Source organism: Macrobrachium rosenbergii, chromosome 9, assembly GCF_040412425.1.
Source record: "Macrobrachium rosenbergii isolate ZJJX-2024 chromosome 9, ASM4041242v1, whole genome shotgun sequence".
NCBI lineage: Eukaryota > Metazoa > Arthropoda > Malacostraca > Decapoda > Palaemonidae > Macrobrachium > Macrobrachium rosenbergii.
Genome location: NC_089749.1, coordinates 22,691,569 through 22,763,657, shown reverse-complemented (window position 1 = coordinate 22,763,657; position 72,089 = coordinate 22,691,569). Strand labels below are relative to the sequence as shown.

The following is a 72,089-nucleotide window of genomic DNA, read 5'->3' as shown; positions in this document are numbered from 1 at the left end:
CATGGACTCACGCGTGCGTGGGTTTCTCTGTGGAACATATCTAGCCATCATTCATGGAAATTCTTCCCATTCGGTATTTTCACTGAGAAATATTCACTGATTACTGTATTTTTATATAATTTTCTTGAATAAATACTTTGTGATAAAACTATTAAAACTCCATTTATATGCATTTTACACAGGGGTTTTCTGTGTTTAAACTATCAAAATGGGCAGTTCTAAGTGTTTTTAGAAAGGGTTTACAAGCATTTTAGAGATTTTGGCTATTTGCGGGGGTGTGAGACGATCCCAATACTGGCAGTTCACTGTGAGTGCTAAATTAAGCTGCAGGTTGTAGCTGAAGCTGAAAAACAATGTTCTAGCTACTAATGACTATATTGTAAATTATTGTGCATTGGCAACATGGATGAAACTCACCATAATTAAAATTGGAGGAAAGTATTTTAATCAAAACTACTGGGCATGAACAAAACACGTTACTGCTATTTTTACACCGATAAACGGTAAGTACGTAAAGCTCGTATTATGATGAAATCAAGTCAAAAAAGCGAATGGAATCTTGATTTTTCTTTTTACACAAAAACGCCTCAAATGGCCACTGTCATCTATTAACAAAAATAATAGATAAATTAGTTTCACAACGAGACGTATTTTAGTTATGTTTTGACTTAAAAACTCTTCGTATAACGAAAAATAACCTTGCCTCATATAAATAAAAGTATCTAGAGATTCATTACCCTGACTAGAAGCAAGGAAAGTGCTCTGAACTGAATTAAATACGGCGAAATAAACACCGCATAAACAATTTCCAAACCAAAGCATTGATCGCTATGACTGCAATTTGTAATACAACAGCAATATAAGAATATTATATACAATATTATTGGATACAGTGAATTAAGGCATAACATTTCAAAAGATCCATGGAAAAGATGCTATGTTGACGTTTGCATGATAAGATATGTGAATATAGAGTACAGTATAATGTAGGCTATGGTACCATATATGTATACTGTACAGTATACCATAGTGTAGGCTAAGCTAATTCTTGTTTGTTATTCCATTTCTCTTTGTATTGAATTATCGTAAGTCACTTTGCATGAACCTCCAGAATTAGGCGATATTAATAATTACTATACTGTGTATGTATAGAGTAGACTTTATAGTGTAGGCTAGGCTACGATATATGTATACATGGTACCAAATGCCCTAGTGTAGGCTAGGCTATGTTCGAGATACGTTTTAGTATTTCATATGTTTTTTCCAACAAGCGATGGTTTTTTGGAACCTAACCCCATCGTAAGTAGGATAATACCTGTAAAAGCATTTTTAGTCTGTTTTTTGTGTGTTTGAACTACGAAATAGGCAGTTCTAAGTGGTTTTTAGAAGGGGTCTAAGTATTCGCGGGTTTTAGCTATTTGCGGGGGTGGGTGTGGCACACATCCCCCCGCAAATATGGGGGGTTTACTGTACAGTATTCTTTAATGTACTGTACTGCAATTGAGTTGTTTTGAAAAGGTTTGAGATATGCTTTGATGGCATTATAATATGATTTATCATGGATTTATATTTTAATATTTTTTTTTAATGTATTGTATCACATTCTGAAAGTGTAATCTGTGTGTTTTTGTGCTTTTCATTATTTTTTTAAAGGACTCCCATTATGGTTAGAGTATTGTTTCTCGGTATTAGTTGGGTTTCCATTACAGTATTACAGGGTTATTAAAAGAAGTCAATACAATTTCAGTAATATGAACGACTTTTACTGGCTCGTACTTTTTCCAAAATTAAATAATCAACAAAGTTATAACCTCTCCTTGTACAAAATTTTTTTAACGATAATTAAGAGGAAAGATGGTGATCCACTTTTTTTTTTTTTCCTCAGACCATCTGCCGTCGAGGTGGAAGTTGGTTTGTTGGATTAGGTCGCACACGTAATAGTGGAACAAAGCTCTTCAATATTTCTGGCCACGTGAACACCCCATGCACAGTGGAAGAGGAAATGTCGATTCCTCTGAAAGAATTAATTGAACGTCATGCTGGTGGTGTGATTGGAGGTTGGGACAACCTTCTTGGTGTAATTCCTGGCGGTTCTTCAACACCAGTAATCCCTAAGCAGTAAGTCTCAGTGAACATTAAAGAACAAAAAATTTGATGGCAGGTTTGCAGATACTGTAGAAGATATGTCCAGTGATATTTATCATTATTTTTTTCTTTGGTTGAACATAATGAATTTTTATTTCAGTGTATGTGAAGAGGCACTCATGGATTTTGATGGCTTGGTAGCATGTCAGACATCACTTGGAACTGCTGCTGTAATTGTGATGAACAAGCAGACAGACATTGTGAAAGCAATTGCCAGATTGATTGAATTTTATAAACATGAGTCCTGTGGGCAGTGCACACCCTGCCGAGAAGGTGTAAGCTGGATGTTTAAGATCATGACCAGATTTGGTAAGTGCACTACTGTACATGTTTCATGTAAATCATAAAATTTCAGTTTTGAGAGAGAATTGCCCTTTGCTGCAGGGTTTAAATAATACTGTAATTCTGTACATGATAAACTACATGGGTAATGGTGTTATCGGGGGCTGAAGGAGGGTAAATGCTAAAATGATTTAGTTTTCAGATTGAATTACATATAAAATTTAGGCCGAAGGCCAAGCACTGGGACGTATGAGGTCATTCAGTGCTTAACGGAAATTGACAGTAAAAGGTTTGAAAGGTGTAACGGGAGGAAAACCTCGCTGTTGCACTATGAATCAATTATTAGGAGAGGGTGGAAAGTAAGATGGAAGAAAGAGAATATGAGAAGAGGTACAGTAAAAGAAATAAAGGGATTGTAGCTAGGGGCTGATTACACACTGCAAAGTACCTTAAGTAATGCCTAGAGCGCACCGCAAGAGGTACACTGATAGCACTACCCCTCTGCAGGTTTAGATGTTAGTTATCAAATGATCTATAAAACAGTATAGGTTTCCACTGTGATCTTCATATATTGCATTTTGTTTCTGTGGGAAAACACGCCATTGCCATTTATGTAGAACATTCCTTAGCATCGGGTGGAACTGGTCACTTAGACTTGGTGACAAAGTAGTCACTGGTACAAGTTTTTCCATTATGCAGCTGTAACTTACGATTTTAAATGCAGACCTTACACCTCATGGTAATGGATGTGTAAAAACTGATGTATGGATGGGGTAACCTGTTTGTGAGCCAAATTTTTTACACTGCAGGTCTCTTGACAACACATGTAAGGATCATTCATTTTTTGATGTTCTGATGTAAAGTTATTTCCCTTAGTAGTGGTGTTTAAAATTCAGTAAAATTTACTTTGTAAATGTAAGTGTATTTTCTTCCAAACAAAAACCTTTCTTTTCCAAATTGTTTATTTCATAAGCTGGTTTCATTAAATACAATACAGTTTTGATAAGACAGACATCCTCTTGTGGAGTTTAATAGAATGCTAACATTTTTCACCTTTGGCAACTTATACTATTTTCAATTCAGTTTCCCACATTGCAATCATTTAATAGATTTTTGTTATTCTGATTACTCCTTTGAAAATTGTTTAATAAGCTATAATTTGAAGCAGGATTGGGTTTCTGTTGCAAAAACTAACTTGTCTGAACTTGAATGTTTTTGTATTTCCAGTGAAAGGCGATGCCAGCCCAGAGGAAATTGATGCACTTTGGGAAGTTTCAAAACAGATTGAAGGTCACACCATCTGTGCGTTGGGTGATGGCGCTGCATGGCCTGTTCAGGGACTCATTAGACACTTTAGACCTGTCCTTGAGGAAAGGATGGCAACTTTTGCAGCTATGAAAGAGGCTGTATGCAAACTAGAATTTTTTTTTAATATTAACTGTACTCCCAAAAATTTTTAGTGAAAGCCTGGAGTTCACATAGGAATTGAATTCCTGTTCCAAGTTAATACTGTACTGTTATTTACAGTACTGTGAAAGAAAATTTGTCTCTTGGTGAGGATTTGGTGCTTTCTTTAGAATCATTGGTTGTCTTCATGGTGTTTTATAATTGGTTTTGTATAACAAAAATTAATCTTTTCACATTAAATCATTAGAATTTTCTTAGTGTATATTGAGCATTCTTTGGAGTTGCATTTGAATCCTCACTATAGTTTTTATGGAGATGTATGTACATAAATGTTTTATTTAATGTATAAAATAAGGTCATTAAATATCCCAGTAAAAAGCTTATTTTATTTGTTAAATTCCTAATGCTGTTTGCTAGAGTCTTGACCACTTGAAACATGTAATCAAAACAGTTTCTTAATAGAGACCAATAAGAAAGGTCCCTACTCTTACAAATCTTACTGTTGCAGTCACAAAGTGAAACATTTTTTAAACATGAATTGTCTCTGAAAAGTTGCCTTGGTAGAGCAATGGTAACTTTTCTAAAACAAAAAATTAGAGAGCTGGAGCAATATGGACCCATACAACACTACATTAAAAAACAAGTACTTGGGAACCTCTTAAATTTGCAAAATTCCAGAGGCTGCTGGCTGTTCACCATCACCTTGGCCACAAGAAACTTTGTGTGATCTCCAGTGCAGTTTGAAGTGCTTATTACAAAAGGCATGATTTGTTTTTAAATGAATCATTGCTCCACTTATTGTTGTGAAGCACTGCTACTAAATAATAGGCAACTGGTCTGAATTAATTAACACGGAATGGCTTCCACTGCTCCAGTGCTGATCCATATGGCTCACATATACATTTGACCATTCCCATTAACGTGCGGTACATAAACATAGAATGAAGTATACGGTACATTAAACTAGAATGAAGTAAAGTTCTAGGCAACATACAATTCCACACACTTACAAAGATGAAATTTAGCCAAAACAAAACTAAGGACATACATTATAAATCATCAGCCATACTTAATATTGCATTTAACAGAGCAACAATCAGGCATTCTTATCATGGAGTGGGGATATGTTATAGTTGGAGTCTTTAAATTTTGGACATGAAGACTTAGGACATCCTTATCAACCCCCCTAAACACACCTGAAACACTTATGTTTTCGTGCATTTGAACGTCAATCTCCTTGCCAACTAAGGCAGTCACAGCCCAGAGAAATCGCTCTCGCAACTCCGCCCTGCATTCCTGGTGGCTTACTGGATTTTCTGTATTTTCAGTTTCAATGACTTCATTCTCATCCACCTACAAAAAATAAAAATAAAATCTAAATACTTTGAAATACCTGCCAAGTAAATTGTATGCTACCAACTTTTGACAAATGATGTGAGAATGCTAGGTTAACTTTTAAGTCGATAAAGGTATGTACAGTATTGTAATACTCAAAACTTGAAAGGATGAATAGTATAAATATATTCCACTTCAGTCAAAGGTAAACTATAATCATTTCAAAACATTAAATCACAGAATATGGTATTAATTTTTTTCAATCTCCTATGGAGAAGGAACGAAAAATTTAACTGCAGCAGAGCATCTGATGAAGAAATAATTAGTTACAATATGATAAAAATTATTAACCTGCATGATGAACTGAAGTATTCTTATATTCCAAAGATTCAGTCTTATAATGTTTCACAATGTTTCATATCCTTGCTGAGATGGACAAAACTTTTAAGGTACAGTGTTGTAGTTTCTGCGATACAGGAACTTCAAAGTTGGCTCCTGTAAAAAAAAATACTATTTATGACCACAGTTGTATTGTATTGCATAAAAAGCTGTTCACAATATTTATACTTTATGTTCTTCTAAATGACAGATTAATTATAGAGCAATAACACACTAACATACAAAACAGTCCATACGAAAAATTGCACACTGCATTGTTATCTTAAAATTCAGCTTGAATGAATAGGTCTATGTCAAGCAGCTACAGGAAAACATGTTATCCTTTGTAAGATACAACTTAGCTTATAAAAGAAACTAGTAAAAGACATACATTATGGCAGAGATAAATAAAGGCAAATGCCACGAAGGCATTTGCCTTTATTTATATATTCATCACGTTCCATATTTTCATGATTCAGTTATATATGGGAGATGTGTAATAAACTGGCGTATTAATGCATTCAAGACCTTCATAGGTATTACTGTTATGCTCATAAAGACTTTAAAATGATGAGTTTACTGACTGATGAGAGGGGGAAACTATTTGTCTAGCTTCTTAAACTAACTCAAACTTTTTGTTTACACTATTTACTGAAAGCCAAGAATCCAAATCTGTAAATAAATACAGCTCTACCTTCCAGTGAAGGATCTGAACCTATGTACATACAGTATATACCCTGAAGACATGTTACACCATAAAATAATGAACAGTACAAAACTACTGGTCTGATAAAGTTTGCCTCTTTATGACTATTTATGTACAGTAAACAAACATTTACCTAATGTGCTGGGCAGGAATCATTTACCCCTAAGGCCTAGGAATTGATATACAGTAATGTAGAAGCCTTCTGGATGCTTCTGTAAGGCAGCTGTACCCAGGAACTTTTATGGAAAACAACACTTAAATAACCATAAGGCCTAATAAGTCAAAGGAAGTCAACCCACAAACAGAACTTTGCGACTTCAGTTTATTTTAGCCATTCAGAACACAGTACGTACAGTTTCTGCATCACTCAGAGTCTGGTTCAGGTACATGTGCCTTACTGTGTTGTCATGAAGCCCTGGTATATTTCATTAATATTAAACCTATTATCTGAAATAACCATTTTTATAAACTAAAGTGAGGGAGACTTTGCAATACAGGAATTATGAATAAGTAGAAAGAAGAGCAATAACAATGAAAGAAATAAATAATAAGCATCTAGTCTTGAAATTTATGAAGAGTAATTCCAAAAATCTACATAAGATTTGTTATCTGATATTGTTAATTTACCTTGGTATTAAAATGGGTTTGGCACTTTTTTGTGAATAACTTTAATTTCCATCAGAATTAAATATAATTGAAATATAATCGTACTTCTCAAAAATGTGAGGTAAATCCAAAATGAAATATATGTTACAAAGCATAGTGTACCAAAAATATATACCAAGTACAAAGCTTACAGCTTTCGTCCTATAAGCTTTGTACATATATATTTTTACTATATTAGCCTATGTTTTGTAACATGTATTTCATTGTGGATATTACCTCATATAAAATAATTCATAGGCCTTTTTATGAAATATTTGTATAAAATTACTTACATAAGCCTAATATCATGACCTGTAGTGATGTGATATTAGGACACACATAACACACACACAGTAACTTTTAACTTCAGCAACAAATGTTTTAACAATGCAAGCATAACATGCCCCCCACCCAAAAAAAAAAATTTGGACTGGAACACCAATACAGTGTGCAGTGTGGATACACTATCTTCAAGTAGATTCAAATCCATAAAATATTATTAGATCTTATTTTAGCATATCTCACTCCTGCTCACTCAGGTCTCTGTGGTCACAATGGGCAACTGCAGGTGTAGAATAGAAAAAAAAAATCAGACTTCAGGTAAAATTTTCAGCTTAACATGTTTGACATTTCATGCCCTAGTACAGTGGCAAATTAGCATTGAACTCCCACATCAACCTTTATGTAAACACAAATATTCCATTTTCCTTATTATTTCCTGGGCAAGGGCTGAGAAGCAAGGAGTTCAAATTTTGTTTGGTTAATCTTGTTTTTTATTCTCGAACATATATCTTGAACTATCCACATCTAACACTTTTTCCTCAACCAAACCTATGGTCTTTCTGGCCTTCTGTCAACCTCAATGAAAAAAAGTGTAAAAAAAGTGTATTTTTCACCATGCACAAGAATAGGCCTAATGTATTTCTCCAAGTACTTATTTTCTTTCTTTTTTGGTTTAAGCATTATTATTTGAGCAAAACACTTGATTTTGCACTTCCTCCCTTTTCCACATACCTTCAAAAATTTAGGGGAAACCATGATGCAAAACTAAAATTATAAAGGGTCAAAACAATAATGAAAGCGAACTACTTTACACTTAAAAACGAGAGACGCAAAAGAAAAGGAAATATGTGCATGTCATCTGTCTTCAACAATAAAAAATTCCACAAGAATGAAAAAGATGAAACACCATTATAAAGAATACATAAAAAACTGACCTAACTTCCCCTTAGGTTGCAGTGTAAAATCTCCCCAAGCCTATATAAAGTTTCATCTAATCTGCCATATCATACCTGACTACCTCTTTTCCTCAGGCTTTGGAAGTAGAAAGTACATGCTCCCTAATCAACACCTATGCCATGGCTGGCTTAATAAAGGGCCCTTAACATAAGCAAACTTTATTTACATTGGTTTAGGCCCTGATCTTACTGTTAAGAACTACAGAATGGTTCCATCTCACTTGGTTATCATACTAAAAAATTTGGCAGAGCTTTTCATGTCCCTAGTGGTATACTGTCCACAGTCATAAAAAGAATTTGCTGCTTTTTGCAACAATGGGCAATAGAAGCAATAAGTTGTTTGTATATGACGGTATGAGCATGACAAGTAAAGCCCCGTCCCATGAAAATGCCTCGATTTTGATGAAAACAAGTAAAATATGAAATTTTCATCTGCCGTCCTTTAACTAGCTAAAGTTACTTATCATTGAGCATGAATGACATGCAGATGCTGAAACCTACATACAACTAGGCTAACAAGGCAGATGAGTATATTTTCTATCGTCTTCATTACCAACCTACACCATAAGTTAAGCTATATATTTCAATATACACAAAGCATGCAATTACTCAACCACTGGCATTACCTGAGTATGCCTTGGCATTATCACTTGGAAGAAAGGGATCCATCCAGTATTCACAGTGCTTAATACTGGGGATTCAAGTTAGGTTAGGTTAGGTTGTGCATTCAGCCTAGGCTTACAAACGTTTCCTAGAATGCTGTGTCCTAACCTAACCAGAACTTACCTTCCCGCTCTGACTCAGGGCACCGTGTCCTGACATGGCGGGGGGGGGGCGCTCGCCCCCCTGGCCACCCCAAGTAACACTTAACATTGGAAACTTGGATTAAGCTGCAACTTGAAGGCAATATCGAAGCCTGCTCCCGTCATTCTGAAAACTAGCCTTTAGCTTTTCTTACCAGCATTGGAACTTTGCGTTGAAGGCTAGTTAATTCAATAGTTAACTTATTATCAAGGACACATTTTAATGTAACTTACAGGTCATCTAGTGTAAGCTTCTGAATATAGTCTAAGATTAGGCTTACTGCCGACTACGCTGATTGACTGGGTTATTTGAGCTGCACAGGTTAGACTAGCCTAAATTAAGCTTTGGAATGTCCAAGGCATATCTTGAAAATACGGGAACATTTAGGTTATGTACCTTGGCCTGTTAATAACCTACGCCTACCAGAGATTTTACAATTAGTTTCAAATCAATTTCTCTTTATCCTTAAACTGTTCGAGCCTAGTAGTACTGTAGTAGTAGTAGTAGTAGTGGGCGGGCTTTGCCTTTGAAATGGCTCCCTTACCCGTTTTAATCCTCCTTTGTTTGTGTTTAAGTTTTTTTGTCTCTGTAAAGCCATAATTCTTTTATGAATTCTTTCCTATTTTCACTTTACCCTTTCAGCAGATCTGTAAACAAAAGTATATTAGCTATCAATTCCTCTTTATTTTCTTGATATGGCTGTTGCACAAAACTGTTTCTAATCTCATTATATGCTGGGAGGTAGAGTAAGAAATGCTCTAAGTTTTAATTTTTTTCCTCACAGCACAAACATTTTGTATCTTCCCCTTTTAGCCTATTCCTATCGTTTAATTCTAGTGTGCCTAGTCTAGCAGTATTGTTTTTTCGCTGTTATCATACCAGGTTTCTTCTCTTATGTTTTCTTTATATTTTCTGTAGATTCTTACTATTGTCTTGCCATTCATTTTCCTCTCCCATGGTTTTTTGTCCCTGTTATTTATTATTTTTTTTTAGCTGCTTACCTTTAAGCGATTCAATTTTACTCAAGTTTATGTTTAATTCTTTCATATACTCGTTCAATTGCAGAATCCAAGGGGTCTTCTGGTTTTCATATTGATCCATGGTAATATACCATTTGAAATTACAATAAAATGAAGGAATCTGAGTCAGTATGCGTTATATTAAGACTTCCCACTAATAGAAAAGTAAAAGTTCTTTGGTAATCTTACTTCAGGTTTGTATTAATCTATTGACTTGTTGTTGGTGTTGCCCACATCGTAGTTCTGGTGACATTGCTCTTCTTTGTCGGTTTATTTTAACTGACAAAGAAGAGAAATATTAATACACATAACGCTGCTGTCATTATGTGCAAGAAACTTTTTTGTTCGCAGATATAAAGATTAAGAAAATCACACATAAGAAAAATTAAGAAAAAGAAAAGAAAGACAATGACTGAGAGAAATAGTCATAAGAAAATATGGGAAGACATAGATATGCTTAGAGGGAAGAATACTTCAGAAAAAGAATGTATTAAAATATATTAACATCAGATTCGAAAAATTTGGAAGGCAATATAACAGACTTCCAGAAAACACCAAAGAAATGTGGGAATTAGAACACAACAAATCCAACGGATAGAGACTATATATATATATATATATATATATATATATATATATATATATATATATATATATATATATATATATATATATATATATATATATATATATAACAAATGGGGAAAACAAGGACATTAAAAGAAGAAGACATATATACTGTATATAGTCTTTTTTATTCATCATTTGTGCTCTCATTCCACATTTCTTTGGTGTTTTCTGCATTCTGTTATATATATATATATATATATATATATATATATATATATATATATATATATATATATATATATATATATATATATATAGTATATTTTTTATTCATCTAGTTGTGTTCTCATTCCACATTCCTCTGGTGTTTTTCTGCATTCTGTTATATATATATATATATATATATATATATATATATATATATATATATATATATATATATATATATATATATATATATATATATAAATCATAAACTCACACACACACACACACACACACACACACACATATATATATATATATATATATAGGTTTATATATATATATATATATATATATATATATATATATGTGTGTGTGTGTGTGTGTGTGTGTGTTCTTTTTTATTCATCCGTCGTTTCTCATTCCCATTACTTTTGGTGTTTTCTGCATTCTGTTATATTGCCTTCCAGAATTTTTCGAATTTGATGTTCATAAATCTTAATCCATTATTTTTCTGAAGTACTCTTCCAATATTTTCTTATGCCTTTTTCTCTCATTCATTATGTCATTCTTTTCTTTTTTCTTAATTTGTTATTCGTGATTTTCTTAATTTTTGTCTGTGAAGGAAAAAGTTTCTTGCATGTGATGATGGCAGCGTTATATATAAACCTTTATCAAAGACATATGTCAGCCTATGTTATCAAACGATTGTTCTAACTATTTTCCATTTTTAAATACTCAAAAATTTTTAAATATTTTACATTCATGGTCTCAGTGAGAGGACAACACAAATAGTATAGATCAGGTTCTTAGGAATTAAACAATTTTTTCTTGTATGTAACGAACGCTTCCTGTAAACTATGAATACTCCTGGCTGGTTTCATCTCCCATGTGTTGGTAGTGTGGCTGACGGCTGAATTATTTAATTAGATAGAATGAATTCATATGACATATTTCGTAAATTAACTAGAGGTATCAAGTTTGACCAAAGGAGGTTTAAAGGAGACCTGCAGAAAATAGGGGTAAGTACCTCAGTAGTTCACAACATACATAAAAGCTGTAGTCTTACGTAGTTTAAGGTAGCCGTAGGCTAAGTAGGCAAGTCTGGTTTAACTACTCCTGGCTCTAGCCTTGTCTCTCGCCAGACCACTCTAAAAGTTAATGTATGTTATTGGTAGGCAGTTTTAATTTAGGATATCCTCGCCGAGGCCTAGTGCAAGTAGGCTTGGGTAACAGGGTAAATTAGGCTTATTACAAGTTGTACATATGTTAGGCCTTGGAGAGGGCTTTAGGATATCTTGTGGTGATTGTAAAGGAGATAGCTGCACGTAGATTTTGTTTATTAATATAATTTTTTGGGTAATTTTTCGAAAGACTCCAGCCAGCCATTCTGAAAGGTGCCAGCTAGCCATTTTTGCATGAAAACCCATTTTGGGTTTTTCATGCAAAAATGGCTAGGAAATGATAGGGCACTAATAGAACTTAAAAATACCAGCCTATCGTAACCTAGGAGTGTGTACTGGTTACATTTTTGCTGTATTAGCTGTGGAGTGGGGTGGGGGCAGGTATTGTCATACCTTATAAGTCGTAATTTTGATTAATTATTTTTCTCTGTTATTAAGCATTTGCGAAGGTTATATATGTATTGAAAAGAAATTTTTTGTTTTGATGTGTTTTACCCAAGAAAAATATAAATTATAAAGTGGGAGGTGGCTGGAGTGTTCCGAAAAATAGCCATTTTTTGACTGAAGAAAATAGGAAAGGGTCATGTAATGCAATACAGGTGAGATCACAGGCCTATGAGAAATTAGATATAGGCATATGGGGAATTTGCTGTCTGTTGTGTATGTGTTTACTTTTATCCCCAAAGGGTTTGTACTTATATAAGGTTCCCCGTGGAGCTGCTGCCATATTTAGTACCAGCCCCTTGGGGATGAATACAAAAACTTATTAAAAGACAATAAATTTCTCATTATCTTGGTAGATTTCTCAGATTATCTCACCTTTACTACATTATATACACCCTTTTCTACATTGTGTAGCCAAAAAACTATATTAATAAGTGATAATTTTGTGCGGCCATCTCCTGTACATTCACCTATCCTATAATTTTTTATGTAGCCTAGGCTATTGGTGGGCTACTTTTGGTAGGATAGCCTTGTCTAGGACTCGTACAAGTGTCCTGGGCTTGGGTAGGATTTTACAGTTGCACATAGGTTAGGCGTAATTGATTTCAGTCTAAAAGAGGGCTTTAGGGTACCTTTTGGTAAATGTAAAGGAGGTGGCCGCATGGAGATAACGTTTGTTAATGTAATTTTTTCACTGGAGAATATAGAAGATGGTGTATATAATACAGTGCAGGTGAGATAATTTGAGAAATTTACCAAGATAATGAGGAATTTACCTACATTTTTTATGTTTTTACATTCATTTGCAAGGGGCTTATACTAAACAGCACCCCACAGCTTCCACCATGTACAGTACCAGCCTCTTGGGGATAAATGTAAAAACTTAAACAAAAGATGGGAAGTTTCTCACTATCCCAGTAAATTTCCCAAATTATCTCATCTGTACAGGTGTACTGCATTGCATGTGTGTATACCCCTTTCTATATTGCTTAGTAAAAAATTTTTTAGTAAGGGATATCTTTATGCAGCCATCTCCTGTACATTTACCTGTCGTATGTTTTTGATATAGCTCATTGGTATGCTATTTTTGTAGGATAACCTCACCTAGACCTAGTACAAGTAGCCTAGGCTTGGATAGAAGTTAATATTTGCCCATAGGCTAGGCATAATTGATTTCAGCCTTGAAATGGGATTTAGGACGTTCTTTAGTTTTTTTGTTTTTAAAGTGATTTGTGGTAGACATTCATTTCCAACTGCAATTTTCTTTAACTCAGTTTCCCTCCTACATTGAAAATTTGGTTGGAGAGGCGGTCTTAAGTGGGGAAGTGGGTTTTCAGGTAGGGAGAAATAAAAAAGCATAGTAAAATGTGAGAATGTTTATCACATGGACACAACATAACTACAATCTAATATAACCTAGAATGAAGACAATGAAAAACTTACATTCTATATAGATGATTGTAATTCCTGATACATTGTCAAAGATGCCCTTAAAAACAAAATTGGGAGAATAAGGGAATAGGGTGATGCCAGGGTAAAAACAAAATTGGGAGAATGATGGAATAGGATGAAGGCAGGGTAAAAACAAAATTAGGAATACAATAGAATAGGATGAAGCCAGGGTATAGGTTATCAGTTGCAACAAATAGGAGACCAAGGTAACAGAAGTGGTCTAGTCTACCTGTTCCAACCCTTTATTTCCACCACACTGTTGACCTCCACCTTCTCCTCCCTTTTTTTCCCTGATAACTCATATGCATTTTGGGCATGAGGAATCCCAGACTTCATAAATCATGTGCAATCTGGAACATCTCTTTTGAAACCATCTGTTACATTTGGTGTGTATATTGCTTTGAATGCATAGGACTGTGATTTCCAGCTGTGGCAACCTTTCATTGTTAAAGGTGTGGCTGTTATTAGGGGAAGACACATTAATGAGAATACTGCATTTATAAAACTATATGTGCATTATAGAAAATCATCATAAGAGACCTAGTTACCTAAACAGATGGGTCTTTGATTTTGACACTTATCATTCCACCGTTTTGAACTTATTAAATGATGCCATGCTTAAGTCTGAGTGGACAGAACTGTATCTGCACAATAATGAGAAAAGTATTGGAGGTATCTACCATTATATATGTATGCAATGGTAATGAGATTTTTATTCACCACTGATAAACTTATAACATATTTTTATTTACTAAATATTTTATACAGTATTTCAGTATTTTATTATTAATCCATGTAGTATTGTACAGCACTGTGTTTTGAGTACCTATTACAGCTCAAAATCAAAACAGATTTTAGTAAGGATGTTGTTATTTCTTGATTTGTTGCTTAATTTGTGTGCTTACTGGAAAAGGATACAGTGTTAATGATAAGGGCACACTTTTTTTTTTCCTCAAACAAAAACCGTATTTCTAAAACAATAATAGCCCTTTTGCTCCACACCTAACACATAAAGACTTAGGCTAACAATGGGATAATTTTGTGCAGGTAGCCTATATCCTATGCAAGCAAAGAAAGGCAATTGCAGTATTAGATATGTGAAAAATTTCAAAGGATTTTTTTTTTTATATCTTGATAGATAAAATTTATTTTTAACATAAAGTTGTATGTATTTGACTATGAAAGTACTTTCAACAAACTAGTAAATTATGCTTACTGTAACTATCATCAGTGATACCTTTTCCCACACTTTTTTTGTAGACTTGTCTCTTATGTTACTTACAGGTAATTTCCAGATATGAAAAGGATATAATAGAAGTTGGGGAAGTAGAAGCTCCCGTTAATGAGGACTTGAAAGTGGACAAAATAAGATCTGAAGAAGGAGGAACAAGTGAGTAACTGATTCATAGAATATAGTCTTTTGTGTTTATACAGTAATTAACTGCAGGACAATGGCAAGTGATGATAAATGTTATTTTGAATGAAAAGTAGCAGTGACCATGCCCAAAGAGTATTTGCTACAGTTATGTTTTGTAATAAATCAGTTATGGCTATAAACATTGCATTTATGGTGTTGTTAGGTTTAACAGTTTTATCTTGGTCATTCCAAGTACCTTATATAAGAAATGTTTAAATATTATATATGTACTGTACTTTAATGTCATATGGAGAGTGATTTGTTAGAGATGTATAACCATTAAGTATGAAATTCAGTTACTGAGTCTTCTTTTGAAACATGATGTACTTAGATATTATAAAAAATTATTGCAGTTGTCATGAATACATTTATTTCTGAAGAAATTTTGTGATTACATTATTGTAGGTTTGGCCGAAGGAAATACAGATGTAGACTGCAACGGTGGTGTTAAAATCTTGGGTGATCTTCATTTTAGCAAAGAGTTGAGTAAATCCAAGAAAAAGAAGAAGAGGAAGAAAAAACTTGCAGATGGGGAAACTGAAGAACAAAGGGAAAAGGAGAGACTCCTTGAGCTGAAGACAGAACAGGTTTAGTAATTCTTTATAACAGACACATTTATATTTGCAAATGGATTAGGCCCATAGAGTCCGCCCATAAGTTCGACAGCAAATTATTATTTTGTACATGCAACTTACCCGTCAGATATATACTTAGCTATAGTCTCCGACGTTCTGACAGAATTTCAAAACCTCATGCACGCACAGGTAGGGCTGGGGTGGATCAACCATACCCGCCACTGGGCATGAATAGAACCTTTCCGCTTAATCAGATTTTCTCTGTCATTCCGCAACATCTGTTGTTGGTTCCTCCTGCTTTGATTTTCGTTTTTTCTCGCTTGCTTGAGGATCGACGGCCTGATTTTGGTGACGCATTGGATCTTTGGTCATATACGCTATTGTGGACTGTTTTGATTTGCTTTTGGTTTTGTTCTGTTAAGATGTCTGACGTCACTGTTTCGCCTGTGTTTCCGTGTTTGTGTTAAAAGAATGTAAGGTGAGGGTTACTGGCTTTGGTAGACCTCACACTGTGCGGCATGAGGTAGGGGAATGATTGTTCTTCGGACAATAGGTGCAAGGAGTGTGAGAAATTGTCTGATCAGGAATGGAAGGTTTTGTCTTCTTTATCTGGAAGAAGCTTGAAAAGCGATAGAGTTAGGAAGGCTTCCTCCAGAAGCTCGAGTAGGTCCTTCTCTGCTGAGCACGATTTAGAAATTAACCCAGTAGACTCTCCTAATCCTTTGGTTTCAGCCCTTCCTTCATCAACCTGTGGATTCGCTCCTCTGAAATGGCTACATGAAAGCGAACTCGTATGAAATCGCAACTGCGTATGGCGAAGGAAGGTAAGAGTGACAGTGATATGCAGTGTCCCCAGTGTAGTGGAGGGCGTCTGATCGGCTCTGTGCTCTAGGCCTAGACCTCTTCCAAACCCAGGGCCAGTGGAGGGAATGTAAAGTCGAGGGAGGATGTAGAGCATCCCCAACGATCAGGCGTCCGCCGGCAGATCCTGTTGTTGCGTCCCCAGGCTGCCTTGGATCGCCATAGAAAAGGCATCCTGAAAAAGTGTTTCGTCGCCTGTGGCGTCTTCTCGAGCGTGGTTGGGTTCGGCTGAGAGTCGGCGCCCTTTGAAGAGAGATCTTGAAACCTAGAGTAGAGCGTTTGGACTCGAGCCTGCGCTTCCGGAGGATTCTCCTATTGTCAGGAAGAGAGCTCAGTAGATCCCCTCCTCCCTCTCCATCAGGGTGAAGGATTCGACCGAAGAAAGATTTTGATCGGCCTCCAGGAGCAGTTATCGGGCGCTTGTTGGATCTCTTGCTAAGGACTCCTCTTCTCGTAGGAAGGATGACTTTCTTCCTGTCAAGAGTTCAGAAGCTCAAAATCTTCAACTCGCCGCTCTTCTCCTGCCAAGCTTCCTTCTTCCAGCAAGTTTCTTCGTCTCGAGGCGCTCTTCGCGAACAGGCGCCAGTCTCCAAGCAGGCGCACTTCTTCCAGGCGCTCGTCATCGGCGCCTCTCCTTCCAGAAGCACTTCGCCTCACTGTACTACTCCTTTGGGCAGGCGCTCGTCGTCTTCCAAGCTCCCTCCCTTCCGGCAGGCGCGCTCTCCTACTGGGCGCCCTGCGTTTGGGCCTCCTCTCCTGGCGCTCTCATCGATGGACAGGACCCCTCCTGACAGGCGCCTTCGGGGTCAGCGCCATTCTCCTGGTAGCGCTCTTGGTTGGACAGGAGTGCTTCTCCTTCAGGCTCGCTTCTCCTGATAGGCTCTTCTTCTCTTAAGCCTTCCTCTCCGCCTGCTGCTTTGGAGGAAGTTTCAGAAGAGATTCTCCTATGGCGCTGGAGTTCGGATTACAAACGGTTGGCTTGGTTCTAATTCAGAGTTTGGAGATTCTCTTTGTCATGCTGCCCCTCCTTCTCCGGGATCTTTGTGCAGGACAAGCACCAAGTCAACTAGACCTCTTCGTTTGTCAAGATCGCCTCACGATTTCGATGAGGAAGGCCTTTAAAAGTCGTGGGAGTGGATGCAATCTAAGAAGGATGCAAGCAAGACGGTTTTCTCTTTCCCTCCTTTGAAACTTTTGGGAAAATCAGGAATGTGGTATGAGACCAAGGAGCCTGGGGTTGGGGCTCCCCACATCTGCTGGCCTTGATTTCTCTAATCTGGTTGACTCCTCCAGGAGACTTTCCCTTTCTTCAGCGAAGGCGACTTGGGGAATGAGTGAAATGGATCATCTCCTCAAGGGTCTTTTAGAGTTGTGGAGGTCTTCAACTTTATGGATTGGTCTCTTGGAGCTTTGGCCAACAGGACTCGGGATCAATTCTGTGTTTGGATGACTTCATGAGTGTTTTGTCTTGCTTGGACAAAGCAGTGAGGGACTGTTCCATGGTCGCTGCCTTGTCTGGAGCTGCTATTCTGAAGAAGAGGTCAGTATTCAGCTCTTTCCTCACGAAGTCTGTGTCTCCTCTTCAGAGATCCTCTCTTCTGTTTTGCTCCTTTTCTCCTCACCTTTTTCCTCAAAATTTGGTGGGAGATTTCCTTCGTTATCTGAAAAGGCGACACAGGACCTTTTGGCCCAGTCATGAAGAGGGTCAGACCTGCCGTCCTTTCGCCAAGAAGGAGAAGGCCCCTTTCAGGGAGCCCTTCGAGTGGTCCTTCGTCCAGATCCTCCTTCCAGGAGCAAAAGACCAGAGAGGAGAGGAAGGTCTTCCTCTGCGTCCTATCAGAAGGACCAAATGAAGAACAGTACTCCCAGGCGACAGTGGGTGCCAGACTGCTACAAGTGCGAGGTCTGGGCACAGAGAGGCGGACGACTGGTCCTCTCCATTTTAAGAAGAGGCTACCTTATCCCCCTTCAGGGAAAGTCACTCCTTTAACATCAACTCCCAGGAGTTATCCGCCAGCTTCAGGGATCCCATCAAGAACCAGGCTCTTTTTCTAGCAGTGGAACAAATGTTGAAAAAGGAGCAATAGAACGGTTCAAGACCTCCATTCCCAGGTTTTACCGTCTTTTTCTGGTTCCAAATCCTCGGGGTTGGAGACCAGTTCTGGATGTAAGCCTTGAATTTCTTCGTAATCAAGACGAAATTCAAAATGGAGACTACCTCTTCGGTTCTTGCAGCTCTTCGTCCAGGGGGATTGGATGGTCTCCTGGACCTGCAGGACGCTTACTTCCACATTCCCATTCATCCTCGTCAAGAAAGTTCCTGAGGTTCGTGATTGGGAAAAAGTTTTCAATTCAGGTCCTGTGCCGGTCTTTTGGCGGCCCCACAAGTATTCCACGGGCATCTTAAGGGAATGTGGCACGCTGGCTTCACTAGAGGGTGGGATATCAATGTATTTCGACGATTGGCTGATTCGAGCTCAATCAAAGGACAGTTGTCTGAGTACTTTGCGATCACCTAAATGTGACACAGTCCCTTGGACTATTAGTAAACTCAGAAATCCCAGGTTGTTCATGGCAGAGCATTGTTTACCTGGGGATTCTGATGGATTCTCGAGTTTTCTAGCCTTTCCATCCCAGAGAGAATAGATCGCTGCATAGAAAAGGTGACCAGTTTTCTAAGGAGAAAACATTGTTCAGCGAGGAGTGGATGAGTCTGCTGGGACCATTTCCGCTGGAACAGTTCGCCTCCTTGGGAAAACTTCATCTGAGACCTCTTCAGTTTTTCCTAAAGGAGTTGGGACCCAGGGGGTCTCAGGACTTAGCAACTTTGTTCCAAATTTCGGACAAGATAAAAGAGGATCTCAACTGGTGGCTAGACCCTCGAAAATTATGCAGACTGTCTCTTCAGTTACCGGCCCTACCTAGTGTTGTTGTTCTCAGGCGCCTCGGAGTCGGGATGGGGGCAACACTAGGTTGAAGAAGTGTCAGGCACCTGGGAGGAGACCAGGTGAACTGGCACATCAACAAGAAAGAGCTATCAGCAGTTCGTTTGGCTCTCATCAGTTCGAGTTTTGCGCATGGGACAAGTAGTCCAAGTGAACTCAGACAACACTACTGCCCTGGCATATAAGAGAGCAAGGGAGGAACACACTCCTTCTCCCCTTTCTGAAAACGGCAAAAACGTTGTTGCTGTTATGGGCTCAGGAGAGGAGGATCAGACTCCTCACCAGATTTGTACGGGGAGAGAGGAATGTGAGGGCCGACCTTCTCAGCAGGAAGGATCAGGGTCCTTCCACAGAGTGGACTCTCCATTCAGAAGTCTGCGAAAGACTGTGGAACCTGTGGGAAGGCTGAATATCACCTTTTGCAACCCACTGGAACCAAGGCTAGAAAACTACTGCTCTCGATGTCGGACGAGAGCAGTTGCAACAGATGTCTTCTCTAGATTGGACAGGATTAGGCGGGTATGCCTTTCCCCATTCAAGATCCTGGGAGAAGTGGTAAGAAAAGTTTGCATCATCGGAAGGCGCGAGACTGACACTGGTAGCTCGTTTTGGCCAGCTCAAGATTGGTTCACAGAGTACTGGAATGGATAGTAGATTTTCCAAGATCAGCTTCCACACAGGAACGATCTTCTCAAACAGCCCCACTTCAACCAGATTCCACAAGAATCTCGGCTCTCAGTCTAACTGCCTTCAGACTATCGAAGGTCTGGTCAGGCGAAGGGTTTTTCGCACAAAAGCTGCGAAGGCTATTGCAAGAGCCAGGAGATCCTCAACCCTTGTCTACCAGTGAGTGGGAGGTCTTTAGAAGATGGCAGGACCAATAAGATATCCTCTTCCAGTACCTCTGTGACAAACATTGCTGATTTCTTTATCTTCCTGAGGGAACATTGCAACCTCGCTTGTATCCACAATTAAGGGATACAGGGTATATTATCTTCAGTTTTCAGACACAGAGATCTGAATATCTTGAAAACAGAGACCTTCATGACCTTATAAGGTCTTTTGAAACGTCAAAATTCATGACTTGAAACCTCCCAGTTGGAATCTGGACATAGTTTTGAAATTCTTAATGTCTAAAAATTCGAACCTCCTCATCAAGCTTCCTTCAGGGATCTCACCAGAAGTCACTTTCCTCTTTGCCCTTGCCTTCAGCTAAGAGAATAAGTGAAATACAAGCCTTGAACGGCAAAAAGTTGGTTTTTAAGGAAGGTCGGCTATATGCTCCTTTAAACCATTCTTTCTAGCGTTTAAGAATGAGAATCCTTCTAAACCGTGGCCAAGAACCTTTGAATTAAAAGGTCTTTCTTCTGTGACGGACATGAGAGTTGGAGAGGACTCTATGCCCTGTCAGGAGCCTTAAATTCTACTTAGAAAGAAGAAATCTCTGGGAGGATGGGGTTGAAAGTCTTTGGTGCTCTGTCAGAATCCTTCACGGCGATCTCAAAGAATGCTGTCCCTTTTTATTAGGGCGTCATCAAGGAAGCGCATATCTCATGTGAAGATGAGCACTAAGCCCTTAGAGTGAAAGCACACGGTGAGAGCCATTGCCACATATGGCTTTTCACAAGACGTTGTCTCTCCAGTCTATTATAGAGGCAACCTATTGAGGTGTAATTCAACGTTGATCTCATTACTTACGATATTAGAGTAACGTATGATAGCTTCTCTCTGGAGCGCATCTGATTCTGGATCGGTGCTGGGACAGGGAGCTGAATCAATCCTATTTAGTTTAGTTAATTTAGGTTTGTTTTTAGGCAGTGGTGTGTGTTTTTATGGTTGGTTGGAAAGAGGGTGATGGAATTATGCTTCCTTTCAATTCTTATCACTAACAAGGTTAGGATTGGTCAGGTGGTCAGGATTGGTTGTCATGTTCCTTGTAATTTGTATGGACACCCAGCTCTGTCATGTAAGAGGATAGCCCCCATTGATCTGATTCAGGTGTAGGCTCGGTGTATAAGGGGGTCAGCCCTTGACACGATCCGCTATAGGCTCGGCCATGTTAGTGGGTCATCCCCATTGGCCTTTTTTGATCCAGAAGGGCTGTCAGTCACAGGTCACATCCTCGCTGAAGCTCCTGAGGCAAGCAGACTCTAGACAGTATCCATGAAGTCTTCTGCCCAATCAGGTAAGAACCATGGTTTTTTTGTTTATCCTACAACATATAGTTGTTTCCCCGTTTTTAGTTATTTTCTGTCTCTTGCCCTCCTCCAGGGTGCCATTCAGCTAAGTATATATCTGACGGTAAGTTGCATGTACAAAAATGATATTTTTATGATAAAATAAAGTTTTGTACATACTACCCGCAGATACTCGATTGATGGTCCGCCCAGCCTCCCCTCAGGAGACAGGTGGAAGAGAAAATCTGATTAGAAAACGGGAATGGTTCCTCTTCGCCAACGCCAGCAGGCGGGTATGGTTGATCACCTGACCTACCCTGCGTGTGCCGCGAGTTTTGAAATTCTGTCGGAACGCAGGAGACTATAGCTAAGTATATCTGCCGGTAAGTATGTACAAAACTTTGTTTTATCATAAAAATATCATTTTTGTAAATTGTTCTAAGTATTCTATATGAATTCAGTAACAAAGTACAACTACAGTACGTTAAGAAATAATGTAACATAAGTGCTGTTGTGTAAAAAAATCTATTTTTTAAAGGATGGTCTGATTTAAGCCTTCATATATTTTTAAGTACTGCATGAAGTTGTTTAACTTGACTTGAAAAATGTATTCTAGGTCTGAACTGTATTCTGATTATGCAATATGTGTTGATTATTTTTAACTGGCAAAAATGCTAGTAAAGGTTTGAAGTTCAAAGTTAAGCAGAAGAGCAATTCATGAAAATGCGAACCTCAGCCTAAAGATAATGTTACTGCACATTGTACAACCTGTAAGCAGTTGTGCCTCCATCTAACTATACAGTTAGCTTTAAATCATAATTCGCCTAAAACTCCATGATTTGTAATTGATTTCTACAGTAAAACCTCATTTTTGTACATGCAACTACCCGTCAGATATATACTTTAGCTATAGTCTCGGCGTTCCGACAGAAATTCAAATTTAAGCACACGCCGACAGGTAGGTCAGGTGATCTACCATACCCGTCGCTGGGTGGCGGAATAGAACCATTCCCGTTTTCATGTCAGATTTTCTCTGTCGCTGGTTCCGGCAACATCTGTTGTTGGTTCCTTCTGCTTTGATTTTCATTTTTCGCTGCTGAGGATTATTTTGGACCGACCTTTGGCGACGTATTGGATCTTTGGCTTGGCATACGCTTTTGTGGACTGTTTTGATTTGGCTTTGTATTTTCTTATAGAATGTCTGATCAGAGTGTTGCACCGATGTTTTACCGTGTGTGTGTTAGGTCTGATTGTAAGGTGAGACTGCAAAGCTTGGTAGATCCTCATTCTGTATGTTAGAGGTGTAGGGAGAATGAATGCTCTTTTGAGAACACGTGTGTTGAATGTGAGAATCTCACTGAACTGGAATGGAAAGGCGTTAAACTCTATGTACTTATAAGTTGGAGAAGGACAGAGTTAGAAGGCTTCTTCTAGAAGCGCTAGTAGGTCTCTTTCCAAGGAGGTAGATTTAGAACCCAACACTCTTCCAGATTCTCCTGTCACTCCAGTTGTTTCAGCTCCTTCACCCTTAAATTCGAACCTGTGGATTACGGCGTCGGAGATGGCTGCTATGAAGGCTACGATCCGCAAGATGCAGTTGCAGATGCGACTGGAGGAAAAGAAAGTGAGAAGTGATAGTGATTTTGTGTAGTGTCCCCAGTGTAGTGGAGGGGGCGGCTGACCGCTCCGATCGGCTCCTAGGCCTAGACCTCTTCCAAACTCCCAGACCCAGTGGAGGAGGGAATGTCACAGCCGCAAGGGGATGAAGAGCGCCCCAACGGTCAGGCGTCCTTCGGCGGCGCCTGTTGACGTTGTCCCAGGCTGCCTTAGATCCGTGAGAAAAGGGATCTTAAGAAGTGTTTCTCATCTTCTGCTTCTTCGATCTCCCTAAACGTGGTTGGAGTTCGGCTGAGGAATCGCGTCCTTTGAAGAGACTTGGAAGGCTCCTAGAGGAGACGCTGGACTCTAGCCTGAGCGCTTCCCTGAAGGCTCTCCTGTTTCAAGAAGAGAACTCGTAGATCTTCTCCTCTTCTTCTGGTGTTCAGGAGTCCCTCCCAAACAGATCCTGGTAGGCCTCCAGGCTCAACTCGCTGCTCTTGCTGGCTCTTTATCAAAGAGCTCCTCCGTCGGAAGGATGCCTCTCTTCCCGATCAAGTCCTCAAGAGACTTTCTTCCTAGCAAGTCGTCTTTTGTGACGTTCTTCTCCTGTTAGCGCCCCTCCAGCAACAGGCGCCCTCTCCTTCCAGGCTCTCCTCTCCTGGTAGCGCTCCTCTCCTTGCAGGCGCCTCTCCCGCTCAGGCGCTCCTCTCCTTGTAGGCGCTCCTCTCCTGTTAGGCGCTCTTCTCCTGGTAGGCGCCTCTCCTGGTAGGCGCTTCTCTCCTCGCGCTCTTCTTCTCCGAATAGCGCCTCTCCACCCAGGCGCCGCGCCATCGTCGTCATGCCGGTCTTCTCCTGTTGGAGATACTTTCTCCCAGTCAAGCGCCCTGCTCGCTCCTCTTCGTAGAAGTTCCTCTCCAGCCTCCTTTTCGTCTGTTAGGCGCCCCTCCAGCAAGGGCTCCTCTTCAGTCGAGCTGCTTCTTCTGTCAGGCGCCAGTCAGCTTGTAGGCGCTTCTCTCGGATCATGTTCTCCAGTGGACAAAGGCTCCTCTCCTTCTAGGCGCTCTTCTTCTGACAAATGCCCCTCTACTTCTAGACGTTTCTCCTCCTCCTTCTGGCCTGGAGGCGTTATCGGAGGACGAGTCCCCTAAGGATATCACAATTTCGATTACAAAGAGGTTGACAGCTCTTCTAGTCCAGGAGTATGGAGATTCCCTCAAGCCTGCTTCTCCTCCTTCTCCTGGTTCAATGCTCTCGAGCACCAAGGCTTGAAATCTTCCTCTCTTGTTAAGATAAATCCCACGATCTCCATGAAGAAAGCTTAAAGGTTTCGGAGTACTCTTCTTGAAGAAGGATGCAGGCAAGACTGTCTTCTCCTTGCCTCCTCTAGGCTTTAGGGGAAGAGCGGGAATGTGGTACGAGACTAGGGAGCCAATGGGGTTAGCTCTCCCTCTTCTGCTGGCTCAGACTTTTCTTCCAAGCTGAGTGGATTCTTCAGAAGACTCTCCCTTAATTCGCCAAGGCTTCTTGGGGACTTTGTGAACTGGACCATTTCCTCAAGGGCCTTTTCCGTGTGCTGAAGTGTTCAACTTCATGGACTGGTCTCTTGGGGCCTTAGCCAAGAGAAGTCTTGAAGAGGATTCAGTCAGTATGGAGGACCTCAGTGTGTTGTCTTGCCTGGACAAAGCTGTGAAGGACGGCCTCCGATGGAGATCGCTTCCTGTTCGGCACTGGCCTGCTTAAGAAGAGGTCAGTATTCAGTGCTTTCCTCTCCAAATCGGGTCTCTCCTTCCCAGAGGTCTTCCCTCTTGTGCGCTCCTCTATCTAGCCATCTTTTCCCACAAGAGACTGTGAAGGAAGTCTCTCGTTCTTTGTCTGAGAAGGCTTCTCAGGACCTGCTGGCTCAGTCTTCAAAGAGGATGAGACCTGCTGCTCTATTGTTAAGAAGGAGAAGCCCCCTTTCAGGAGCCCTTTTCGTGGATCCAGGTCTATTGGGAGGCGAGACCTGAGAGAAGATCAGGCCTTCAGGACTCCCTTCCAGGAAGTCAAGTGAAAATCAAGTCCTCCAGACTCCAGTAGGTGCCAGACTTCTCAAGTTCGCAAGCCTGGGCACAGAAGGGGGTGGACGAATGGTCCCCTCTCTGTTTTGAGGAAGGGGCCTCATTCCCTTCTTTTGAAACCTCCTTGACATCAACTCCGAGGGAGTTATCGCGAGATACAAAGGATCCTGTGCGGAGGCAAGCCCTTCTTCAGCCGTCAACAAATGCTAGAAAAGTCTGCCATAGAAACTGGTGCAAGATCTTCACTCCCGGGATTTTACAACCGTCTTTTTCTTGTGCCAAAATCTGGAGGGTGGAGGCTGGTCTTGGGCGTGAGCTCCTGAACTCTTTCGCCGTAAAGAAGAAGTTCTCTATGGAGACGACGTCTTCAGTTCTGTCGTCTCTTCGGCAAGGAGATTGGATGGTATCCCTGGACCTTCAGGATGCTTACTTCCACGTTCCCATCCATCCCTCCTCCAGGAAGTTCCTAAGGTTCATGGTAACGGCAGACCCTTTCAGTTCAGGGCTCTGTTGGACTCTCCACAGCTCCCCAAGTGTTCACGACCATTCTCAGAATGTAGCTCACTGGTTGCACTTGGAGGGTGAGGATTTCCTGTATCTTGACGACTGGCATTCGGTCCAGTTCAAGAACCGTTGTCTGGAGGACCTTTCTAGGACTTTCAAACCTGGTCCAATCACTAGGACTTCTTGTAAACCTCGAGAAGTCTCAGATGATTCCTCAGCAGGAAATTGTCTACCTGGGGATTCGGATGGATTCTCGGGGTTTCGGCGTTTTCCTCCCTGGACAGAAGGGGAACGCTGCCTTCAAAAGGTGACAGACTTTCTAGAGAAAGACAGTTGTTCGGCGAGGAAATGGATGAGTCTGCTGGGACCATTTCTACGCTGGAACAGTTCGTTTCTCTGGGAAGGCTTCACCTCAGACCTCTACAGTTCTTCCTGAAAGAATCTTGGGATCGGAAGTCCCAAGACTTCAATGGATTCCTTCACATATCATCTCAAGTAAAGGAACATCTCGGTGGTGGTTAGACCCAAAGAAGCTGGGTCTAGGGATTCTCTCCAACCGTGAGCCCTCGCCTAGTGTTGTTCTCGGGCGTCGGAGTCGGGTTGGGGGCGACACTAGGCTCGGAAAAGTGTCAGGCACCTGGGACACGGATCAGAGGGCCTGGCACATCAACATGAAAGAGCTGGTAGCCATTCATCTAGCTCTTGCCAGATTCGAACTTCTGGTCAAGGGATCAGTAGTTCTAGTCAATTCCGACAACACCACAGCCCTGGCTTTATATCAGGAAGCAAGGAGGGACACATTCCTCCTCCCTGTACTTTGCAGCAGAAACCTTCTGTTGTGGGCGGGGAGAAACATCGTTCTCCTCACCAGATTTGTTCAGGGAGAAAGAAATGAGAGCGGATCTTCTCAGCAGGAAAGACAAGTTCTTCCCACGAGAATGGGTCCCTTCATCAGGAGGTTTGCGAAGGCTGTGGTTCCTGTGGGGAGACCTCCATATAACCTCTTCGCAACCCATTGGAACAAGAGGTTGGAGAACTACTGCTCACCAATCTCGGACCCCAGAGCAGTAGCTATAGACGGCCTTCTCCTAGATTGGGACGGTCTAGACGGCTACGCTTTTCCCCCGTTCAAGATAATAGGGGAAGTAATAAGGAAGTTCGTTTCGTCAAAGGGCACCAAGCTCACCCTGATCGCTCCCTTTTGGCCATCCAGAGACTGGTTCACAGAGGTACTGGAATGGATGATAGACTCCCAGGTCGCTCCCTCTCAGGAGCGATCTTCTCAAACAGCCCCACTGACAGATATCACAGAACCTTCCCGCTCTAAACCTAACTGCCTTCAGACTGTCGAAGGACTGGTTAGAGCGAAGGGATTTTTCTAGGCTCACGAGGGCTGTCGCCAGAGCCAGAAGATCTTCTACCTTGCGCTCTACCAGTCTAAGTGGGAAGTCTTTAGGAGATGGTGTCGATCTAAGAAAGTTTCCTCTTCCAGTACCTCTGTAATGGAGATTCGGATTTCCTTCTATACCTGGGGAGCAATGTAACCTGGCGGTTTCCACCATAAAGGGGTATAGGAGCATGCTGTCTTCAGTCTTTAGACACAGAGGTCTGAACATCTCGGATAATAAAGACCTTCACGACCTTATAGGTCTTTTGAAACTTCTAAAAATAAGTCCCCTAGACCTCCCAGCTGGAATTTGGACGTGGTCCTAAAGTTCTTAATGTCAAAACAAGTTTGAGCCTCCTCGATCTGCCTCTTTCAGGATTTAACCAGAAAATCGCTGTTTCTTTTCGCTCTTGCTTCTGCCAAAGAGTGAGCGAATTACAAGCTTTGGAAGGTTCTGTAGGCTTTAAGAAGGACTCTGCAATCTGCTCCTTTCAGCCTCTCTTCTTAGCAAAGAATGAGAACCCTTCAAAACCTTGGCCTAGGAGTTTTGAGGGTCAAAGGACTCTCCGATCTTTCAGGACAGGAGCTGGAACACACACTATGTCCAGTAAGAAGTCTTAAACATTATTTGGAGAGAAAGAAAACAGCTCAGAGGTAACACCGAAAGTCTTTGGTGCTCTGTCAAGGATCCTTCAAGAGCAATTTCCAAGAATGCCCAGGCTTTCTTCATTAAGGATATTATCAAAGAGGCTCATCTTTCATGTAAAGACGAACATTTTCAGCTCCCTAAGAGTTAATGCTCATGAGGTGAGAGCCATAGCTACTTCTCTAGCTTTCACAAGTCTTGGTCCTCCAGTCTATTGTGGACTCTACATACTGAGATGTAACTCAGTGTTTGCTTCTCATTATTTGAGAGATGTTCAGTGTGACATATGAGAAGTGCTTCTCTCTAGGAGCTTACGATCCATGGATTCGGTGCTGGGTCAGAGCTGAAGCTAATCCTGGCCCAGTGTTATTTTTAATTGTTTGTTGTGTTTTTATGGTCGGTTGAAAAAGAGTGTTGAAGGTCTCTCTCTTTTTCATCTCGTATTACTAACAAGGTTAGGCTTGGTCAGGTGGTCGGTTTTGGTTGTTAGCTCCTTGTATTTTTATTACCTAGCTCTGTCATGTAAGAGGGATAGCCCCCATTGATATGATTCAGGTAGAGGGCTCTGTCTTGTAAGTGGGTTAATCCCCATTGACACGATCCATAACAGGCTCTGTCATGTAAGTGGGTTTTTCCCCATTGATATGATCCAGAAGGGCTGTCAGTCTTAGGTCACTTCCTCTGAAGCTCTTGAGGCATGCAGACTCACAGACAGTATCCATGAAGTCTTCTGCCCAATCAGGTAAGAACCATGGTTTTGTTTATTCCTACAACATATGTTGTTTTCCGTTTTAGTTCTTAGCTGTCTCTTGCCCTCCTCCAAGGGTGCCAATCAGCTAAGTATATATCTGACAGGGTAAATTTGCATGCTACAAAAATGATATTTTTATGATAAAATAAAGTTTGTACATACTTACCCGGCAGATATATACGACATAGCCCGCCCAGCCTCCCCTCAGGAGACAGGTGGAAGAGAAAATCTGACATGAAACGGGAATGGTTTCTATTCCCGCCACCCAGCGGCGGGTATGGTAGATCACCTGACCTACCTGTCGGCGTGTGCGCCGAAATTTGAATTTCTGTCGGGAACGCGGAGACTATAGCTAAGTATATATCTGCCGGGTAAGTATGTGCAAAACTTTATTTTATCATAAAAAATATCATTTTCAAATAACTTGTTCCTCTTGTAATTAAATAGCTTATAGTTTCAAACTTAAATAATTACAGGTACATGGCTGAAGAATAGATTCCTGAAGGATTTCGCCCGGCAGCTTTTATTTAAAGGTCATGGTAGCACTTTGGTTGTTAGTGTGGGTGATAGTCCCCTGAGGGGTGATCCTTCGACACCACCAGGAATACTTAACACAACCAAAACTTTTTGACCTCATGCTTCTGCTATGCTCCATTCAGAGTAACATTGGGGGTTTGATGCAGCTTTTGTTTACTGATTTTGGTTGTATGGCTGGTTTCAGTGACAGCATTAACTTTTGTTTGTGTCAGCCTTCAAGAAAATATATGCTCACAATCATTTTTAAATTTTTTGGTTATTATGTCTGATTCAGTTCAGAAGGGACTGTTTTCCCCGGCTTTGGGAGAATGGACAGTTATAAAACCATTATAAATCAAATCTTCATATGATTCTCGTTTTTTTACTTTACTACAGATAAATTACCTGGGGTATTCACAAAGTCCCAGAATTCAGCCTGGGTCGTTTTGCCGACCCTGGGACAACATCATTTTCTATTCAGATTTTTCTCTGTTGGACACAATGGTCAGGAGTTTCATGACCTAACAGTTTCTGTCTCCAGAAGTATTTTGATTGTCTTTTAATTTGGACTTTAACTTTGTGGATAGGCATATTATGTCTTGGACTGTTTTATTTTGGTTTATGGACTTTAAAAACAAGATGTCTATCTAACTTGCCAGAGGGTGTGTTGTTCCAGAAGTGTTAGCAGGGTTCCAAATTCTGCACAGTATGCATTGAGTTCATGTAGGAGTTCGCATAGGATGTGAATCTTCTGTCTGATTGGAAGGCCAGCGTGTCGTCAAGCTAGAGCGGATCGTGTAAAGGCGTCTTTCCAGGCCAGCCATCGGAGGTTGTCAGTCAGGGTTATTACTAGTAATTTATTTCCTAGTTAACCCTGTGATTGGCTGGCAGGTAAGTCCCTTAAGCAGTTGTCTCCAAGTCTTGGAGTCTAAGGTGTTGTCTGAAAAGTGCAGTGAAGTGGTAATCCCCCAGTGTTGTGGTTTTCAGCTTTCGGCCTATAATTCTCTTCATACAGAAGTTGAGACACTCCCAAGACTTGAGTGAACCAGGGTTCATGTCTACCATTCACCAGAGGCGATTGGACCCCCAATAACCTTGGACATGCAGGATGCCTTGTTATAAGGCTGAAATCGATGTAGCAATCTACATTGTTTTCGCCCTCCTGGCTGTCCCTCCTCAGAAGGGGTAACGTTCTCGGTTGGACAGACAAAGCCAGGGTAGAAGGGGCGTTGTTTTCGTGCCTTAGAATCTTCTCCCGATAAACAATTTGACAAACATAACAGGACCAGGATAAACACGGACGTAAATTTACATATCAACAGAGGAACTGCAGAAGAGAAGGTTACCTGTCGCTCTTGGTAGAAGGACTGTAACTAACCATTCTTATAGAAGCCAACGGCCCTTATGAAAACAGTTACGCAAAAAAGCGTCTTATCCAGTGTAGAATAGTTAGCTTCATTCTCGCTGCTAGGAAACATTAACAAAAGTGATTTGGCTGCCAGTCAAAAAGATCCAGATTAGTCCCTCTTCGTTGCCTCTCTCGAGGCTTTGATTTTCATCGTTCTAGTGGACCATCAGCTCTAACTGCCCAGTGTGGCTCATTGGTTGAATGAGAGGTCATCTTAGTATGAGCTGTACATCTTGCGTTGTAAGTGGAACCGGAGTCTTTATATTTCCTCCTGCTTTCATCTTTTTGCATTGGGGAGTCGCGGACTCCAGGACTTGTTTTCGATCTCGGATAGACACAGTTGACTCGTCGCCTGTCTGGATGTTGACACTCATCCAGTACATTGGTTTCGGCATCAGACAAGTTCTACCTGATTCGGCGGCTGGTTGTTTGCTAGAGCTCATAACATGAGCGCTCATCATAACGCTTCCTCAGGAGCTCTCAAAAAGCCCTGTTGAGTAATCCAGGGTTTTTCTGCTTCTTAGAGACGAGGTTTGGAACCGAAGTGGAAACGCTCATGTTTGTCTCATTGAAGACTTGCAGTCCATAGAAGAGGCATTGAGTCTTATTGAGTGCAGAACTCTGCAGAACACCATCCCCAGTGTTGGTTCTTCTCAAACCACGGATTTTTGGCAAGCATGCTTAAACAAACTTTTTCCTGATAAATTTCAGCCTTTGCTCCTCTTTCCCCTCAACCTGACCATTACCTCTTGGGTGAGGAAATGTTGTTTGAAGACTTCGTTGTCAACTCCTTCTGAAAGGTACATCTTCAGTTCTTGGAAATGATAGTGAAGAACCTTGATCTGAATGCATCCTGGCATTTCACAAAGCGGGAAGATAGACTCAAGACATTTCAGATTACTGTTTCAAGGTGATATTTGAACTTGTTGAACGTCAAGGAAAGGTCTTCTTTCTTCAACAACTGTAAGTATGTACTTTTTGTTTGACCACCAGTCTGAAGGCACAGGTCCTTTGAGGTTTAATCTGGACTGGTGCTTGGGCGTTCCATCGGCTGTCGGACTCTATTTTCTGGGGAGCTGTCCAGGACCTCTTGGACAAGGCATGCATGGGATGGAACTGGCTTTTACTTTGGTACAACCTTTAAAGAAGAGGGCTTTGTACTGCGTTTTCTGCCACCATCAGTTTCTCCTGTTCAGAGGGCTGAGGTTTTAGCCATCTCTTCCCCCTTTGCTTGTCAAGGATTACCCCAGCCTTAAGTGACAAGGATTCTCATGAATGTCTTGCTCAATCTTCCAGACATTAGGGTTTTTAGAAGAAGGACTTCCCCAACGAGACAAATTATCCGGGACATCTTCATTCTGACCTTTCAAAGGGAAGATATTGTCGTCCACTGAATGATGCCCCTTCTTCAGCTCAAGGGGCAAGAAGTCTTGTATCTTGTTATTCTTTTATCTTGGTTCTTTTCTGTTATCGGAAGCCTGAACATAAGAGGGCTGATCAGTAATCAGGTAAAAATCCCGTTCTGAAAACTAGAAATGACTCCCAGAGATCTTTCGCCTTCAGCAATTGTTGAAGCAACAGATCCTTTTAGATCTGCTTGAAGGATAATGATTCCCCAAGAGGGCTTCCTGAGGAGTTCTTGATCTGGAGTCTCCTGGCCTGTCTCCACCCTGGTTCAAAACAGTCAGGTGGCGACCTCTGAAGTCATCAGACTGAACCACAACAAAGAGAAGTTCTCATCCACAGACGGTTATCAATGCACCCCAGGCGATTGCTGCTTTTTCCAAGTGTATTTTCATGTCCCTATTCATCCTCAATGGAAAAGTTTTTGAGTGTTTATGAAGGGGAAAGGTACCAGTTGGATCTTTGTTCCGGACTGGCAGTTCTATGGTTTTTAGCATCCTGATGAGGAATGTTGCCCTTGGAACTCTTGCGCATAAGGATATCGCTTTGTAGGATGTGGCTCATCCCTGCCCACATCGGAACAAAGGTGTCTGGGAGGCCTTGCATTGACATTGGAATTACCAAGTCCTGGAACATTGATTTAAGACAGATTTCTGATCCTCGTAGTCCATTCTTTATGAGGGATTCGGCTGGATTCGTTTCTGAATTTCCATCCAAAATTTCTTAGCACTGCTTATCATGTTTCCTCCTGGGAGTTGCTCCAGCTGAGGAATGGATTATCTACCATTTAGTGGAGAAGCTTGTTTCCCTGGGAGGTTGCATCTCAGACCCCTAAATTTCTTGCAGACTCTGAAGAACAAGGAGGACTCCATTAGTCTCTCCAAATCTCTCTCTGTCAGGAAACCATATAATTTCCCTCGATCCTCAAAGTTGGCAGAAGGGGTCTCTCACTCTCTTTAAGGTAATTTGTTGTTATGCACTTTTCCATGTCAAATGGAAAACACCTTGTACTCTGCAAGAAGTGCAACAGGTGTCCTCTATCCTTGCCTTGAAAGGATATGCATCTCAGTTCTTCCAAGATCTGGTTGCATGGGTGATTGAGAATAATCAACACCAGAATCTCTTTTGTACCTGTCAAGTGGATCTTTTACCGGGACCTGTGAGGCCAAGGAGATATGCTTTGAATTCTCACGGGTGAAGATTCTCACCGTTTCCAGATAGCAGGGTGTGAGAACTGGTCACCTTATAAACAACTGATCATCTTCTGCCATATGCAGAATGGACTTGAACTGCAAGTGTGTGGATTTTTTACTGTTGGACGTCCAAGTTCGGACTTCAGGAAGGCTGCCCCTTTCAATATCAGCTGTTGCCAAAGATGCTGGGACAGTTACTAATCTTGCCCTTTCCCCATTCAAGACTTGGGTTCAGAAAGTTTTAGCCCAGAAGGACGATGAATGACTTTATCACTCTTTTGGCCTTGCTTTTGAGAGGTCATGTCTCTCGTGGTAGAGATCACAGAAACTTCCTTTGAGAACAGATCTTCTCAAAACCCCACTAAACACAAAAACCTTCCTGATTGAGTCTAACCCAAGTCTCTCAGTTGCTTAGGGAGATTATTCAACCAGATGCTGATGCCATTTGAAAGAGCCTCTTCCAGGAACTACCAGTCAGTGGATCATTTTCTGTGCCACTTGGAATTTATGAAACTATCCGGGACTGCAGATAGTCAACTTCCTTTTATCTGAGTGAATGAAACTGACAGTCCCTACCTCAAAGGCTATAACTGCATGTCCAGACGGTTCTTCAGGCAGTGGCCTGCAAGTGTGATCGGCACAATAAGGACCTTCATGATCTAGCAGTAGTGCTGTCAGACGTCTAAGGTAGCCTTCCCTACAGACTTTGGCAAAATAGACCTGTCTTTCTAAATTGTTGATGTAACAGCATGTGAAGGACAACTACCCTACCTGTAAAAGAATGTATTACCACAAAAATAGCATTTCTTCTTTGACAAGAGATAGTGAAAAGCGTTCAGCAAGATTAGTCCAGAGGTGATCTTCTTTCTCTGAGCCCTATTTTCGTTGCTACGGTTGTTGGTCAACACAAGGCTGTCCCTTGCTGTCCTGGAACTAAAGCAGACTGCACTGGACAAGTGAGCAAGTAGGCGTGTCACAGGGCTCTAAAAATTTTTAGTGCAGAGGATCAATTGTACAGGCCTGACTGCAATCTCTGGTGCCCGTTAAGAGGCCTGACTTGTTTTCTCGAAAAATGCCCTGGCGTTCTAAATGCTGAGGCAATACCGTTAGACGCCCATTCCATCTCCGCAGACGAAGATGTTCAGCTGTGAGGTTAAGGCTAAAGTTACAATCTTCAGTGGCCTTCCAGAAAAACCAGTCTCTCAATGACATTCATGCCACTTTCACCTGACTGCTGTCTTTGCTTCATTATCTCACAGAAGTGAAGACGCCTTGCAAAAATCTGCATTTGGGTAACCTTTCGTAAACACGATCTAGTTTGCAAACGGCACCTCTCATCCTAACACAGTTTTCAATGTGTTTTTAACATTTTTTGTGTTGTTTTTTACAGTTCACTTCAGGTCCCTCAGTGGTTGCCCCAGTCCAGCCTCTGACTCTCTTTTACGTAACTAGTTTTGAAAGGTTGGTTGTTAGTTTGTTTCCACTCCTTGGCACATGTGGTCTAGTCAGCATTGTGGTCTGTGCCCCCAGACAGATCATCTAGATTCCACCAGCATGGCCATGCTGGAGTTTTTTGTTAAATAAATTGTTAGTAATCCCGGAAGTCTGAATGCTAACAGTAACAAACTACAAGCTTTATTCAACAAAATCCTACTCTCAGATCTATAATGGTATTCAGACAAAATATCTCAGGTAAGGTTAGAACAAAATGATATTTTATGACAAAATAAAATTTGACAAACATAACAGAACAAAATAAACTTTTCCTCAGGAGACATAGTTCAACAGAAAACTGAATAGAAAATGGGAAACTACACACTGCCCTCCCAGCTGTGGAATGCGACTAACCAACTGGCCCACACAGTGCCAAGTTTTTGAATGTCCCCTTTCAGAATACAGCTATATATATATCTTTCCAGTGTACAACAAACTTTATTTTATCATGCATACTTCCATGTCCTTGTCCATCTGGACTCCAGGAAATATCTCAGGTCCATCTTAGAAGATCTGCAAATCTTCCAGTTTTGGCTCATCAAATCACCCTCAATCTTCAGCACCTCAGGTCTTTTGTTCTGGCTCCTCTTGCATTTTGGTTTCATTTACTCGGATAAAAAACTGTCTTTTTGGACAACCTTGCTTCTTTGATCCCCTCAAAGTCAGAGTCACATGACAGACACAGAAGACTCTTCTCCTCTCGAAGAAGAACTGTTTCCTTAGTGTTTGCGGAAGACAGCAAGATGTGGAACTCAAGAGATCCTCTGTGTTGGGATGATTCTCAATTCTTAGGATTTTCAAGAAACTTTCCTGTCCAGCTGAGGATTCTCACCTCCTGCCTGAAACATTGGTTCCAAGTTTTCTCACTTAGTCTCTTGCTCATGCCCATCAATGGATGAAAAATTTTAGGACTCTGTTTCCATCAAGATGTTAGTCAAGCAGGGCAGGACTCCATCCAAGAATCTTTTCAATTCCACCTCAAAGTGCCCACTTCCAGGAGCATGAAAACACTGAGCCAGACAGCCGTGTTTCCATCACCCATAATTTGTTGAACCTGCAATGAGGTGGCTATTCAGACTTTTGGATGCATCCAGTACATATTGACTAGCTCTGAGCCTTGACCTAAACTTTTCTCCTCCAGCTTTTTTGACTTGGATCAGGTTGGGGAGCCCTCCAGTAATCTAAATAGTTTCTGGGATATAGTCTAAAAGACACTCAGAGCCTTCACATAAATGTCAGGGAGTTGAAGGCAACCTTGGTCTCCTGAGTTCTTCTAAAAACCAGATCTACAACAAAACAGTGTCTCTATTATTGGAGGAATACTACAGCATTATGGATTGTACAATTGTGAGAAAAAGCCAGAGGCAGCCACTAAGATCAAAATAGGGTGGAGCTAGAATAAGCCACTTTCATTGAGATACATCTTGGAAATTTGTTCAATGTTTTCAGGAACTGAGCCAGATTTAGAGCAGGTCCTTCCATATAGTAAAAGCAATGGATGGTTCTGGCCTGCCTTGATCTTTGGAAGGTATAGAGGCAGACCAATGTTTGTGAAGTGTCTGTTTCAAGGAAAAACGATTTCCCCTGTTCTCAGCCCCATTCCCTTATAAAAGAAGCACATACTGCCATCTTCAGAACATGCCCAACCTGGATCTCTGTGCCATTCTGACCCCTTCAGCCTGGTCAGTTGAAATTATGTTTTAATTCATAAATATAATCGATGACCCTCATGGTCCTGTTCTGGAATGAGAAGAAGTCTAGATGTACCTTCTTCAGTTGTTGGTGGACTTGTGACTGCTCTCTTGAAAAAAGGGTCAACTCAGTATTCACCTCCACTTTATGTAAGTTGGTTGTCTGCTCTTACCCAAGTCTTCAGTTTTGTAAAGGCTGTCAGATCAAAAACGACAAGCATTGCAGCTGCACCTATTGCTGATAAGATGCAGATTTAATGTTTTCTGAACTGCCTCATTGCCAAACAAGAGCTATGTAATTACTTGTTAAGTTAATGGTATAAAAAGACAGCTCTTCTTCTGTTTATATTTACTTAAAAAGTAATTTTTAAAACTCTTCACTTTCTGATGGACCTAGCTGCAACCCATTCCTCCACCATTTTGGATTATCATCAAACTCGTTCCTGACTCTTTGTTTGTAAATGGCTTATGATGCCTACAAATAGAACTTGGTCTCCTTGACATTTTTTCATAAATTGCAGCTGCCATTGATAAAGGTAGGATTCTCTGTTAAAACTTTTTTTCTGTAAAAACGTCCTATTTTTTCCTAGCCAAGATCTGCAGGACCTTTTCAAGCCTGTGAAACAAAAGTACCATCATTAGTAGGTTTTATTTAGTTTTAGCTCTAAGTTTTAATTGTAGAAGAGGGTTCCTTTGCCTATTAGAGCCTTAAGGTATTATCTGAATGGATCCAGTGATTACCAGAAGGGACTATCTTCAGCTTTGAGTAAACTGGGGTTGGAATTGAACCCTTTTCACCCATTGTACTTTCACATGGTCATACACAGTTCTTTCTGAGGAATCTGATTCAGTCCATTCTTGGTTCACTGGACACTTTTTTTTTTTTTTTTTTTGAAAGAGTGTATAAGGCTGTGAGCTTGTTGCTTGGTGGATTATCCGAGCAGTTGCCTTATCTTAAGATATCTTTTTTGTCTTTTATTTCTCACCATTCTGCAGTCAACCTATTTGTTGAAGGCAGATTGATTTCATTTGCCCTCACTGTTTTAAAAACACATTTAAGAGTTTTCAACATAATTTTTGAAAATTCTGTTACCTTGATTACATTGTTTTTGTTCAGTTCAATTTCATGGTATTGGGGATATTCTATTTTTAGTTTCCAGATTTTCTTCTGTTAATTTTAACTTTGAAGTAGAGCATTGAGATTAGCTGAAAACTGTTTACATTTGTATGTGGATTGCAAACACTCAGATAATTCAACACCTTTAGGTTGTTTTCTTGATATCAGAGTCATGCCCATGACTACATTTTGTCTGGTTTTTTTGAAACTCTGTTAGTAGTAACAAGTTTCAGTTTTATAGGGTTTTGCAACATTGGCCTTAAGTTTATCATCTATTACATACCACATGTGCAAGGTGCTGGCTGTATAAACCAAGTCTGGGCAACCTATTTATTGTCAGAAAAATTTGGGTTCGCCATGAAGTTATTTATTTAGTTTAACATAAATTTTCAATGTTTACATAGTTCTGTAGTCAATCCAGTAGTTGCTCTCTTCACAACTGATTGAGAGGACAAGTTTGTTTGTCTGGGATCACTGCAATTTTTCATCTCAAAAATCAACGCAGTGCCTTAATGTTTTCAAGTTAGATCCATTTGTTTGCAAGAGAGTTCTGTACCGATTTTTCCAACAAAAAGGACCAGAATTTGTAATAGATTGACTCATATTCACAGATATTTTATAATAAAATTTAAGTTTTGTACATACAACTTACCCGTCAGATATATACTTAGCTATAGTCTCTGGCGTTCCCGACAGAAATTCAAATTTCGCGGCACACGCGACAGGTAGGTCAGGTGATCAACCACACCGCCAGCAGGAGTGGCGGACCAAAGGAACCATTCCCGTTTTCATGTCAGATTTTCTCTGTCGCTGGTTCCGCAACATCTGTTGTTGGTTCCTTCTGCTTAGATTTTCATTTTTCGCTTGCTGAGGATTATTTTGGACTGACCTTTGGTGACGTATTGGATCTTTGGCTTGGCATACGCTTTTTGTGGACTGTTTTTTGATTTTGGCTTTGGTATTTTCTTTTAGAATGTCTGATCAGAGTGTTGCACGTGTTTCGTGTGTGTGTTAGGTCTGATTGTAGGTGAGACTACCGAAAGCTTCGGTAGATCCTCATACTCTGTGTGTTCGAGGTGTAGGGAGAATGAATGCTCTTTTGAGAACACGTGTGTTGAATGTGAATCTCACTGAACTGGAATGGAAGGCGTTGAACTCTTATGCACGCAAGTTGGAGAAGGACAGAGTTAGAGGCTTCTTCTAAAGCGCTAGTAGGTCTCTTTCCAGGAGGTAGATTTAGGAACCTAACACTCTTCCAGATTCTCCTGTCACTCCAGTTGTTTCAGCTCCTTCACCCCGTCGAACCTGTGGATTCGCCGTCGGAGATGGCTGCTATGAAGGCTACGATCCGCAAGATGCAGTTGCAGATGCGCCGCTATGGAGGGAAAAGAAAGTGAGAAGTGATAGTGATTTGTGTAGTGTCCCCAGTGTAGTGGAGGGGGCGTCTGACCGGCTCGCATCGCTCCTAGGCCTAGACCTCTTCCAAACTCCCAGACCCAGTGGAGGAGGAATGTCGACCTTGGCCGCAAGGGGATGAAGAACGCTCCCAACGGTCAGGCCCGTCCCCGGCAGCGCCTGTTGGCGTCCCAGGCTGTCTTAAGATCGCCGTGAGAAAAGGGATCTTAAAGTGTTTCTCATCTTCTTCTTCGTCTCCTAAACGTGGTTGGAGTTCGGCTGAAGAGTCGCGTCCTTTGAAGAGGACTTGGAAGGCTCTAGAGGAGACGCCTTGGACTCTAGCCCTGGCCCCTTCCTGAGGCTCTCCTGTTTCTAAGAAGAGAACTCGTGAGATCTTCCTCCTCTTCTTCTGGTGTTCAGGAGTCCACCAAAGCAGATCCTGGTAGGCCTCCAGGCTCAACTCTGCTGCTCTTGCTGGCTCTTTATCGTGCTGAGCTCCTCTAAATCGGAAGGATGCCTCTCTTCCGATCAAGTCACTCAGAGACTCTTCTCCCAGCAAGTCGTCTTCTGTGAAGCGTTCTTCTCCTGTTAAGCGCCCCTCCAGCAGCAGGCGCCTCCTCTCTTCCAGGCTCTCTCTCCTGGTAGGCGCTCCTCTCCCCTTGCAGGCGCTCCTCTCCGTCAGCTCCTCTCCTTAGCGCGCTTCCCTGTAGGCACTCCTCCTGTTAGGCGCTCTTCTCCTGGTAGGCGCTCCTCTCCTGGTAGGCGCTTCTCTCCTCGGCGCTCTTCTTCTCGATAGCCTCTCCCAGGCGCTTCGCCATCATTAAATCATCGGTCTTCTCCTGTTGGAGATACTTTCTCCACAGTCAAACGCCCTTTCGTTCTTCGCCTCGTAGAAGTTCCTCCAGCCTCCTTTCGTCTGTTAGGCGCCCCCTCTCCCAGCAAGGGCTCCTCTTCCGTTCGAGCTTCATGTCAGGCGCCAGTCAGTCAGCTTGGCGCTTCTCTCCGGATCATCGTTCTCCAGTGGACAAGGCTCCTCTCCTTCTAGGCAACTCTTCTTCTGCAAATGCCCTCTACTTCTAGACGTTCTCCTCCTCCTTCTGGCCTGGAGCGTTATGGGAGGACGAATCCCCTGGATATCACCATTTCCGATTACAAGAGGTTGACAGCTCTTCTGGTTCAGAGTATGGATTCCCTCAAGCCTGCTTCTCCTCCTTCTCCTGGTTCAATGCTCGAGCACCAAGGCTTGAAATCTTCCTCTTTAGTTAAGATCGTCCCACGATCTCCATGAAGAAAGCGCTAAAGGTTTTCAGAGAGTGGCTCTCTTGAGAAGAAGGATGCAGGCAAGACTGTCTTCTCCTTGCCTCCCTCAGGCTTTCGGGAAGAGCGGGAATGTGGTACGAGACTAGGAGCCAATGGGGTTAGCTCTCCCCTCTTCTGCTGGCTCAGACTTTTCTTCGCTGGTGGATTCTTCCAGAAGACTCTCCCTTAATTCGGCCAAGGCTTCTTGGGACTTTGTGAACTGGACCATTTCCTCAAGGGCCTTTTCCGTGTGCTGGAAGTTTTCAACCATGGACTGGTCTCTTAGGGCCTTAGCCAAGAGGAGTCTTGAAGAGGATTCAGTCAGTATGGAGGACCTCAGCAGTGTTTTGTCTTGCTTGGACAAGGCTGTGAAGGACGGCTCGATGGAGTCGCTTCCTGTTCGGCACTGGCCTGCTTAAGAAGAGGTCAGTATTCAGTGCTTTTCCTCTCCAAATCGGTCTCTCCTATCCAGAGGTCTTCCTCTTGTACGCTCCTTTATCTAGCCATCTTTTCCCACAAGAGACTGTGAAGGAGTCTCTCGTTCTTTATCTGAGAAGGCTTCTCAGGATCTGCTGGCTCAGTCGTCGAAGAGGATGAGACCTGCTGCTCCCCCTGCAAAGGAGAAGACCCCCTTTCAGGAGCCCTTTCGAGGATCCAGGTCTATTAGGAGGCGTAGACCTGAGAAGATCCAGGCCTTCAGGACTCCCTTCCAGGAAGTCCAAATGTGAAAATCAAGTCCTCCAGACTCCAGTAGGTGCCAGACTTCAAAGTTAGCGGCCTGGGCACAGAGAGAGCGGACGATTGGTCCCTCTCTGTTTTGAGGAAGGGGTACCTCATTCCTTCTTTTTCAAACCTCCCTTGACAACAACTCCGAGGAGTTATCGGCGAGATAAGGATCCTGTGCTTGGAGGCAAGCCCTTCTGCTAGCCGTCAACAAATGCTAGAAAAGGCTGCCATAGAACCCGGTGCAAGATCTTCACTCCCGGGTTTTACAACCCGTCTTTTTCTTGTGCCAAAATCCTCGGAGGTGGAGACCGGTCTTGGAGCGTGAAGCTCCTGAACTCTTTTCGTAAGTAAAGAAGAAGTTCTCTATGGAGACGGCGTCTTCCAGTTCTGTCGTCTCTTCGCCAAGGAGATTGGATGGTGCCCCTGGACCTTCAGGATGCTTACTTCCACGTTCCCATCCATCCCTCCTCCAGGAAGTTCCTAAGGTTCATGGTAGACGGCAGAACCTTTCAGTTCAGGGCTCTGTGCTTTTGACTTTCCACAGCTCCCCAAGTGTTCACGACCATTCTCAGGAATGTAGCTCACTGGTTGCACTTGGAGGGGTGAGGATTTCCTTGTATCTCGACGACTGGCTAATTCCGGTCCAATTCGAAGAACCGTTGTCTGGAGGACCTTTCTCGGACTTTAAACCTGGTCCAGTCACTAGGACTTCTTGTAAACCTCGAAGTCTCAGATGATTCCCCTCAGCAGGAAATTGTCTACCTGGGGATTCCGGATGGATTCGGGGTTTTCCAGCGTTCCCTCCCCTGGAAAGAAGGGAACGCTGCCTTCAAAAGGTGACAGACTTTCTAGAGAAAGACAGTTGTTCACGGCGAGGGAATGGATGAGTCTGCTGGGACCATTTCCTCAACTGGAACAGTTCGTTTCTCTGGGGAAGGCTTCACCTCAGACCTCTACAGTTCTTCCTGAAAGAATCTTGGGATCGGAAGTCCCAAGACTTGTCGGATTCCTTCCTCATCTCATTTCAAGTAAAGGAACACTCCGTTGGTGGTTGACCCAAAGCTGGGTCTAGAATTCCTCTACAACCGCCGAGCCCGCCTAGTGTTGTTCTCAGAGCCGGAGTCGGGTTGGGGAGCAGACACTGAGCACCGGGAAGAAGTGTCAGGCACCTGGGACACGGATCAGAGGGCCTGGCACATCAACCTGAAAGAGCTGGCGCCATTCATCTAGCTCTTGCCCGATTCGAACTTCTGGTCAAAGGGATCAGTAGTTCCTAGTCAATTCCGACAACACCACAGCCCTGGCTTATATCAGGAAGCAGGAGGGACATTCCTTCTCCTGTACATTGCAGCAAGGAACCTCTGTTGTGGGCAGGAGAGAAACATCGTTCTCTCACCAGATTTGTTCAGGAGAAAGGAATGTGAGAGCAGATCTGCTCAGCAGGAAGACCAAGTTCTTCCCACGGAATGGTCCCTTCATCAGAGGGTTACAAAGGCTGTGGTTCCTGTGGGGGAGACCTCATATGAGACCTCTTCGCAACCCATTGGAACAAGAGGTTGGAGAACTATTGCTCCCCAATCTCGGACCAGAGCAGTAGCAATAGACGGCCTCTCCTAGATTGGGACGGTCTAGACGGCTACGCTTTTCCCCGTTCAAGATAATAATAGTAGTAATAAGGAAGTTCATTTCGTCAAAGGGCACCAAGCTCACCTGATGGCTCCTTTTGGCCATCCAGGGACTGGTTCACAGAGGTACTGGAATGGATGATAGATTTTTCCCAGGTCGCTCCTCTCAGAGCGATCTTCTCAAACAGCCCCACTTCACAGATATCACAAGAACCTTCCCCGCTCTAAACCCAACTGCCTTCAGACTGTCGAAGGACTGGTTAGAGGCGAAGGATTTTTGCTCAAGGCTGCGAGGGCTATCGCTGGCAGAAGATCTTCTACCTTGCGCCTCTACCAGTCGAAGTGGGAAGTCTTTAGAGATGGTGCCGATCTAAGAAAGTGTCCTCTTCCAGTACCTCTGTAATGGAGAGTATGATTTCTTCTTACCAAGGGAGCAGTGTAACCTGGCGGTTTCCACCATAAAGGGGTATAGGAGCATGCTGTCTTCAGTCTTTAGACACAGAGATCTGAACATCTCTCGGATGTCAAAGCACTCACGACCTTATAAGGTCTTTTGAAACTTCTAAAAATAAGTCCCTAGACCTCCCAGCTGGAATTTGGACATGATTCCTAAAATTCCTAATGTCAAACTCAGTTTGAGCCTCCTCGATCTGCCTCTTTCAGGGATTTAACCAGAAAATCGCTGTTTCTTTTCTTCTTGCTTCTGCCAAAAAGAGTGAGCGAATTACAAGCTTTGGAAGGTTCTGTAGGCTTTAAGAAGGACTCTGCAATCTGCTCCTTTCAAACCTCTTCTTAGTAAAGAACGAGAACCCTTCAAAACCTTGGCCTAGGAGTTTTGAGGTCAAAGGACTCTCGATCTGACAGGACAAGAGCTAGAACACACACTCTGTCCAGTAAGAAGTCTTAGACATTATTTGGAGAAAAAGAAACAGCTGGGAGGTAACACCGAAAGTCTTTGGTGCTCGGTCAAGGATCCTTCAAGAGCAATTTCCAAGAATGCCCAGGCTTTCTTCATTAAGGATATTATCAAGAGGCTCATCTTTCATGCAAAGATGAACATTTTCAGCTCCTAAGAGTTAATGCTCATGAGGTGAGAGCCATAGCTACTTCTCTGGCTTTCCACAAGTCTTGGTCCCTCCAGTCTATTGTGGACTCTACATACTGGAGATGTAACTCAGTGTTTGCTTCTCATTATTTGAGAGATGTTCGTGTGACATATGAGAAGTGCTTCTCTCTAGGAACTTACGTATCCGGATTCGGTGCTGGGTCAGGGAGCTGAAGCTAATCCTTTTAATCTAGTGTTATTTTTAATTGTTTGTTGTGTTTTTATGGTCGGTTGAAAAGAGTGTTAAAGGTCTCTCTCTCTTTTTCATCTCGTATTACTAACAAGGTTAGGCTTGGTCAGGTGGTCGGGTTTTGGTTGTTAGCTCCTTGTATTTTTATTACCTAGCTTTGTCATGTAAGAGGGATAGCCCCCATTGATATGATTCAGTAGAGTGGCTCTGTCTTGTAAGTGGGGTTAATCCCCATTGACACGATCCATAACAGGCTCTGTCATGTAAGTGGGTTTTCCCATTGATATGATCCAGAAGGGCTGTCAGTCTTAGGTCACTTCCTCGCTGAAGCTCTTGAGGCAAGCAGACTCATAGACAGTATCCATGAAGTCTTCTGCCCAATCAGGTAAGAACCATGGTTTTTGTTTTTTCCTACAACATATGTTGTTTCGTTTTTTAGTTTTATTAGCTGTCTCTTTGCCCTCCTCCAGGGGTGCCAATCAGCTAAGTATATATCTGACGGGTAAGTTGCATGTACAAAAATGATATTTTTATGATAAAATAAAGTTTTGTACATACTTACCCGGCAGATATATACGATTAATGGCTCCGCCCAGCCTCCCTCAGGAGACAGGTGGAAGAGAAAATCTGATTGAAAAACGGGAATGGTTCCTATTCCCCGCCACCCAGCGGCGGGTATGGTAGATCACCTGACCTACCTGTCGCGTGTGCCGCGAAATTTGAATTTCTGTCGGGAACGTCGGAGCACCATAGCTAAGTATATATCTGCCTCGAAGCGCTACCGTGATTTTTTAAAATAAAAGCTGCCATGCAAGTTAAGAGACTATAGCTATGTAATTACTTGGTTAGTATATATGAAACTTAATTTTATTATGAAAATATCATATTTACTATGAACCAAAATTTCATGTGTTCCCTGTATCAAAAATAGCAATATATTGTTTAATGTATTACTTTTGCTTGTTTAACTATGAAATTCAAGTTATCAATTCAGTATCATTTAGAATTAAAGATTTGGGAGAGCCAATCTTTAATTTTTGACTTGACTCAGTTTAAAATGAAAGAAAAATTCACTGAACTCTTTATACCTATATGCACAGTGTGTTGGAATGATTAACTGTGTATTCAGTTATTTAGCTTAGGGAAAAATTTGCTATTTTGATGTAAAAGTTCAGCACATTATATTATTGATTTTGTCCTTGAATAGGTTATAAAATGTACAGTAACATACAGCTTATGTTCCATTTAAATTAACTTATGGGTGTGGCAGAGTATGAAAAAGTATTTTGGCTAGTGAGTCTTTAAGACCAAAAGTATATATACTCTGATGGAAGAGCGAGGTTTAGCCTTTGGCTGATTAATGATCATGATCTGGAGTTTGAAGTAAGAACAGTATTTATGAACACATCTCTATTCTGCAGATTAATCGTGCTCGTAACCAGAATGGCATCCATGTCTGGGGAACAGACATACCTGGTCCTATTTTGTCCTTTGATGAGGTAAGTCCCTGTATTTATTTATGAAAAATATAGATACTTAACTCATTCTGGTTTACATTTCTGGATACTGTGTTGTTTCCTTGCTTTTAGTAAACCTTTAATATTGTTCAGTACACCCTAGTTATTTTTGTAGCATTAAGTACTATATATTCTTTGGATTTCATTTGTGGTAGGATGTCAGTTTTCAGATTGTTTAAGATTTATTCATTGATCCACATTTCTTTTTTCCAGTTAAAAACAGAATATAAGGTGGCTGAAGTTATAGTGGATAATCTTTGTAATCAGGGGTTTGTCGAACCAATGCCCATTCAAATGCAAGCTTGGTCACTCATGTTACAAGGAAGGGAAATACTTGCAAGTGCTCCTACTGGCTCAGGTAATCCATTTATGTACAGTTTTAAGATGTATTTCCTGCACTGGAATTCTTAAATTTTCTTTGAAGACCGGTTCTATCATAGAAAGAAGCACATATTCCACTGAATGGCAGTAGTGCCTGCAGAAATTTGATCAGGGGGGCCACTTTTCCATATCACCCAGTGTCTTTCCCCCCAAATTGATGAAGACCCAGCCCCACCTAGGGAAGTTGTACCACCAAACTACAGATTTAAAAATTGCTTTATTTTCAGATGATATTACAAATGAAGCAACATTAATTTATCAATAATAAAATACCAAAATTATTAGTGAATGATTAAAGAATCAAAATGGTATGTGAATTAGACCTTTCTTTCAAAACTTTATAAATCCTGTAGTGCCTTTGATTAATCTTAGATTATTGTGAAAGACAAACTATTTAACTACAATATAAAGTTAAGTCATCTCTTGACCTTTTGAGAAAATATATATCAGTAACAAAAGAAATAGTAACTGGGCCTTTTGCACATATAAATAATGTTGTCCCCTCACAGGGAAAATTCCCATTGTCTGTGATGTCATGGAAGCCAACCCCCAACCAATATAATTCCTCTTGGTATCTGCCTCCTCCTCTGCCTTCGCCTTTGATACACATTCCAGGTGTTGCTTTTCCTTTTTCTCCCTAAGATAGTTTTTGGACCTTGTGAAAAAGGATGTCCTTGCTGTTGTTGTTGTTGTCCCTTTGTAGGGAGTTGTCCCTTCTGACCACCTACCTGGTTTTTGAGGAGAACTTTTTGGGGTGACTGAAGGCCTATATGATTTTTTATCAAAGTGAGCCTTTTTTGAGGTTGGGTAAAGGGAAATTTGGGTTCTTTGTTTCCTGAATTCTCTTTTCCCCAGAAGAGCGTACATTGTACAACTCTGTTAGCAGGCATGCTCGTTGAGTTGAGCCACAACAGACTCCTCAAACAGGTCCTTACAGAAGGGGCTAGAATGTAATAATGCAGTGACATTGGAGAGCGATTTGATGGAGCTCTTCAGTGCTTCCATTCGTGCTTTTATGTGCCATTCTAGGAAGTCACAGAGTGCTTCCCCTCAGGTTCTCAAAAGACTTTTGGCCTCAACAGCAAAAATTATCCTGGGATCCTCTGGAAGCCTTTAGGTGGCAGCTTCCAGCAAGGTGGTAGAGGTTATAATACTAAGGAGTCGGAGCCTAGCATAAAATTCTGACGAGGCTGTCACCTCTGAGAGTCTTCTCATAGGGGTCCCAAACTGCTGAGTAGTTGTATCTAAAAGGGAGCTTTTTCCTTTCAAAAGGGAGTTGCAGAGTTGCCCATTCTTTGGTGGAATTTCCCGAAACTGGGATGATTGTGGCAGACAGTTTTAATTCTGCCATTGTCTCTTTTTTTTAGTCACTACAAATTCTGAAAATCCGTCTTCATGTGATTAATAATTTTGAAAGTGAAGGGACAGAAGGCTGGGGCTACTTGATGAGCAACTTGGGTCTTATTCAAAATGGAGGTAGAGATCCATTTTTCGTTGACCTGGTAAAGGGTGATTTGCCCATTCCTTGGAGGAATTTCCCGAAACTGAGATGACCGTGGCAGATGATTTTAATTCTGCCATTGTCTCTTGTTTTTAGTCACTACAAATTCTAAAAACTTCCCTTCACATGATTAATAGTTTTGAAAGTGAAGGGACAGAAGGCTGGGGCTACTTGGTGAGCAACTTGGGTCTTATTCAAAATGGAAGTAGAGATCCATTTTTCATTGCCCTGGCAAAGGGTGATTTCTATAGCTTTTAGTGCCATAGGCCTGGGTAAGAAAACCATTTCTGTTAGTGGTTTCTCCATGTCTGGTGAAGATGGTACCAGATGCCATTCTGTATTAGGGAATGCTGCCATTTGTAAATTCTACATGTACAGCTTCGATCATAGTTTTTCTCTCATTAATTACATTCTTGCCATCGGGAGAGAAAATGCACATTTAGGTGTCTCGCCAAGGGTAATCAGTATCAGCAAGGGTGAGTATTGGAGCCCCTACTATGTTTTGATCTGAAGATCTTTATTCTGAACTGGCCCTTTTGTTGTTTCTAGTCAGGATTCTAACATTAGACCTTGTTTGAGAAGCATTTGTATCCACACTCACTTTTCGGTTACAGGGTGTAGTACTTTTACACTTTGGGGTGTACATGACAGACTTACTTTCCTTTTCGGAATCATGCTTCATGTCCCTTATATATTGCTGTTCTGTGGCGAGGGCATCTTTGATAGTACTCAGTTTCCTTACGGAACTGATAAAATGCAGCAAACTGTGTATCCCTTTTTGGGGAGCTTGCCACAAACTGTGAATCCCTTTTTAGGGGAGCTTGAGCAATCTAACTGAGCTTCAGCAACTGAACTGTAATTGCCTGTTAATCAAGGGGCAGAAGTCCTGGGCAAGTTACTGTACGCTTCCAAAAATGTAGTAATTTCAGTCTGAGTTAGGTGGATCCCAGTATCCCTTTTGGGGGAAAGATCCTATTCGGCAACGATAGCTGCATGGGGAGTAGAATTCCTTCTGGAATGTTTCTCCCATGGGTAGCTAAAATTTGTCTCTGAGCCTTCTGGGTTCAGGCGGGCCATTTCGGTGGCAATGTCCACTTCATATTCTTTAATCAGAATGTCAACTCCAAGTAAAGATTCCTCTATTTCCTCCGTGGGGTTAACCTGGGAGGTATTGGGGACTGATGTTACTGGTTTTTGGCACAAACATTGATGTTGTTCAGAGAAAGAGTTAAATATGTGCTACTGGAGTTCTGCCGGAAAGATATGATCTCCCCCTTCATCACCCCTACTGAACCCTAGGACCCATTGAGACAGCTTAAAAGGAGCTGTTTCATCCTTAAAACTTGCTGCCAGGAGCATACTACAAATCTTGCCCACATCTGGCAACCAAGCAAATTTCCTTTTTTCTTTTTTACAAGGACTATCCTCATGGCAGGTGAACCGAGCAATTTGCTATGGAACACTTGAACTGAGGATCCTGCCTAGTGGTGGCCCTGTAGTGATATAAAGCAAGTTGTTATTAGAAGCTAATTAGCATTAATTATTTTTAAGTGAGGGACACTTCTGTAGTTCCTCATATAGTTTCCATGTTACAGGTTAACTTGATTACAAGTGTGCAGTTTTTATACGTTTAATTAAATATCAATGTTAACTTAAACCCCTCTAAGGTTTAGGTTAGTTTTCATACCTGTATATGGCTGTATTACTTATACACTGTTAGTCCTTTTGCAATGGCCAAGTGAAATTTTTAATTCCAATTGTCATGCCATTCAAACTAACTGCTGTGAACTAATTTGTTTAACTAACCCAAACTACTGTTTTATATAGCTTAGGTTAATGCTTCTAGTATAATCTATGTTAAGCTAAGATTAGAGGATTTCTTAGAAGGTTCTTGCTTAACCTATTCTTATAATCTGGTTTTCTGGTTTTTGTGGCCTAGACTACCCTTTTATCTGCTATTCGGCCATCGCTGTTTTAGGCTAATGGATATTCCTTAAAAAGGGGTTCCTACTTAATCTGGTTAGGGTACTACCTGTTCTAGGTTATATCACCTTTAAGGATATAGGCTACATAAGACCCTACTAGCATGTAGCCTTACAGATATGGTACAGAGTCGTAAAAAACCTAGGTTATTTTATTGAGCCTAGGATACTGTATATATATAATCCTAGGCTTTATTTTTAATCTTTCTTAACATAGTATAGGGTATTGCCTAATCCAGATTATTATAGATCACTCTTAAATGTATAGGCTAGGCTATATAAAAATAGAAAACTTACTAATATATAACCTTATAGTTAGTCTACTATTTTTTGTCGACCCCAGGTTGTTGTTTATATCCAATCCTAGGCTATTTGGTCTACTATATAAAACAATAACTCACTGATGTGTAACCTTATAGCCAGGCTATAACTTACTCTAATCTAGGCTACTGCCTAATCTGGATTATTTAATTCACACTTAAGCGTATGGGTTACATAAAACACAATTAGCCTACCTTAGTATGTAGCCTTATGGCTAGGCTACCATCTCAGTCAGCACAGATTACTATTTCATCTAGTCATAATTACTATTTCTTCTAGTCGTAGGTTACATGGTCTAGGCTAACAATTTAGTCCAAAAATGGGATGTTTCGTAAAACATTATCGCTTAACTTGATATAAAGTACTGCCTAGGCTAGTCCTGGATTACTTAGCTCATGCTTAAGTGCACAAGCTTATATAAAAGGAAAAAATTTATACTAATATGTAGCCTTATTGTTAGGCTATCATTTATTTTGCCCAGATATTGTTGTTTTCTGATCTAAGCTAGGCCACTTAAGGGTACGTGATCCAAGGACATAGGCTACAGACAACATCCACAATTAATCTAGGCTGAATTATTCTCACTTACTGCCTAGATCATTGTAGACATCATATAATCTGAAAGGATTTTCCATATTAATAATAAGTTGTGGAATATTTCTTTTACTTAAAACATTTAGTTAGAGTTTAAAACAATTTTCGCTTTTACGAAACTTGGTAGTAATCAACACTTTACGAAGCTAGGTAGCAATCAGTGGGCCGGGTTCCAGCTTTTAATAAGAATTATCAATTCCAAAAGTATAAAGCTAAAACTTTTAAATGGAATTTTAATATTTAAAGTACATACCTTGCTATTTTTGATGCTTCCATGATCCTCGATAATGAAAACGGAGAAAAAAATAGAATTTTTTCGGAGCACTGGTAATGATGCGAATTGTTTGCTATAGACCAAAGAGAGTTAATGGCTCCTTGGTCTTTAAAGGCCTGGTTGTAAACAAGAGGGCGGATGCGCATGCACAATAGCATTTCTCTTTCTCTTTCTTGCAGGTTCTTTTGATGTTTGAAAAACTAGGTTCTTTTGACGCTGGAAAAACTGGGTTCAGTTTTGCTTTGAGTCCATTATATACTCCATCGCGTGTTATAATGTTAATGTTTACGACACAATACCTGGCCAAAAAGACCAACTAGAAAAGAATTCTTTGATATTAGTTTGGTCACCACGGAGCTCTGGTAGACCATGGAAGGTAACTCCTTGAGGATGAAACAAGCGATTATGCTATCAAAAATCACAGACAACAGTATGGCTGTTCCCTGAGAATTTGACCTCCCATCTATGTACAGTATAACTTTTAGAGATTTATAAGTTATGTAAAGATATGAGATATAAGTAACCCATGCAAACCAAAAACAATGTTTTCCCTGACTTGAACTACATTTTGCTATGAATGTACATTTTTAACATCCTTCCAGAGTGATAATGCATTGAAATCTATAAGAATTTTTATGCTCTATTTTTCAACATTATTATACAGGAGAACAGGTCTGACAATAAATTGTGAACATTGTGAATATATGAATACAGCAACAAATGGTGTATAATGAACCAGTCTGCTACTATAGGTTTGCAAGAGGAGTGTGGCTTCTTGGCCTTAATAGCGTAAGATGACCTAAGTTACAGAACTGGTATAGTTTATCATTTTTTTTTTCTGGTTGTACATAGTTCCTTATTCACAAATAATCCTCATTTAAGTGTAAGATCACTAATTTAGCGTTTGGTTTTAAGTGATTTGTTTTGTAGGATTTACTCAAGTTAGCTATTTTTGTCTTATCAGGACTATTGCAAAGCGACAAAAAAATCTAGGAATTTGCTGTGGCTTTCACTTTATTTTTTCATGGGTAAGTTTTCTTTGCCTGTGTATGCATAATATATGAGAAATTTTAAGATGTGCATATAGATATTGCTGGTGTATCGTTATAAATGAATTTGAAACTACTGAGTCAGTTTACCTCTCAAAGGGCTCATCCTAAGTACAGTATTTGTTCTTAAATGATAGTTTGGAATTGGACCAAGGTGAGGTTAAAGAGGATAGACATCTAAGTAAGTAGAGACCAAAGGGGATGGATGAAAAGCAAAGGCTGAGGGCAATACAGCTGGGGTCAAAGGAACACTTTTAGCATCATCTGTAGTGTGCCACTCATTGTACACCATAAGTGGTGCCCTGCTATGGGGTCACTGTGATGGAGCCATAATTAATTTTGCCCCTCTCTAAAGTTAGTGTGATATCGTTTATTGCTGCCAAAGCTAACATCTCATTGAGATTTGCATTTATGTGTGCGTAATCCTACTTATAATTGTCTTTAATCATTGTTAGTACTATCAAAGATATTGTCATGTGTGCTACAAGAACTAAGTAGCAATACTGTACTGTAAAAAAAAGTGATTAGCAAGTTACAATATAAATAGGCAATTAACTTTGAAGAACTACAACAACTAAATATGTTACTTTAATCAGTAATATTGATTTTGTTAATTACCAGGAAAGACTGCAGCATTCCTTGTTCCAATCCTTCACCAGCTAGAAGGGCCTCGTAAGAAAGGCTTTCGTGCTGTGCTGCTAGCGCCAACTCGTGAATTAGCCAAGCAGACACATAGGTTTGTATTTTTGTAATTTATGGTTGACATTATTGGTTATATGATTTATTTCTTGAATAAAGGTAATATATCAAAGTTGTTTCATATTTGCTTGTATTTTTATTAAAACAAAGTTTTGACATTATCAAACTATCAGAATGGTACAATCAGTATGAAATGATAATACCTTTATTAATAAAAGGGTTGTCTTCATATGATGAAGTGTTGTTATTGTGAATTACATATCTTATTGGATATTTTTGTAGTTAATTTTTCATCTTATTGCTATTTTCAGAGAATGTGTTCGTTTATCGGAAGGACTAGGATTTCGAGCTCATGTTATAAGTAATGTTAATAGAGCTAAGAGGAAATTTGGTCCTAATTCTTCCAAAAAATTTGGTAGGTGTTATATATACAATACAGTAGTTCATATAGTATTTCTTGAGTAAATTTGTTAATATTTATGGCAGCATATAGTAATTATAATGATTGGTTTTGCAGGTTTATATTTGGTATAATATTGGAGACATATACTGTATTTACAGAGAAGAATGCATTTTGCCATTATACCAGAGGTTGTTCCATTCATTTTGTGTTCTTGATGGTTGCATGATTTTAGGTTTAGTGACAATTTTTTATCCATATGTACCTTAATCTTTTTTTTCACCTAGCAAGATTTCACACTTAGATATTTACTTATGCTAAGGGGTTAGCATTGCTCTCAACCTTCAGATGTAATAATTATCTTGTAGATTTTTCATATGTGAATAAATGGTACATAGTTAAGAAAAGGTATTGTACTGAATTCAATTACTGTACTAGTATATCTGTATAGATCACCACCCTGTATCATGTACAATGGTAATTTTGTTCATTTGTAAGAGAAGATCCAGTTTTGACCTTAAAATTTTACAATATATTAAAAATCTCTTGAACATTAAAAAATGATTTTTAAAGATTAATTGTAACATACGCATCTTAATGAATTTTGTTTCCATAATTAGTCTTAAAATTTGTATTTTTTGTCTTTTGATTGTTTTTAGAGATTTAGATACAAATTCCTTAAATTTCTGCAGGTAACAATCATTGTTAGGTATCTACTTTACTTAGGTCAGCTTGAAGTGTTAAGAACCGTAGGTTAGTGGTTTTGTTAAGCTATTTAATGATGTGCTGGTTCATGGTTGCTCAGTAGTCCCCTATTGACCAACTGGGAAACTATAGTTTTTTTCCTGTCTGTTTCTCTGGCAGTGTTTCAGTCACACTTACTATGTCGCTGCAAACTCTCTTACATGATTGGCAAAGGTATTGCACAGATGTCAGAAACTTGTCCAAGTTTCTAACCCTCAGCGTGCATTGGATTTTTTTCAGTTATGTAAGGAAGTTGCTAAAAAGGTAATTTATAGGTTCAAATACTATAGATTCTGTATAGTATAGAACTTTAACCCAGGCCATAACTTTTCAATCATTAAAGCTAGAACAAAAGTTAAGTATATCTTAGTTTAACCAGACCACTGAGCAGGTTAACAGCTCTCCTAGGGTTGGCCGAAGGATTAGATTTATTTTACGTGGCTAAGAACCAGCTGGTTACCTAGCAACGGAGACATCATATTTGGGAAGATTACCCCACCAGCAAAACCCTTTCAAATGACATGAAGGTTATTGACCTTGTGACTTACTAGGACATTCACACAAAAATAGCAGCCATCTGGGGCATTCATGTTTCACAAATATATCTTGTTTGAAGAACATTGTTGGAGTTACCTTTCTTTTCATAAAGGTGCTTTCTCCAGTAGGAATGATAATTAGGATATATAGAATAATGTTATTGGAGGAGATTAATAGTAATAGTAGAATACAGCACATTAATAATAATAATAATAATATTAGTAATAATAGAAAGTGATGAATAATATCAAGCAGGAGAAGAATAGTGCTATGTAAAGTCAGTTATCAACTATCACCAGTTAATTTTAACTTTTAGAAAAGGGCAAGATTGATTGTTTTGTTACAAAATTATAGGAAACTTGGCCTTAGGCCTTCACTGAGCTCATCTTCACCATCTTAGGTGGCGAGAGTAAGGGGAGACAGTAAAATCTTGTAGAGGGGAGTTGGTCAGGCTTTTATTGAGAACACGTTTTGCTTTAGCAATACTATCAGAGTGATTGTTCTTCTGGAGTGTTGAACACTAGGAAGGATTTTTGTTATAAGAAGCTGCTATACATTTATGAGCACATTTTACTTTTTGAAAATGAAAATAATTGTTAGTATTGTTTGGGTCTAGTATTTGGTAGACTGATTATGCCACTTTAATGCAATAAAATCAAACAAATATAGTGTACCTCCAGATCTGTCAGACTGAGCAAATAATTTGTTTTTCAGATATTCTTGTAACAACTCCTAATCGCTTGGTATTCTTACTACAAGACGGAGATACCCCAAGTATTGATTTATCGAAGTGAGTTTAACCTTTCTTTTTTAATGTTCTTGAATTATTACTGTATACATTTAGTGTAGCTGCTGTTTCTCTCTTCACAGATTGCTTTTCATTATTCTTATTAAGGTAAGTAATTCTCATAGGCCATGCCTTTTAGCTTATAATTTATATTTAGAACAGAGAGGAGTAACATTTGTTTAGAAGGCAGTTTGTACATAGTACGTAATTGTAAGTCTGCACATAGTACTTAATTGTAAGTCTACAACTTTTGAATTGATAACAGCATTTGTTTCGATGTTAAAGCGCTAATATTTCTATTTTATAGTGTTGAGTGGCTTGTGATTGATGAAAGTGACCGGCTGTTTGAAGGAGGAGTTGGTGGTTTCCGCGATCAGTTGGCTGTTATTTATCAAGCCTGTACGAATTCCAATATCAGACGGGCTCTTTTCTCGGCAACCTTCGCTTATGAAGTGCAGCAGTGGTGTAAATTAAATTTGAATAATGTTGCCATGGTGACTATTGGTATCAGGTACAGTTTTCTTTAAAGCTTTGAATTGAATACCAGTGTTGAAAGTCATGTCATAGTGCTATTGAATAGTTGCAGAATCAGCATCTGGTGGTTAATACTACTTTCATGCATATCCATTTATAATCAATGTATTCATCTTAATATTTGAGACCCATTACAAAGGTTTTGTATGCACGTACATAAAAAGCAATAATACATCACACTGCAAGCTCTTATTGCCTTGAATCAAATGAACCTACCTGCCATATGGAAAGCAAGTTTATCATGTCCTTAGATAACAGTGTTCATTGTTTGACTAAATTGTTTTCATGATGTTAAATAGCTAGTTATTATATAATTTTTGCTATACCTTCCCTCAGTTTGTACTTGTAATATTGAGGCTGTGTCTTGTTAGGAATATTCTTGCCAATTCCCTATGCACCATTCAGTCATTCCATATATCTTGCAGGCATAGGGGATGGTAGATATTCATAATTTTTAAAGTACTGTCATATGATAATTTCAGAAATACAGCCTCAGGAGATGTTAAGCAGGAGTTACTATTTTGTGGGACAGAACATGGAAAGTTGGTAGCTCTTCGTGACATCCTTAGAAAGGTTAGTATTCTGCGGTGTATTTGGAATGGCCATGAGATAGTTCCATGTTGGATACTACTGTGACATAGTATTTTCATTGCAAAGGAAAACAGGTCTATCAGCTATCATTACATTCATATGTACAGTAGATTTTAGATTTTTGTAGGCTTACTATATAATTTTTTGTGTTTCCTTCAGTCACCAGTTATTGAAAACTGCCCCAGAGCTGAAATTACATGAAAAATAAAAAATTGCAGAAAAGTAGAAATACAAGAGCAGTAGGCTATTCATAGTAACAACACAGCAATGTAAGTGTAAAAATTCACATAATATTGAAATCATGTGCCACAAAAGATGAAGATGAAATTATAGTGTTCTAAAAGTGGAATTTCGCTATCATCACTTCACAAAACACAGTAGAAACTTTTAGTAGTTTAGTATAGAACAGCACCACATCCATGTTTGCTAAGGCGTACAGAAGGATGAAAAGGCATCATTTCATGGGCCAGGGGTGTTAGTTGGGCATATGCACTGGGATATTTAATTGAAGTGCTCTGCTTTGTGTGACTGGATGCATTGCACACAGTCAAGGCTATTTATGATTAGTGGTTTGTATGAAAACTTAGTTTTATTGTAAAATGAGTGTTGTCTTCAGTCACCATTTGATTAGCAGTCATCCCTTTGCTTTCTTCTTAGCTTTCTACATTATATAGTTAGATAGTCTGAGTGAAGATTTGAAATTTGACTCGATAGTGTGGATAAAGCACTTCATAATGACAATGATTTGAAAAGAAAAGGTACTCCAAAATGAATATAAAAGGTAGATATATACTAGTTTACAATATTGTTACATAGGGAATTTTATGTGTATTAGTTTACAATATTGTTACTTGTGGAATTTTATGCAAGTCCAGGAAGCAACCTTAATTCTTCCTCTATGCACTCTTGGCTTTCAATTTCTGCCTGTAACTGAAATTTCCACCTGAAGTTGTTCATATGAGCACTTTAAACCAATAAAAATTCATGATAAGTGCGAAATTGATGGATCAGGTGCCAGAAGTAACCAGAAGTATGTTTTCATATATTATTATTGTTATTTTTATTAAACAGCAAGACGAGAGTATGAGTGCTTTTTATATTTAGTAGAGACCTTTGTTTTAATGGTGGTTGAAGATTAGTGTGTCCTCGACTTATGGCGATTCGATCTTACGGCGCTTTTTCAACACCATTAACGGCTTTTTACAGTGCTGTAACTTGATATTGCATCAAGTTAATGGAGCTGACAGGACTGTAAGTTGTGCAGCATCAAGTTATGGCGCCAAACTTAAGTTACGGTGCTGAAAACGGCGAAAAATCGTCTTACGGTGGAAATCAACTTACAGAACGGATCCCCCTCCATAGGTCGAGGACACACTACTGTAAATATAAAGAAGCCAGGAAGGTAACAGCCATTGCCCAATTGCTGAAAAGATAATATTCATCATTAGTGGTATAGTGAGGGGCAAAGAATCTTTTATATTCAAGATGTTAAATATTAATACTAAAAGAGCCAGTGATTTTGTTTAGATAATGAATGAGACTTCTGTTAAATATAGTAATATTTTGATAATCTAGGTTTTAAATATTGGACTTATTGTGTATCTCAAAGCTTGGTACAGTACATGGAAAGTTCATTAATAGAACTTAGCACTTGAATGTGCAATTATGACTTTGTAAGAAGAGTTTGTACAGTATTTGTCTTAATGCTTCTTGACGTACACTTCTATATTTTCTGCACGTAGATGTGCAGTTATGGTTTTGTAAGAAGGTTTGTACGGTACAGTACAATATTTGTTTTAATGCTTCTTGACATACACTTCAGTATTTTCTGTGTCATATCCTAACATCTCAGATTGGTTTTATCAGCTATGAAAAAGTGTGAGAAATAGCTGTTTAGTGAGATTTCCCTTTCTGTGGGCCATTACAGTATTACAAATGTCAGTGTTAATTGAATTTTTATAACTTAAAGTAGACTCAGGAGGAATAAACATTGATACTCAAGATAAGGTTCAGACTTATGTTACAAAGTTCAAGGTTTATTTATCATAAAGTACTAGTATGTGCAATGAAATGAATTTGTTCTAGACTTTGGAAGTTGTTGTTGGTTTGCATATTAAGATATAATTGACCTTGTAAAGTAATTCAGGCTAATGATATTTCAGGGTTACAAACCTCCTGTGTTAGTGTTTGTCCAGACCAAGGAAAGAGCAAAAGAATTATTCCGGGAGCTCATATATGATAACATTATGGTTGATGCAATTCATGCTGATCGTACGCAGACCCAGGTATGTGTTATTTCCTTGAGCTTTTCCTTTCAACTACTTTTAATCTTGTAATTATTTGAATTTGCTCTTCATGTTTTACTGACAGTAATAAAATTAATATGTATGATAATCAACATTGCTTGCCCTCTTCCAGCGTGACAATGTAGTTCGTGCCTTCAGGGAGCGTAAAATCTGGGTTTTGATATGCACCGAGTTAATGGCTCGAGGTATAGACTTCAAGGGTGTGAACGGTCGTGAGTATGACTTCCTGTCTGTCGTGGTTACATCCACAGAGTGGGGCGAACAGGTCGAGCACAGCACAAGGGAAGGGCAGTAACTTTTTGGACCCTGGAAGACAAACCTAATCTTCAGAGGTATGTTTTAAGTGTGAAGCTACTCTTATTTGGTAAAGAATGAGGTTGTATGATCTCCCTGCCATTTTAAGTTGCAATTTTATAAGGAATGCTACTAAAGCTACAAGAGGTCATTTTGAAATTTTAGTTTTTCTATAGGTTTTATCTCAGTCATATGTGAATAAGCTGAGTTTTCTGATGCTATTAAAGTGCAATATCTTCTGGGTCCCTTTATGATCCTTTTTTATTTATTCAAAACTGATTCTCATTAGTATACTATAGAATGTTTGCAGAGTAGTATCCTGCTCCAAGGTCCTTCCTATTCCCTTGTTTAAGAGCTTTATATAGTTTTTATTTTTCTGCCCTGTAATTTTTAAGTAACATAACATATGTGTAACCTCTTTTACAATTTAACTTTATGAGCAATACATTTGTGGAAAACTTTTGGCCTTTTAAACTCTCTCCTCAGCAGGTACTTCTTTGTTTGGCAATGTTGGATTGGTCAGTGTCGAAATTGTAATCAATTATTGATGTAATGTACAAGGTTATTAATGTATCTTTTCATTAGTGGCATAAGAGTAAATGTAAAGCGTTTGTTTTTTTTTGCTTGCAGTTGACCATTGACTATCATCATTATCATTCATAAACATTTTTATATTAGGTTTTTTTTTGGGTGGGGCAGGTGGGGAGTTGGATTAGATATGCTATGAAGGCTCACTCTCACCACTTTTCCTCTATCCTGTGGTCTTTCTGTCTGAACTCTCTTCAGGTGTACCGTAGGTCTTCACCAGTCCCCATTATCCAAAACTTCTTGGGCCCTCCGACTAACTGTTCCTCATCTCTTCTCGTCACATGACCAAACTACCTCAATCTTTGATATCTACAAGATATAAGTTTAAGCCTATTAATGATATTTATGTCACAGTAACATACCACATCTCTGCTGCCACTTCTTTTTGCAACTCTGTTCCAGCTGCCCTTTGGCCTTGACAGAAAATTTTATTTTCTCACTCCAAATTTCCATTTGTTTTGTTATTGTCCATGCTTCAGGCATTACAGGCCTTATGTACGTATCAAAAGTCTGGGATATTTTTCTTTGCCAGTAGTCTAGCTAGCTCTTTTCAGTTCAGCAGGCTGCAGCTACTTTTCTTGATTCCCTTTGGATCTCTCCTTCAGTCAAAATATTGTACCTCTTCCAAGACCTACCCTTCCAGCACAGCATGGTTCTCCACTTACACTTACCTCCCTCCTTTCTCCATTCACTCTTCTAAGACATTTCAGGCAATGAAAATACTTTATGCCGTGTATATTTTGCAATTCTGAGCATCTTAACACCATCCCACCATTCAGTACACAGTAGTACTAAGTTCAACTCCACAGTACCCACAAGGTAATTTTTTATCTTTCCCTTTGCTTTTCCATGGGCCATAAGATTTGTTGTGCTTATACTTATTTTCAATTCTCTTCTTTTCACTCATCCATCTTTTAAACATTTCCTCAAAATTTTTTCCGTCTGATATTGACACTAGGTCACCCCCAGGGTTCATTCCCAGGGCGTCTTTTTATTTTTTTTTGCTCCTTCACAACTTCTCTATTTTTGTACATGCAACTTACCCGTCAGATATATACTTAGCTATAGTCTCCGACGTTCCCGACACCAATTTGGAAACTTCGCGGCACACGCACAGGTAGGTCAGGTGATCAGCCATACCCACGCCGCTGGAGTGGCGAATAGAACCATTCCCGTTTTCTAATCGATTTTCTCTGTCGCTGGTTCCGGCAACATCTGTTGGTTCCTCCTGCTTTGATTTTCGTTTTCTCGCTTGCTGAGGATCTTTGGCCTGATTTTGGTGACGTATTGGATCTTTGGTTTGGCATACGCTATTGTGGACTGTTTTTTTGGATTTGCTTTTGAATTGTTCATTAAGATGTCTGACATTTAATGTTTCGCCTGTGTTCCGTGTGTGCTAGGCAAGAATGTAAGGTGAGGTTGCCGAAAGCTGGTAGAACCCTCACACTGTATGTATGAGGTGTAGGGAATGATTGTTCTTTCGGACAATAGGTGCAAGGAGTGTGAGAAATTGTCTGATCAGGAATGGAAGGTTTTGTCTTCTTATCTGAAGAAGCTTGAAAAGGATAGAGTTAGGAAGGCTTTCACTCCAGAAGCTCAGTAGGTCTCGCTCTGCTGAGCATGATTTTGAAATTAAGCAGTAGACTCTCCTAATCCTTTGGTTTCAGCCCTTCTCCTTCATCGAACCTGTGGATTAAGTCCTCTGGGAAATGGCTGCGATGAAGCGGAACTTCTTGCGTGTGAAATACGCAACTTCTTGTATGATGAAGGAAGGTAAAGTGACAGTGATATGTGCAGTGTCCCCAGTGTTGTGGAGGGGCGTCTGATCGGCTCCCGCATTGCTCTAGCCTGAACTCTTCAAACTCCCAGGACCAGTGGAGGAGGAATGCAAGAAAGCCGCAAGGGAGGATGTAGAGCATCCCCAGCGATCAGGCGTCCTTGGCAGATCCTGTTGTTGCGTCCCAGGCTTGCCTTGGATCGCCATAGAAAGAGCATCCTGAAAAAAGTGTTTCGTCGTCTAAATGCGTCTTCTCTTCAGGCGGTTGGAGTTGGCTGAAATTCGCGCCCTTTGAAGAGATCTTGGAAGGCTCCTAGAGTAGGCGTTTGGACTCGAGCCCTGAGCGCTCGGAGAATTCTCCTATTGTCAGGAAGAGAGCTCGTGATCCCCTCCTCCTCTCCATCAGCGGTGAAGGATTAGAAGCGAAGAAGATTTTGGATCTCTTGCTAAGGACTCCTCTTCTGTGGAAGGATGACTTTCTTCCTGTCAAGTTCCAGGGAAGCTCTCGTCTTCAACTCTGTTCGCTCTTCTCCTGCCAAGCTTCCCCTTCGTCCAGCAAGTTTTTCTTCGTCTCGTGGGCGCTCTTCGCCGAACAGGCGCCAGTCTCCCAACAGCGCACTTCTTCCAGGCATCGTCATCGGAGAGCGCCTCTCTTCAGGCGCATTTCGCCTCACTGTACTCCTTTTGGGCAGCGCTGCGTCGTCTTCAAGCTCCCTCCTTCCGGCAGGCGCCACTCTCTCCTGGCGCCCTCGTTTCAGGGCCTCCTCTCCTGGAAGGCTCTGTCAGTGGACAAGGACCCCCTCTCCTGACAGGCGCCCGTCGGGGTCAGCGCCATTCTCTGGTAGGCGCCATTCTCCTGGTAAGCGCTCTTCGTTGGACAGAGTGCTTCTCGCTCCAGGCTCGCTTCTCCTGATGCGCTCTTCTTCTCTTGGCCTTCCTCTCCCTGCCGCTTTGGAGGAAGTTTCGAAGAGGTTCTCCTAAGGACGCTGGAGTTTCAGGATTACAAGCGGTTGGCCGGTTTAATTCAGGAGTTTGGAGATTCTCTTTGTCCATGCTGCCCCTCCCTTCTCCGGGATCTTTGTGGGACAGCACCAAGTCAACTAGACCCTCTTCGTTTTGTCAAGATCGCCTCTGATTTGATGAGAAGGCCTTTAAAGGAGTAGAAGTGGATGCAGTCTAGAAGGATGCAAGTAAAGCGGTTTTTCTTTCCCTCCTTTGAAACTTTTAGGAAAATCAGGAATGTGGTATGAGACCAAGGAGCCTATGGGGTTGGGGCTCCCCACATCTGCTGGCCAGATTTCTCTAATCTAGTTGACTCCTCCAGAACTTTCCCTTTCTTCATGAAGGCGACTTAGAGAATGAGTGAAATGGATCATCTCCTCAAAGGGTCTTTTAGAGTTGTGGAGGTCTTCAACTTTATGGATTGGTCTCTTGGAGCTTTGGCCAACAGGTTTCGGGTCCCGAATTCCTGTGTTTGGATGACTTTTCGTGAGTGTTTTGTCTTGTGGACAAAGCAGTGAGGGACAGTTCAGCGGAAGTCGCTGCCTTATTGGCTGCTATTCTGAAGAAGTCAGTATTCAGCTCTTTCCTCACGAAGTCTGTGTCTCCTCTTCAGAGATCCTCTCTTCTGTTTGCTCCTTTCTCTCTCACCTTTTTTCCTCAAAACTTGGTGAAGGAGATTTTCGCTCTTTATCTGAAAAGACGACACCCAGGGGCACAGTCTTGAAGAGGGTCAGACCTGCCGTCCTTTCGCCAAGAAGGAGAAGGCTCCCTTTCAGAGCCCTTTCAGGGTCAGTCGGCGTCAAGCCTCCTTCAGGAGCAAAAGACCAGAGAGAGAGGAAAGGTCTTCTCTCGTTCTATCAGAAGGACAAATGAAGAACAGTACTCCAGACATGGTGGGTGCAGACTGCTGCAATTCGCCGAGGTCTGGGCACAGAGAGGGGCGGACGACCGGGTCCTCTCATTTAAGAAGAGCTACGCCCTTACAGGGAAAATTATCTTTAACCTCAACTCCCAGGAGTTATCCGCCAGCTACAGGATCCCGCCAGGAATCAGGCTCTTTTTCTGTGATTAGACAAATGTTGAAAAACAATAGAGAACAGGTTCAAGACCTCCATTCCCGAGGTTTTTCTAACCGTCTTTTTCTGGTTCGAAATCCTCGGGGGAGTTGGAGACAGTTCTGGATGGCATACAGATTTCTTCATAATCAGATGAAATTCAAAATGGAGACTACCTCCTCGGTTCTTGCAGCTCTTCGTCCAGGATTGATGGTCTCCTGGACCTGCAGGACGCTACTTCCACATTCCCATTCATCCCTCGTCAAGAAAGTTCCTGAGGTTCGTGATTCGGGAAAACTTTTTCAATTCAGGTCCCTGTGCTTCGGTCTTTCGACTGGCCCCACAAGTGTTCACGGGCATCTTAAGGAATGTGGCACGCTGGCTTCACTTAGAGGGAGTGAGGATATCAATGTATCTCGACGATTGGCTGATTCGAGCTCAATCAAAGGACAGTTGTCTGGAGTACTTGTCGATCACCTAAATATGACACAGTCCTTGGACTATTAGTAAACCTACAGAAATCCCAGGTTGTTCCGCAAGAGCAGAGCATTGTTTACCTGGGGATTCTGATGGATTCTCGGGTTTTTCTAGCCTTTCCATCCCAAGAGAGAATAGATCGCTGCATAGAAAAAGGTGACAGTTTTTCTAAGGAGAAAACATTGTTCAGCGAGGGAGTGGATGAGTTTGCTGGGACCATTTCCTCGCTGGAACAGTTCGTCTCCTTAGGAAAACTTCATCAGAACTCTTCAGTTTTCCTAAAGGAGAGTTGGACCAGAAGTCTCAGGACTTAGACTTTGTTTATAAATTTCGGACAAGATAAAAGAGGATCTCAACTGGTGGTTGAACCCTCGAAAATTATGCAGGACTGTCTCTTCAGTTACCAGGCCCTACCTAGTGTTGTTCTCAAGCCTCGGAGTCGGGATGGGAGGCAACACTGGGGTGAAAATGTCAGCACAGGAGGAGACCAGGTGGAACTGGCACATCAACAGAAAGAGCTATCAGCAGTTCATTTTGGCTCTCATCAAGTTCGAGTTCCTTGTCGCGGAATAAATGATCCAAGTGAACTCAGACAACACGACTGCCTGAAGCGTATATAAAGAAACGGGAGGAACACACTCCCTTCTCCCTTTACCGAAGCGGCAGCGTTGCTGTTGTAGATCAGGAGAGGAGGATCAGACTCCTCACCAGTTTGTACAGGGGGAGAGGGAATGTGAGGCCGACCTTCTCAGCAGGAAGAGGATCAGGTCCTTCCCACAGAGTGGACTCTCCATTCAAGTCTCACGAAGACTGTGGAACCTGTGGGGAAGGCCGAATATCGAAACCTTTTGCAGCCCACTGGAATGCAAGGCTGAAAACTACTGCTCTCCGATATCGGACCCGAGCAGTTGCAATGGGTGATCTTCTCTAGATTGGACAGGATTAGGCGGATATACCTTTCCCCATTCAAGATCCTAGGAGAAGTGGTAAGAAAGTTTGCATCATCCGGAGCGGGGCCCAGCCACTGAAAGCTCCGTTTTGCCCAGCTCAGACTGGTTCACAGAGGTACTGGAATGGATAGTAGATTTTCCAGGTCAGCCCCACACAGGAACGATCTTCTCAAACAACCACTTCAACCAGATTCACAAGAATCTCACTCTCCCAGTCTAACTGCGCTGAACTATCGAAGGTCTGGTCAGAGCGAAGGGTTTTCACAAACTGCGAAGGCTGTACAGAGCAGAAAGATCCTCAACCCTTCGCGTCTGCACCAGTCAGTAGGAGAGTCTTTAGAGATGGTGCAGGACCAATAAGATATCCTCTTCAGTACCTCTGTGAGTAAACATTGCAAATTTCTTTATCTTCCTGAGGGGAACATTGCAACCTCGCTGTATCACAATTAAAGGGATACAGGAGTATGTTATCTTCAGGTTTTCAGACACAGAGATCTGAATATCTCAGAAAACAGAGACCTTCACGGACCATATAAGGTCTTTTGAACGTCAAATTAGGACCAGAAACCTCCCAGTTGGAATCTAGACATGGATTTTGAAATTCACCAATATCTAAAAAATTCGAACCACCTCATCAAGCTTCCTTGGGGACCTCAAGGAAGTCACTTTCCCTCTTGCCTCCTCAGCTAAGAGAATAAGTATGAAATACAAGCCTTAGACAAGCAAAGTTGGTTTTAAGGGAGGTTTCGGCTATATGCTCCTTTTAAACCATTATTTCTAGCGAAGAATGAGAATCCTTCTAAACCGTGGCCAAGAACCTTTGAATTAAAGGTCTTTCTTCTGTGTGGGACATGAGTTGGAAGGACTCTATGCCCTATCAGGAGCCTTAAATTCTACTTAGAAAAGAAGAAATCTGGGAGGATCGGTTGAGAAAGTCTTTGGTGCTCTGTCAGGAATCCTTCACGAATGATCTCAAAGGAATGCGCTGTCATTTTTATTAAGGACGTCATCAGAGCGCATATCTCATGTGAGGATGAGCTACTTTAAGCTCTTAGGTGAAAGCACCAAGTGAGCCATTGCTACTTCCTTGGCACTTTCACTAAGACGTTGTCTCTCAGTCTATTTTAGAGGCAACCTATTGGAGGTGTAATTCGCGTTCGCATCTCATTACTTACGAGATATTAGAGTAGCGTATGATAAGTGCTTCTCTCTGGGAGCGTACGTATCTGCGGATTCGGTGCTGGGACAGGGAGCTGAATCCAATCCTATTTAGTTTAGTTAATTTAGTTGTTTTTAAGCTTGGTGGTGTGTTTTTATGGTTGGTTGAAAGAGGGTGATGGAATTATGCTTCCCTTTTCAATTCTTATCACTAACAAGGTTAGGATTGAGTCAGGTGGTGGGTTGGTTGTCATGTTCCTTGTAATTTTATGGACACCTAGGCTCTGTCATGTAGAGGATAGCCCCATTGATACGATTCAGTGTAGGCTCGGTCATGTAAGAGTGGGTGCCTTTGGCGGCACGATCCAGCTATAGGCTCGACCATGTTAGTGAGTCATCCCCCATTGGTACGATCAGAAGGGCTGTCAGTCTGGAGTCACATCCTCGCTGAAGCTCCTGGGCAAGCAGACTCGCAGACAGTATCCATGAAGTCTTTAATCAGGTAAACCATAGTTTTTTGTTTATCCTACAACATATGTTGTTTCCCGTTTTTTAGTTATTTTCTGTCTCTTACCCTCCTCCAGGGTACCCATTCAGTAAGTATATATCTGGCGGGTAAGTTGCATGTACAAAATGAAATATTTTTATGATAAAATAAAGTTTTGTACATACTTACTCCGGCTTGAATATATGCGATGATAACCCGCCAGCCTCCTCAGGAGACAGGTGGAAGAAAATCTGATTGAAAAGGAATGGTTTCCCTATGTCCCGCCACCCAGCGGCGGGTATAGTTGATCACCTGACCTACCTGTGGTAATGCGCGAGTTTTGAAATTCTGTCAAGGCATCCGGAACTATGTAAAATATATATCTGCGGTAAGTATGTACAAAACTTTATTTTATCATAAAAATATCATTTTTCTGATAATGAACAATGCGTATTTTTATGATCAAGAAAGGGTTCAGGATTGATCCTTAATGGACGCCATTTATCTCAGATTCTTCTGATACACATGCTACATTCTTCACTCTAGACCTTTAGTTGTGGAAAGTAGCACCACTTGCTTAGCAAGTTTTCTTGGTATTCTTTGCCTTTGTAATGCCCAAGTAATTGTGTCTTGTTATTCTGTCAAATGTCTTATCAAAATTCTGAAGTGTGGTACTGTTGTGGATGGATCTGGCTTGAAGCCAAACCTACTATTATCAGTTTAAACAATTTTATTTGCTAATTCTCCAACACCTTTTTCTATATTTTCAGGACATTCACTTATTCATCTGTAATTGTAGATCATCATATTTTGTGTGTATATTATTACTGTAAGGCTCTTTGCCCAGTACTACAGTCCTTTCTCTTCTTTTGCCTCTGCCAAGTTTCCTTATATTCTGGTATGATTGTAGGTAACAGGCTCTTCTGCTATTTTTATTAAATTTCTTGATATTCAGGATGATTCTGAACTTATGACCTGAGTTGGGTATCCCAGGTAAACCTTCCTTGTTTTCCATCCATTGAGGACAAAACCTTTGAAGAAACCTATGGCTTACCAAAATCCATTAACCATGGTGTTTGCTTCGTCTTTGGAGATGGGGAAGGTAAAATTATGAAATCTTTTTCTGCTGCCTCATATCCTGTTCCAACTCATCATAAATTTCTGCCTCGTCTGTGAATATTAGTTAAGTGGGAATGTCTTGTCACATGCATCACCTTCCTTAGCCTCCTCTTTGGACTTCAGGAGGTTGAAGAAGGTACATACATGGACTTTAGGGGGTTGAAAGAGAAGGTATATTCAAAGATCTCCTGCAAGAAGGCCAAGAGGTCTGTGTAGCTTCCTCACTATGCCACTCACTGTTGGGTGACGTCATCGTATCCATGCCCTGGCAGTGTTTGGCAAGGGACAGATAATTTGTGCTCCTGTTTGCCAGTCAAGTGGAGCCAGTCAGGTTGGTACTGCTTGTTTGGTATGGTGCAGGGTTATTATGTTCCATCCCCATTTCTTATATGCAGATCAAGGCTTTTTATCCTTGAAAACAAATGGCAAATTTTGAATATACAGTAATTTGTATTTTTCCTAGATACACAAACCATAGTGTTATGTATATTCCCACATTTACCACCCCACATTGCCATGCCACTGAGGGGAAACTGACACTGCCACTGTGTTCACAGTGGTTACCCTCAACCTCTGCCTAGAGGAGACCATCAGACTTTCAAACCTTGCGTCCAAGCTCCAACCAGCCTTGGCAATGCCAGAAGTACAGTATATTCACACAAAAACTTGAGTTTATACTGCATGTCTAAGATACTATATATCTAGGGAAAATCCTGATTTTCAAAATTTGCCCCTTTTTTTTTTTATCCCAAGGACATTTTTAAAATCTTCAGCAATTATTCTATATTTGTCCTACTGTCATACAGACAACCTTCAGTACATGAAATTTCTTCATTCAGAAAAAGTTCCAAAAATATTGCCCCAAATCAGTCTAGTATCTCTTTTCAGCTTGTAATATATCTAGTTTTCCTTTTATATACATTACCCCTTTCATTTTTTTTTCTCACCATTTTGCTGTTACAATATTGATATTTTCTCTAACCTTTATTCTGTCAAGATTTTCATTCATTTCCTCCTAACTTGTTTGCCCTTGCCAGCAGTCTTTTAGTTTCTTTCATCTTTCCCTGTATACATCTCGTATGTATTTCCTGCCATTCTTCTGCCAGAGTTTTTTGCTCTTCAGTTGCCCCTCGTACATCTGTATTCCACCGTCTCTCGCTATTTCCCTTCTGCAATGTCACATCACATACTACTTTGTTTTTTATATTTAGTTTTTTTCTCATTTTTCACCTGCAAGATGTGATTTTTTTTATCAACCAGTCCAACCCAACATAACTGCCAAAATGATCATTCTCATTAACATTTTATTCAATATTTCATTTTAACATTGAACTATCGAACTTACTATCCTGTAGGTGGATTCTAGTTCCTTTATACCTTGATCAAGCTATACTTTATTTAGATAAAAGTCAGATGTTTTTATTGATAAGGCTGAGCTAACATTTCTGTAAAATATTTCAGTATTGCTCAGGTGATCCATAACTCTAACCAAGAAGTACCAGAGTGGATGCTGACTCTGAAGAAATTAACAAAGAGACAGAAGCAGCAACAACTGCAAAATATTCCAGAGAGGGGCCATGTTTCTGCATATGATGTGTACAGAGAACAGAGTAGAATACAGGAAAAGTAAGTTGCAGTTGCAGTTACTGCCAAAACTACTGTAAGAATTTTTTGCAAAATTATATGCCCGTGTTAATCAACACTAGTCTGCTGGGGAGCTCAATAACCCATAGTTCACAGTAGTGCTGCACCATTAACATTAAAGGCAGGGAGGTCAAGCATTTTGGAAACCTTGATAGATTAAGTGCATTAGGGACGTTGACATAAATGAGGTTGCTTACTTTTGCTTTTTTGCCTCATGGCTGTCACCTTATATGTTAATCTGTTCTTTTTTTTTTTTCTGCATATAGTGCAGTAAACCCTGGGTGGTAGTGCCCACTTTAAATACAATATCTACCTTATAATTGACATAGTTGTAGTAGTAGTATTTCAAGTTCTTCATAGTTGTAATAGCAGTATTTCACGTACTTCTATGTTAGATATATTATTTCATAGTTGATTATGTTCCCATGAGGGTCTAGATTTTAAATCAAACTAGGTTCAACTATATTAGAAATTCTTAACACCCCTACACACGATGTAACTTCTGAAGATTTGTTGTAGAAGAGAACTCCCTTTTGGTGATGCATGCATTGTGACTGGCATTACAGAAACTTTCTTGGGTTTGTATTGATCTCACAGGTTTGTAGAACTGTATTTCTTACAGGATTTTTGTTGATCTGAGGGGTTTACAGTAATTTAATTATTCTAGTGTACAGTTCACTGTCAAATTGAAGTATTTACTTCCAAAGTCCAGGGTATTTAGCCAAGATCACCCATAAGCATTCTCTTTTCTAATGATTTTCATGTTCTTCTTTATCATGGGGTTGACATACTGTTTATTCTTTACTGTGGTTACACTTCTAGCTTAGTGTACACTATCTTAAGTGTCCAGCATCTTCAACCCTCATTGCCCCTAATTATCCTCATATAGGATTAAATCATAGCAGGCAAGATATACGAGTCTAAAAATGTACTTTTGTCTTGTTGAACAAGTTAGTCATAAGTTATGATTAACTTGTTCAACAAGACAATAATAATAATTCTGTACTCTTGAAGAGACAGAAAACATGTAAGCATTTACTTCCTAATTTTAAACCCATATAATTTTAAATGCTTTCTCTTGAACCCCCAAGTCATTGAAAGCAACCGTGGGTTTACTTGCTCAGAATCATGGTTTGACTTCAAGTTACCTTCAGAATGAATGATCTTTTGACCACCAATTCACAGCTTATTCAAACTAATTTGTTTATTTAAAAACTTCTGTTCTGAAAAATTTTAGATATTATTGACCATGACAGCATTTCCATGATGATTTGCCTATCCATGCTACTCAGAAGTGCATTGGTTTTGGGGTTTTGTTTAAATTTATTAGGATTCTTAAGTCATGACATGTATGATTACCCACCTTCAGGGATTAATGAAAAATGTTAATGTTGATTGGAGAGCCAAGTTCTTATCATTTGATATTCAGTATTTATATTATGGCTGCATTGGTCATTTTATAGTTGCATTTATTAACTTTTTACTTGGCTCAACATTTAAAATCTAGCTCAGTTTACATAAATACTTTCGTCGTAATATGAGATATTATGAAATTATTATAATATTACAATTACAGTTAATTAGTATAATTTGGGTATAAACTGCTGTTAATTATGCTCATAAGCTTTACCTTTTTAAAGTATAACCGTACTTAGACAAGGCTTTATAGATATTCTTGATTAGTTGGCAGCAAGCTTCTTGTCCGATCAGTAAAACTAAGCATCATTGGGTCTGGCCAGCACTTGGATGGGTGACCAACTGGGAACACCAGACATGTTGGTGGCTGTTGGTGTTTATGAGATGTCTTTTGCATCCGTGGTATAAGTCTTAAGGCTTACGTCTTCCCGCCGTTTTGCCTAATTTGCCGGGTGATAAATGGTACGATCATTCCGAATCTAAGGACCCTATTGGCTACGTAGTGATCGCAGGCTGTCTGCGTTACCACCTAAAGGACTTGACCTTCAAGTCTGAGTGCCGACGACTCGTTGTTAGTTCGGCCTTGACCAGGAATTGGTATCCAAGAACACCATTTCTTTTGACTTTGTGTGATAATCAAACAGGCATACTCCACGGCTGATGTGGTGGACAACAGTACGTTCCGGGCGAGATGATATCTTGTAGCTACAGTATTTTCTTCCATTTTGTTTTTTAAGAGTTAATGGAAGAGCAATTTCTTTTAACATTATGACTATTGGAATCAGAACCCTATCTAATCACTGAAGTGAAGTTGAATTTGTTGTACTAAACTCTTAAATCTCCTGAACAGTTTTTGTGGTGGAATCTTGGCATAGCTAAATGGTAGTCTTAGTCAATAATTCACGTTTAATCTTTTTCCAGGATAAAGCAGAAAAGACTTTTCAAACTTGAGAAGAGAGCAGCAAAAGCAGCAGCAGCAGCAGCGATGGAAGACGAAACTGGTGAGACAACAATGCCTTTAGTAGAAGATGAAGTGAGCACTGTGGATGACCTTCCTTCAAGTGATATAAACTCTCAAGGGAAAAAGAGAAAAAATAAGGATTCTGGTCTCAGCAGTCCAAATAAGAAGAAGAAGTTAGGCCAAAGCAAAGTAATTAGCTCGAAAGTCAGCAACTCAAAAAAGAAGAAAAAATCTGAAAAACAAAAAATCAGTGACTCTGAACAAAAGAAGAGAAAAAAAGGAAGCAAGTGAAAGTAGTTTGTTAAATATATCTTTTTCTAATAAAAGTATACTACCAGTATTTTAATCATTCAAAATAAGTTGTAGTGAAATTTAGGAAAAGATATTCTTTTCTTAAATAACAGTATTATAATTAAAACAGGTGACATTTTATTTTCATAATTTTTTAAATGGATAAAGTTCAACATTTCTTGCTTTTTAAAAGAAATCAATGGAGTATTTTAAAAAGATCTAAGTAACAAAATGAATGTATGTCAGGCTTTATTAGTACAGATGCCATAATTTCCTTTAATCAGAAAGGAATAAAGCAACAGCAATTAAAGGAAAAAGTCAACGAAAAAATTTCACTGAAGTGTCACAAGAATAAAAAAAAATCCCAATGCAACATTACCATAAAAACATGGATAATTTATTCAGACCAAGCATGAATTGGTTAAGGAAACCTTCAAGTAAAATTAAACCTGTCAAGACAATCTTGTTCCTCACAAGCACAAAGGCTTTTTTGGGAGTTTAAGGGCATCTAGTTCTGCATCTATCACAAGAGAATTGTGATTATTATTGAACAGTCTATTTCAACTCTAAAACTCCGTAACAAAGACCCTTCGACAAGTGATGAACAGTGGGACGTCAGTAATAGCTTCCTTATTCAATACTGACCAATTGTGTGAACATTTAAATGTAAAAAAAAAAAAAAATTCAATGAAGTAATACTATTTGTTGGTAATACCAGCTTGAAATGAAAATTTTGTTGACTTCAGTAATTTTGAGTT

The 72,089-nt window shown here is 40.4% G+C and overlaps 2 protein-coding genes across 3 annotated transcripts in view; both read left to right on the top strand.

The window, feature by feature from the left end:
• LOC136841592 (NADH dehydrogenase [ubiquinone] flavoprotein 1, mitochondrial-like) overlaps window positions 1–4,212 on the top strand; it is a 9,717-nt gene extending 5,505 nt beyond the window's left edge. For both annotated transcript variants that reach the window (XM_067108659.1, XM_067108658.1), the window contains 3 exons: window positions 1,886–2,118; window positions 2,246–2,454; window positions 3,655–4,212. In XM_067108659.1, the coding sequence (XP_066964760.1) occupies window positions 1,886–2,118; window positions 2,246–2,454; window positions 3,655–3,887 (675 nt within the window). In that variant the 3' untranslated portion in view covers window positions 3,888–4,212. The remainder of the gene's footprint in view (window positions 1–1,885; window positions 2,119–2,245; window positions 2,455–3,654) is intronic.
• A 7,377-nt stretch (window positions 4,213–11,589) lies between these two features.
• ais (aramis) lies at window positions 11,590–71,377 on the top strand. Its single transcript, XM_067108657.1, is given in 15 exon segments — window positions 11,590–11,755; window positions 15,098–15,203; window positions 15,636–15,817; window positions 45,317–45,394; window positions 45,626–45,770; window positions 52,136–52,250; window positions 52,525–52,628; window positions 54,609–54,684; window positions 54,989–55,192; window positions 55,698–55,788; window positions 57,969–58,091; window positions 58,225–58,348; window positions 58,351–58,444; window positions 68,481–68,645; window positions 71,001–71,377. Coding segments are annotated over 15 exon segments (2,025 nt in total). The 5' UTR covers window positions 11,590–11,668; the 3' UTR covers window positions 71,332–71,377.
• Window positions 71,378–72,089: the final 712 nt, after the last annotated feature.